This window comes from Gossypium arboreum, chromosome 12, assembly GCF_025698485.1.
Source record: "Gossypium arboreum isolate Shixiya-1 chromosome 12, ASM2569848v2, whole genome shotgun sequence".
NCBI classification, from domain to species: domain Eukaryota; kingdom Viridiplantae; phylum Streptophyta; class Magnoliopsida; order Malvales; family Malvaceae; genus Gossypium; species Gossypium arboreum.
In genome coordinates, this window is record NC_069081.1 from 96,390,646 (window position 1) to 96,462,734 (window position 72,089).

The 72,089-nt window shown below is 32.3% G+C and overlaps 4 protein-coding genes across 7 annotated transcripts; all 4 read right to left on the reverse strand.

Moving 5' to 3' along the window:
• Positions 1-299: 299 nt before the first annotated feature.
• On the reverse strand, positions 300-3,737 carry LOC108477323 (4-hydroxybenzoate polyprenyltransferase, mitochondrial-like). The gene is made up of 8 exons (XM_017779829.2): positions 2,897-3,737; positions 2,644-2,779; positions 2,337-2,458; positions 1,998-2,067; positions 1,765-1,914; positions 1,059-1,194; positions 887-983; positions 300-673 (listed from the first exon to the last, which is right to left on the reverse strand). The coding sequence occupies exons 1-8, from the start codon at positions 3,310-3,312 to the stop codon at positions 604-606; spliced, it is 1,197 nt and encodes a 398-aa protein (XP_017635318.1). The 5' UTR covers positions 3,313-3,737; the 3' UTR covers positions 300-603.
• A 2,862-nt stretch (positions 3,738-6,599) lies between these two features.
• Positions 6,600-9,553, reverse strand: LOC108478072 (alanine--tRNA ligase-like). Its single transcript, XM_017780504.2, has 6 exons — positions 9,204-9,553; positions 8,702-8,940; positions 8,345-8,485; positions 7,584-7,730; positions 7,135-7,287; positions 6,600-6,860 (listed from the first exon to the last, which is right to left on the reverse strand). The coding sequence occupies exons 1-6, from the start codon at positions 9,352-9,354 to the stop codon at positions 6,600-6,602; spliced, it is 1,092 nt and encodes a 363-aa protein (XP_017635993.1). The 5' UTR covers positions 9,355-9,553.
• Positions 9,554-14,968: 5,415 nt separating this feature from the next.
• LOC108478711 (uncharacterized) lies at positions 14,969-17,052 on the reverse strand. 2 transcript variants are annotated; one of them, XM_053023525.1, is made up of 3 exons: positions 16,052-17,052; positions 15,442-15,972; positions 14,969-15,347 (listed from the first exon to the last, which is right to left on the reverse strand). In XM_053023525.1, exons 1-3 carry the CDS (start codon positions 16,829-16,831, stop codon positions 15,240-15,242), a joined length of 1,419 nt encoding a protein of 472 aa, XP_052879485.1. In that variant the 5' UTR covers positions 16,832-17,052; the 3' UTR covers positions 14,969-15,239. The 2 variants fall into 2 exon arrangements, with proteins under 2 accessions (XP_052879485.1, XP_017636676.1); XM_017781187.2 differs by having other exon boundaries at positions 14,969-15,353.
• Positions 17,053-32,499: 15,447 nt separating this feature from the next.
• Positions 32,500-36,912, reverse strand: LOC108479941 (peroxisome biogenesis protein 22-like). 3 transcript variants are annotated; one of them, XM_053023254.1, is made up of 9 exons: positions 36,478-36,912; positions 35,784-36,020; positions 35,630-35,677; positions 34,632-34,688; positions 34,450-34,551; positions 33,379-33,444; positions 33,046-33,147; positions 32,821-32,915; positions 32,500-32,622 (listed from the first exon to the last, which is right to left on the reverse strand). In XM_053023254.1, the coding sequence occupies exons 1-9, from the start codon at positions 36,598-36,600 to the stop codon at positions 32,538-32,540; spliced, it is 915 nt and encodes a 304-aa protein (XP_052879214.1). In that variant the 5' UTR covers positions 36,601-36,912; the 3' UTR covers positions 32,500-32,537. The 3 variants fall into 3 exon arrangements, with proteins under 3 accessions (XP_052879214.1, XP_017638296.1, XP_017638297.1); XM_017782807.2 differs by having other exon boundaries at positions 32,500-32,677; positions 36,478-36,911; XM_017782808.2 differs by having other exon boundaries at positions 32,500-32,915; positions 36,478-36,911.
• Positions 36,913-72,089: the final 35,177 nt, after the last annotated feature.

Consider the following 72,089-nt stretch of genomic DNA (forward strand, 5'->3'; position numbering starts at 1 on the left):
GTTGCTGGAATATTGTAACATAGTTATGCCTGCAAATTGATTGTCCCCCTCTCTCTTCTCTGAGCTGTCCTAACAGGAAAAATAACCACGTCCGTACTCCTTACCACACTATAAATGACACTTCCCAAAGCCCGTCTATGAATATGGCTCCTCATACCCCCCAACTGAATTATTATCAAGCTTCTCCTCTAAACTACACCAGTAACACCCAATTTGATCACTATTAAACAAACACTGAGATTACAACTTGACATATGAAAAAGCCCATCCAAACTTTTATAACAGCTCAAGTATCAATATTTCTGATGTACGAAGAGTAAATTTTAACCCTCTTCAAATTATTTACCTAACCACAAAAAATGTTTTTAGTTTCAATAGTTTGGGAAGTCTAATTCTACCTGGTTGGTAAAAAAGGTGAGATTCACCGAACATAATACCAGCTTCAAGGTAATAATAAAGTCCTTACCAACTAGTATTAAGCTGGTCATAAAAATACAGCAAAATCATTTCTACAACAATAATCTATTATTGTTTATATTAAGCCCTTTACAGGTAGGACACTAGCACCTTTAGGGGGCCAAAAGAATTTATAAATGAATACCTTTATGAGAAGACTCTTCCAAATAAAATTCCACTGAAAATAAGCGCACCAAACCACTTGTTGGACAAAAACCTGTTACAAGATAAAAAGGAAATGTGAGCTGAGTACAAATAAAAACAAACATTTAGGCAAAAGCAAATATCCAGTTAGCAGGCATTAAAGGAAGTTTAAGATCCTTATGTATGGATTAGTGATTTTGTTTATTTACATCCAAAACTGCGGGTACATTAGAATAAATTGTCAAGCACAGCAACCACAAAACGATTTCATAAGCTTATCACGCACTTTCTATTGCAATCTGCTCGGCATGTTAGATTAACAGTCCATATCTGCCAAGCCAATTGTCCAGATGCAGCTGCAAGGAAGACATAATATGGCCATCCTGCTCAAACACAACTTAGAAAAATTAGTGAAATAAATGTTTTTAATGAATTTTAAATAGAATGCAGGAATATACCTATATCAGCATTGTATCCACTGAGAGCAAGACTACTTATGCATGCAATCCCAAACCCAGTAGTCCACTCCTTAGTTGAATCCCCAAACCTCAAAGCTGTAGATTTAACACCAACTTTCATATCATCCTCTTTATCCTGAATGAATACTGATAACGTCAAAGAAAGCAGCTATAATATCCTATAGTCTCATAGTCCCAACAGATAACGGAAAACATATCTTTAGCCATATTTGATGATAATATAAGTCACAGTTTATATATAATTTTGGGGGGTTTGAAGGAAAAGGAAACAATTAACAAATAAAATTTTCATTTTCGTTTTTGATCTAACAGATACAGTAAACTATTAGAGCCCCAAATTTCTCCTTTCAATTTATATCTCATCTTCTTTCTATATAAAAAATTAGGTTAGCAAAAGGACAATTGTTAGCTGCATAAATCAACCCTCCTCACCACTACCATTTAAAATGCAACTGCCTCAATAGTTATCACAAACCTATTCCCCCCTGCTAAGTCCAACCAGAGTTAAAATGTAATAAACGTATATTTTGTTTATCCAATATAAAAGGCAAGAATCAACTAAACAACACCATACCAGCTCCTCAAAACTTAACAATAACAGACCATTTCAAGCTAGGATCCTACTCCAGTAAAAGCTGTCAAGAAAGGAGGAAGTACATATAGCTTTCAAGAGATAAAGTTGTACCTGATGTGCATATATTGTATCATACACAAGAGTCCAGAATACTCCGGAGAAGTACAGTGGGAACACAATGGCAGGATCTAGACTTCCTTTAACAGCCGACCAACCTAATAAGGCTCCCCAGTTGAAAGTCAGACCAAGATAGGCTTGGGGCTGAATTGACCAGATGAATCATCGGTAAACGAATAAACAATACAATGCATAAAAGAAGAAAAGATATACGTAAATATCATTACCCAAAATGTAAACCTCTTCATGAGAGGATACGAGAAGACTAGCAACAAGGATGAAGCCCCTAATACACGACTGTGAGATATGGTTAAGCAATATCAGTTATACCATCAAAATTTGAGTACCAACTAGTTAGATTGGATTCTCCAAATTTCAAAAGGAAATTGAGAAAAGACAATTTTAAAATTAGATGATATGAAACAGAACTCCTGTAATTAAATCAAACCCAATGGTATTACAATTGAAAATCTAAAGTAAAATCATGGAAGTTTTTTTGCTAAAGTTGCAGATGTCCAAATCAATTAAACGATAACCGGAAGTAATGACAAGAGGAGGACTCTAACCTATAATTATTAAGTTGAAGGAGAATGCCAAGACCCAAAAGCAGTTGAAACCCAAGAAAACAAATGCCTTGAAATGGTGTCAAAAGACCACTTGCAACTGGTCTTAGCTTTGTACGTTCTACCTGCGTGCAAAATGCTCCTATAATCAAATCTCTGGAATATCGAACCGTGCATTTGTCTGATAATAGGATCGTTCAAATTCCTAATTTTCTTAATCATATAAAAACTTTGATATATTAAGATTATAAGCCAGCAAAAATACATGTGAAATTGCAAACAGGAAAGGTGAAGAAAACATTTAATCTACCATAGTATCAATATCCCGATCAAGGAGGTCATTGACGGTACAACCAGCACCCCTCAAAAGCAAAGCCCCGCAACCAAATAAAGCCGCCATCTTAAAATCAAGAAGTTGGCCTGGTGTTGATGCTAATGTAATTGACCTACAAAAATGTAAAAGATTTTCATGCCAAAAGCAACAAAATTTCAAACAAATTTACAAATCGAACAACACAACAATTAGAGGAAGAAGAAAGAAAGAAGGAGAACGGACGACTTACCACATACAAGGCCAAGCGAGCAACCAAGTCCCAATTGGCTTATCGAGGCGGGCAAGCTTAGCGTAAGGCTGAATTCCTCTAGGCAAATAAAGGTCAATCCAGGAGGGACCCCCCGCAACATTCTTGTTATTTTGATCACCTTTACCCGAGTTGTCCGCGACGCCAGAAGAGGTCGAAATCCAAGCAATTCCAGGTCTGAAGTTTGAGAGGAGCGACAGATTTTTCTTGGAAACGTTGAAATGATGACGAGAATTTTCGAAATCAGGGAACAAATGATAGAGTCGGAAATTGGGGCTGGTAATCGTGGTTGAGGATGAAGAAGAATAAGAAGAAGAAGAGATGATAGAGAGGGAAGAAGAGAGAGAGGGTCTGAGGAGGGCGCGTGAGGCGGAGCGAGTGAGCCGAAGTGACGCCATATTTTTCAGTCTTCTTCACCAGCGCTAACTTGGGGTTTAGGGTTTTAGCGTTTTGGATGCTTGGAAAGAGTATTTGACCGTCTTTGAACTATTGAAGCACTCGACTTGGCGGTACCGGTAAAAACAAACCGGCCATCAACACTTCAAAAAAATATTGCTAACGAAACGACATGTAATAGCGGGGAATGTCGATTGATGAATGAATCATTTTCATTCTTCTTTGCCCGCAAAATTCAAATTCCACTTCTTTTCAATAAGAAACTTGAGAAACTCGTAGTAACATCATTCAATCAGTTCGTTTGATACGAAAAGGGACGACGTTATCTTGACATCTAGTTTTGCAAGAAGTAAAAATAAAAAATAAAAATCAATGTTTTAGAGGTAAAATTTATACTTTAATTGAGCCTTATATTTGTTGTTAATCTAAGGGTACGCGTACATAAGTCAGCAATTTTAAAAGAGTAATATCTAAGGTGGCCCACGTTTTAGCAAGAGAAGGTTTGAAGAGATGTGGGTTCTGTGGTGTTTAAGTCCTGAGTGGGTCCATTTTACTGGACCGGAGTTAAGTACTGGTAGGGATTGTTAGGAAAGTTTTCCTTTTCTTTTCTTATAGTTTGGCTTTGGTGTTATTTCTATTTTAGTTTTATTTTATTTTAATAAAAGGCTCCAGCTGGTTTCCATAGAAAAAAAAAATAAGTAATAACTAACAAACGTATCAACTTTTCCCAATTCTTAATTTACGGTTTTTTTTTCTCTAGATTTCAATATTTCAACATATAAACATAAAAATCATAACAGACTAAGGCTTCCTTTGGTTCACCGTTTGAAGCTAGTGAGGTGCAGTTGGACTACCAACCTCATTTGGGAAGTTTTTTAGTTGAGTGTTTGAAAGGCAACCAAAATCAATTCTCACCACATCTTATCCAAAAATCAACTGGAGCTTTCAGCAGATGATAGCTCACCGTTGAACTCTCATTTATTATTTTACTATTTTATCCTTAAAGTTTCTTTATCAATCAGTATTTTTTTTTGATTTGGCGTTAAATTCTGGCGATAATGGGGAAAGAAATGCCTTTCTTTGCAAGTCGTGTCAAGTTATCCTCAATCGAAGACCGATAAGCTGTGATTGTAAGTGTTAAGCTCAAATTTATCCCTTTGGAGTCTTCTTGATGCTTTCGTGTGCCATTTCTTTTCATTTCTAGGTGTATTTGTGCATTTTTCTCTCCTACATACATCACTATCCCCAAACCTCCCTTGTCTCCCAATCTGCTTTCCCCTATAGCTTATGCCTTTAATAAAAATCCCTCATTTTTTCCATTCTTAAGACAGACTTCATTCATTGACCCAACTTTATCATCATTCTTTGACCATGGCATCGGTTAGTTCTTGCTTTCTTTTCCTTTCTTTTTTTAATTGATTTCTCCATTTGCAATATGATTTTTGTTCATAGTTTTTTTTCTGCTATTTCTTTTGTTTCAAACTTTGGGTTTTCTTCATTTCTTTGTTGATCCAACAATTGGTGTAACTTTCTGATACACTCAAATATTCCTTAATTAGGAAACTAAAATCTGACACTCCCCCTCAAGTTGGGAAGTGGATATCATCCATTCTCAGCTTGCTTACTAATTTCTGAAACAACTTCCCAGACAATCCTTTGGTAAGTATGTCTGCTAGTTGACCATCAGTGGACACAAATGGGGTGCAAATTAAGCCACTGTCTAGTTTTTCCTTTATAAAATATCTATCAACCTCAACGTGCTTTGTTCGATCATGTTGAACTGGATTATGTGCAATATTGATAGCAGACTTATTATCGCAATAGAACTTCATTGGACCTTCCTACTTGATCTTCAAATCTTCCAAAATAATTTTTAGCCATAACAACTCACAAACTCCAAGAGCTATCGCCCTAAATTCAGCTTCTGCACTAGATCTAGCCACAACGCTTTGTTTTTTACTCCTCTAAGTCACAAGGTTGCCTCTTAGGAAAGTACAATAGCCCGAGGTTGATCTTCTATCAACTATAGATCCTGCATAATCTGCATCAGTAGAGACTTCAAGGGTTAAATTCTCCCCCTTTTAAATAGGATTCCTTTGCCTGGCGTGCCCTTTAAGTACTGTAGAATCTGATATATGCTCTAAGATGTGATTCTTTGGGATTGTGCATAAACCGACTTACGATTACCTCTTGCATAGGCAATTTCGTGCGGTATGAGACAAGTAAATGAGCTTCCCACAAGTCTTTGATATGACTTTTTATCAACTACTGCATCTTCTAGTGCATTTCCAAGTCTGTGGTTCACCTCTATAGGTGTCTCTGCTGGTTTGCGTTCCAACTTGCCCGTTCGTCAATAAATCAACTATGTATTTTCTTGAGATATGAATATTCCTTCTCGAGTGTGCCACTTCAATACCAAGGAAATATTTTAACTTCTGAGCTCTTTGACTTCAAATTCTTTTACTAGGCATTTCTTTAAATTCTCCATTCCTTCTAGATCATCACCAGTCACTATAATGTCATCAACATAAACTAATAAAGCAGTCACTCCCCCTGAAGATGAGTGTTTTACAAATAGAGTGTGATCTCCTTGACTCTGTTTATACCCCAACTTGAGCATTACTTTGGTTAATCTTCCAAACCAAGCCCTCGGGGACTGTTTTAGTCCATACAAAGCCTTTTTTAATCTGCAAACTACCTGTCTTATATTTGGACCGAATCCTGGAGGAACATCCATATGGACTTCCTCCTCAAGATCATCGTGTAAAAAGGCATTTTTGATGTCAAATTGCTGTAATTTCCAGCCTCGGTTGGTAGCTAGTGACAACAACACTCTTACAGTGTTCATCTTTGCAACAGGGGCAAATGTCTCAAGGTAGTCTATTCCATACATTTGAGTGTACCATTTAGCAACCAATCTTACTTTGTACCTCTCCAAAGAACCATCTAACTTATATTTCACTATGTACACCCAGCGACATCCCACTGGTTTCTTTCATCTCGGTAATTTCACTAAGTCCCATGTCTTATTTTTTTCAAGAGCTTCCATTTCAATTTTCATGGCATTTTTCCAATTTTCATCTTCTAATGCCTCGGATACAGTTTTGGGAATAGAGATAGAATTTAGGCTAGTAAGAAAGGTTTTGTGGTTATGGGACAAGTTTTTGTAAGACATGAATAGGTACAAGGGATGTTTTGTACAAGTTCTAGTCCCCTTTCTAATAGCAATGGGAAAATCATCTAAATTTGCGATATTAGAATTCAAAGCGAGTTCAAGAATTACCTCGGGTCATATAGGAGAAGAAGATGATTGAACTTGCACCGGTGCCTTCTTCCTTGAGTAAACCAGTAAATGACGAGTAGTGTCCTGAATTCCTCTTAGTGATTTGGGTGTATTAGGCTCTGTTTTAGGTTGTATAGGGGCCATTGTTTCAAGTCGGGTAGGTTGGTTAGTAGGCAAGGACTGGGTGGGAGTGTTTGGTTGCTGGACAGGAGCTGGAGTGTGAGTATTTGGTTGCTGGACAAGAGCTGGAATGTGAGAGTTTGGTTGCTGGACAGGAACTAAAAAAGCTCTGATACCATGTTAAAAACAGGTTATTTCAATTATATTTTTCATTAGAAATTACATAAATATTTATACACATAATGAGCCTAACTTAGGAAACTTTACACTAGAAAACAGACTAATTCTAGGGATGCTGTACCTAAAAATAGCCTTAAAGTTAGGGATAAAATATTTACAGAATCATATTTGATACACTCAAATATTTCTTAATTAGGAAACTGAAATATTAGAATAATCCCCATAGGCATCATCATCTAACCTGTTGGATAACATCAAAAATCGGGAAGAACACATCAGTATCATAATTGCTCATCTTGTTTTGAAGTACTGAAGTCAATCTCTCAAAGCCCATTCCAATGTCAACATGCTTTGCTGGAAGAGGTTTTAGAGAGCCATCACTTTCCCTATTAACCTGTTTGAGAGATTGAGAGTAAGACATATATAAGTGAAAAATCTTTAAGAACCCAATCGTGATAGTGTCATAAAAAGCTAGCATGACATGTTAGTAAACGAAGTTAAGGAAGATTTAGTAATCTCCCTATTGTCCCAAAAAACACCAGAGAGCCAGAGAGGCACACAACCGCGCACATGTAAGCATGCTAAATTCTGGGATAACTTCGAATTTTTAAGAGTGATGGGCCAAATGCATATGAGATAGGTTAATTAACAAAATTGTGAAAGGAAAACCATAAAAAATAGAACATGTACCTGAATAAAAAAAAGGTTCCATATCTCAATACATGATGGATCATCATTGTTCACCAAGGAAGCAGCATTACGATTGCCTACTCGATCATAATGAATTACAGTGCAAGGCGCACAAGGACCTGTATCACCCATCTCCCAGAAATTGTCCTGCAAAAAAAAGGCAAAATCAATAAGATAGACCATAGCATCGTATCACTCAAATGTGATCCAAACTTAGAAAAATAAAAGTAATTTGTTGTGACTGGATAGGATAATGTGCAGATAAATTAAATTACTCTTTCCAATACATTAAGATACACTTAAGTATAGAGATTTTCATGAAAGAGTCGTATTATGCAATGCAAAGAAAAACACCCTAAACCACACTCTTTATTCTATCAAACAAATTACTTCCTTATTTGAATAAGAAGTAAATGGAGGACAATAGATCTCAACCATATGATTCAAGACAACACAAATGCACACAATACATGCTAGAATAAAAGGGTATAACATTCACATTAAATTTTCAAAAGTTTTAAAATACTTAAGAGATGCGCCAAGAATAACTTAGTTTATCAACAAAGAAGAATAAAATGAAATTATGTCAAGGAAGATTCCTAGTATACTGTCATAATAGCAGTAAATATTAAGAGTTCTTGTGGCCAAAAATATAGGAGGAAAAGAAACAGATGAAGATACACATGCACAGACAAAAAGGTAGAAAGGAATTGTTGATGTTCCAAATTTAACAGGAAAAAAAGCAATCAAGGAATGCATACTTTGCAACCAAATGGCAGCACACGTTCAGGAGGTAGAAACTTGAGCCATATATCTTTAGCTTCATTATCAGGTGGCAGACCAGCTTTATCATCACCACCAAAGTAAGTGGCATAAATCCGATCTGTAGGCAAGCTGTAAACCTGTAGTTCAATAAACAAAATTCAAAAGCAGCTCAGTATTAGCACAAGACAACAATTTGCACATAACATTTCAAACTTGGACAAATCACACCGCTATCAAATTAGCTATATGAAGAGACTACTATCCTAAAGATATGTGAGAAGAGACTACTATCCTAAAGATATGTGAGACACACTTATAACACAAAATGTTTTGAAATGTCAATAACAATATACCTTGGTGAGGAGTTCCCATGCCCACTCAATTGCATCCTTCTTGAAATAGTTCCCAAAAGACCAATTTCCAAACATCTCAAAGAAGGTATGGTGGTAAGTGTCTTTTCCTACATCATCAAGATCGTTATACTTCCCGCCTGCTCGAATACATTTTTGAGTGTTGCACGCCCTTGTAAGCTTGCTCATAGCAGTGTTGGGATCTACGGTCCCCAGAAAGATCGGCTTGAACTGATTCATACCTGAACAATCACAAATAATAACTAAAAACAAATCAACTTTCTAAAACCTGCATTTAGTGATTTTCGACTGCAAAATTAGATGCAAATCATGTGATGAAAAAAAAAAAGCTCAGTATCACAAAGTTCAGGAAGTATACAAATAAACTAAACAAATAGAACCAAAAAAATCAAAACACACACACACACAAAATGAATTAAAAATGGCCGATTATTCAGTTTAAATCCAACGGCAGGTAAATTGAAAATGGGAAGGCAAAGCTTACCGGCATTAGCAAACAATAAAGTGGGATCATTGTGGGGAACGACGGGACTGGAATTCCAATTAACATGATTCTTGCCTTCGAAAAACTTTATAAAGGTGTCCCTCACCTTCTTCGCAGGCCACTCCATCTCCAGCGCGTCAACGCCAGACATCGCTGCAAGAGATGAAAAAGAACAAGACGGAGGATTACTAGTGATGGTAAAGGACAACCAAAAACCCTACATATCCTAATCCTTGGCACCGCTAGTAGTCGAGGATAAGCAAGGACGCCTGAAATGTTGTTTCTGAGGATGCTGGCCTTCATTCATATTCTAACACTAACGTAACCAGATTTTAGTTGTACGCGCCAGCGTGTACGAATATGAATATCTTTTTCTTCTATTAATTGGATTTTTTTATAATTTTTACTAACTAGATTTGGAATAAATGGAAAAGTGTATTTTTTTCAAAAAAATATTTTCTTACAAATTACTTATTTTTAAAACAATTGAGATTTTAAGTAATCTTTTATTATTTTACGAATTATAATAATTCTTACAAACATTTCATGTTTTATGATTTATTTAATTTTTAAAAATGTTTTTATGTTTTAAATAATTCTTCTATTCATTACAAATTACTTATTTATTAAAACTTTTTCTTGTTTTAAGCAATTTTTTTCATATATTATGAATTACATAATATCTTATAACCCTTTTCAAATTTTAAACAATTCTTGCATGTTTTAAGTATTTCTTTTATGTATTACAAATTACTTAATTTCTTACATCACAATGTTGACTATTCTCTGTGCCTCTTTGGTTTGCAATTTTCACCATGTCGTGGCTTCCTTGCATGGACGCTGCAACGTTGGTCGCTGGTCTAGAAGTTGAGGGTAAGTCGCGACGTTGTTATTTTCTCATTTAATTGCACCTTCAATGTAATGCTCTAAAATTTTTCCAATGATGAAAATCCTGTTTTTGAATCAATTTTAGAAGTTAAATTATTTCGTGGAGTCAAACCGAAAGAATTTCGAAAATGAATTTCGGGTTGTGTTTGTGGACCATCAGAGAGCGTGTTATTAATAGTAATTAGCATTGATTAAGTGGGCAATAATTTAGATGGGAGTGTGAGGTGAGGACTAAGTTACAGGAGAGGCAAAATTTTTGGAGTTAATGTCTAAATTATAAACCTTAGGAGGTTTAAAAGGGAATTAGACTAAGGACCAAATAACAATTAGCCCATTAGCGTAAAAAACATTAGGGGAAGTGTATTGCCGACGATTTCATCATCCAAGCAAGTTTTCTCGCAAATATTTTTCTCATCTTTTCTTTTGATTTCTAGAAAGATTTTGGTTGGTAAGTTTCTTTCCAAATTTATTTATTATTATTTTTTACTAATTGTTATTGTAAATTCTTCATTGAAGGAGGGGGTGGTTTTCGAGTTTCCTAAAATTCAAACATTGATTTTCAACCAGATAAGTAAGATTTATTTTTAAACATTGATTTAATATTTTCTTCTTGTTTTTGGACTAGGTATTTGATGTATTTAAGTTTAGAATACCTTTGGATTATGAAATCTCAAATTTGATTGAAGTTTTCGGCGAGTTCTGAAGTTTTATTATTGTTAAGTGCTTTTGCGAAAGTTGGGGTAGTCTTTAGCTTCTAGCTCAGATTTTAATGCCCTAAGTTAAACTTTGAGTTGCTAAACATGATTCCAATTTCATATTTTAGTTTTACTAAGTTCTGGTTATGGTTATTTTGAGTGCCGTTAGAAAGGGAGAAATGTCTCTCTTTATTGAATTGCATGTTTCCCTTTATGGTTACTTTGTTATGTTTGATGGTTGCATTTAATGATGCTATGATGATACGTTTAAGAAATTAGTTTGGAAATGAAGCATGATTTATGCTAGTTGACGCTTGGTTTGGTGCCTACTTAAGTATGTTAATTGGAAACCATGATGCTGCTCGCTTGCTTTCTTTAAAAACAGTAAATGAATGATGACCATGTTTAATATGATAAATTACACATCTAAATGATTTTGAATAGTTCTTGGATATAGTTAGTATGGATGTATGTGTTAAATTTATTATTGTCTTCAAGTTAGTCTTGTTGCACTTTGAAAGATTTTGTTTTATGATGCTTTGCACAACCTTGAGGATTTGGTTGGAAAATCGTGTTATACACATACCAAAGATTTGTTTTGTGTACCTCTTATATACGCTTATGCACTATCTTGTCGAGAAATTGGTTAGATCTGTGTATTCATTTACTAGTCTGAATTTAGTTAAATGAGGGCACTAAAGCATGTTAATAAGAATCGAAAACATTTTTCTATTACATTGTGAAATGGTCTTAGACAAGTTATGTTGGCTATGTTATAAAACTTTTTGTGCATTGTTGCATTGATGGAACTATTGAGCATGCTATGATATCAAAATAAGCTCTCTAATAATGTGATTCCATGATTTTGTTCTGAGTTCTTTGTTGCTGGATTTCTATTTTTAATAACGTTATTGGTAAGCTTTTCAATTTAGTATAACATATAGTATAATGGAAATGTGTTTTGCACCATTGAGCTCAATGAAAAGCTCAACGTGTGGATCTGTTTTACGTGCAAAGGTTCCATAGATGCATGACTTTGTACTTGGGGTCAAGCTACGTCAATTGAGAGGGATCCACTAGTTTTTTGAATTTGTAATAAAGTTTTGGACACTTTTCACTTAGTTTGGGCATGTACTAGGAGCCTAGCTAGTTGTGAATTCGGTGTTTGATGGTTATATGTCGAGGCATTATGTTTATTTTGGTTACTTGTCGTTTATATGACATGTTGATATACCTTTTGGACTGAATTTTGGTATATGTGCAATTTTACTTAGGTGGCTAATTTTTTATCTAATAAGTTTTTGATTGTATAATATTGTGATTTAGACTTGATATAATGTGTTAAACTTGTATGAATATTTTTGGCACAGTATTTTACATGTTTAAAACCAATTAGGAGTGAGTTAAATATTTTTTTTTGCACTGCTAGGCTCAAGGCTTGAGATCAACATAAATAAGTATCAAGACCTATTCAAAGTTTTGATATGTTTTTGCAGTTGGATGAACCAGTATCAATACTTAGTCACTAGGTATCAAGACTTGACCCTAAGTACTCGAGATCGGGTGAACAATTTTAAATCTTGAGACTTATTACCCTATTTTGATATTTGACACCTAAATTATATTCTAAAGATCATTTAAAGTTGATTTTTATTCGTGATATTTTGTAAATATTTTTTATCATTAAATAAATGTAATCATGTTGAACTTGAATTTTTCAACTTTGTACATTGCATGTTTCATGTTGATGTTGCTCTGGAAATTATACAAATGGTGCGGTTCACATCCATTAGCTCTAATAGTAATAAAACGTGCCACATAGCATCCAGCGCAACTTAATAGTTTAAAAGCATGAGATAAAATTAATAGATTAATTGTTGAAATGGAAGAGTTGTGTCTGCTAAATGATTTTAAATAATTTCAATTATTCAAAAGATATTTTATATAAAAAGCTGGATTTTATATAAAAGTTGGTTGTATTCAAGTTTAAAAAATTTATTTTAGTCATTAATATTATCTAAATTTAATTCTAAATAGTTAATGGTAACTTTTTATTAGTATAATAATAAATTAAATCTTCCAATGTTTATAAATTCTATTAATTTAATCTTAATTCTAAAAAATTAATAAATTTAACCCTAAATTTTACACATTTTGTCAAATTAATTTTATTTCTTAAAATTTTAAATTAAAATTAAAAATTTTAACAAATAATTTTTTAAAAGTTCATTTTTTGATAAAATACATAAGGTTTTATAAAAAAATACACACAAAATTATAAATAAATGAATACATGTTTTTCTCGTCTATCTTACATAAAATTTATTTATTAAAATAATACTTTTATAAATAGAATATATATATTTTTAAAATCCCACAAACAAGACTTAAGTTAGATTCAAACTTTTTTTTTTTTTGTTTATTTTATAAATAATAATTTTTATCATATGCCTCACCTTGTTCCTTAACTCTCATCAAATTTGTTGAGCGCTGGGCACCACCTTCGCCCACAACCACTAGTACTAATAATCCTTACTTCGAACTCTTTGATTTTCATATCTTCTATCATCTCACCATTGAACTAGGATTTTGTTCTAGAGTTGTTGGCATGACCTTTTACCTAATGGGTCAGCAAGACCTCATCCCCACCTATATATCTCTTAATCATCGCCTTCAAGCACAACATTAAACGCAATAAATTCGTTCTAGGCAACAACAAAAAGAAATAGATTGTTATCCTTTTCAACCTCAGACTATAAATTTTGATTCAACTTAAACATGGTGGTCGTTAATGTTGAAAAAAAGGAAAATTTGAATCTATGTAAGTTTTCTTCATGATTTTTTTTCTCTTTAAATTATTTTATTTATAAGACTATTATTTTAATAAATAAATTTCATGCTAGAAAATGAGAAAAATATTTATTTATAATTTTATATGTACTTTTATAAAATCTTATGGATATTTATTGAAAAATGAACTTTTAAATATTTTTTATTTTAAAAGTCTTTTTAATTTTTAATTTTAATATGTAAAGTTGATGTTTGAATTTGTTGACTTTTTTAGATTAAGGACTAAATTGATAGAATTTATAAATATTGAAGAGCTAAATTTATTATTATATCAATAAAAAAGCCATCGTTAGTGGTTTAACGAAGGAGTAACCAAAATATTTAATTTTGATAATATTAATGACCAAAATAGAAATTTTAAATTTAAATATTAAAAATAAAAATAGACTAATAGTTAAGTGATTATTTTTATAATTTACCTAATTTTATATTATAGAATTTGATTTGACTTGGCCGCCTATCATATTATGCTATCCTGCCAAACTACTCTTAAAAGGGAATATCTAATTGTGAATTTGTCACTGTTTAAGGCGTACAGCCATGGAGGGATTATCTCCTAAGCAGATAACACCTAATCGAGAAATGTGGCTGTTAGTGGGGTATTGTTTTGACTCCCTGTCCATATAATTTCAGTCCGCACTCTAATTAGGAAGGTTAGTCAATTAATTAATACTTGGATTATGGTTGCCTTAAAAGTGAACAATATTTTATTACGAATTTAATTCGAAATTTTTGTAAGGTGAAATATCGGATTTGATGGGTCATTCAGTCCAATAGAAATAACAATAAAGGCTCTGTTTCGTTCGTATGTCAAAAATCAACCCGGAAACATGTAAAAAAAACTCTTGCTTTATTAAAACCTCGAAGCCAAAGGTTAAGAATACTCGTGTTTAGAAACTACAGAAAACAAGGCTTCATATGAATGAAACTCGAGCCCCTCCAGCTCAAGTTTTTGCATGGGTTTACTTTAATATATTAGATAATTCAGATTTTATGCCTGTAAAAGTGTACAACCCAATATTCTTCTGCCCACCTTTTTTTTCAAGTTCCCAGCACGAGATTACATGCTCAAGGTGTAATGGAAATTGGCCAATCTCAAAGTCTCAAACGGTGTTCTTTAAGTTTCTGTAGGAACAAATACGGAGGAACTAATAAAATTCTAAACTTTTCATAATAATAGTAATTACCAAATCATACCACGTCATATTGTAAAGTCAGTAAGGCATAGTACAGTTAAATTTTCTCAAACCATTCGGACATGAATGAAAATATCTTCTTGTTTTGTTCTGTGAGTACTACCAGGACAATTGCATTAAAAAGTTACAAATAAAATTTAATGAAGAACCAAAAAAAAACGAATTTCCTTTGAGTAATTCCCAAGTATTTTAACAGCTACAATTTCGAGTGTTGACTAACTCTACAGTGTGGTATGTTTGAAGCTTCTTTTAGATCACAGCTATTCAGAAGGCCGGCAAAGAGGATAACCGAATCTAATTGCAGGATTTAAGGGGCTCTCCAGAACCTATTATTCTATTAACATTTGAGAAATCTATCCTGATATGATAAATGAATAAAAGAAAATTTATTTTGAAGTTCAAAACATCTATGCATGCATGTGAATTAGTTCATCTTCATTGCATTCCCTTACTGCGATGTCCAAAAGTTCGCCGGATTTCGAAGGTAACACATCGCAACATTGCCGTCTTGGAGCCTGCATCTTGAGTAATATAACAAAAGATTGCATAAATCTCAATGAAACCGAATTGACAAAGGACAAGAGAAAAAAGTTGAAACCTAGTAGTTACCTGTTTGTAATTGAGGTCTAGCTTCTTGGTAGAGACTCTAATTTCTCCAAGTTTCCTTGGTGAGCCATTGTCAAGTGTGCAATTTTCGTAAGATTTCTTGTAAACAGTCATAATCCCATGCCTTCCTGAAGATACAGTATCTAAAAGGAAAATTGTGGGTCTTTGGCAAGGATCAGGGTGAAATTCCCTAGTGTTGAAAGTGTAAGATCCTGCTAAAACACCGCCTGGTGTCCACTGCTTGAATGTTTCTGGCACAGAGAGAACATCTGGTAAGAACATGTGTTTACTATATACTTGAACAGCATAACCCCATGAAATTGAGATCGTCCACGAAAACCAACGATCATAGCAGACTGTTTGTTGCAAAATTCTCTGAGAATCAACATTTACAGCATGAAATAGATGCTCCAATGCCTTTGTAGCAGTCATGTTGGGGAAGATTGGGTCCACATGATCCATATGATGTAGTGAAACCAAGGGTGTCAAAGGATGGGTAGCTAACAAGCCAAACGCATCACCTCGAACATCAAACTGGTTGAAAATTGCAGATATCATATCACAAGTCAAAAGTAAAGTATGAGTTAAGTTTAACCATTGCAATTGTTATTACCTGATGAAAGCCTGGCTCCCTTGTCAATCCTACACCAAGCTCCGCCAAGCAAGAGTAGACCCTGGAATCGCTTCCGTAAAGATGAGGATATCGTTCTATGCATGAATCGAACACTTTTGCCAAAACTCTAGCCAGCGGATAACTTATGGCAAAACCTGCTCCACCAAATGCCATCTCAAAGCTGAAATACTTGTTTTGTTGATAAATCTCGGAGCCAGATCCGATGTAGTACCAAAGCCGATGATCATATTTAGAAAGCGTCTTCACCAGATTTTGTGGGAAGAAAACCGTGTCATCGTCCCCAAAGACATACCATCGTACGTTGGTATGGTTAAGAGCGACGGTCTCTAAAACCATACGCGCCACTCGAATTGCAGACCGTAGGCCACCTTTGAAAGTGTAGCGAAACCTTGAAGTGTCCTCGGAGATGCATAACGGAGGCAGAGTAGCGTCAGCATCCGTTGAAGTTGTTGCATTAGGGGGCATGGTTTCGAGGAACACACATCCACGCATTTGACGAGGCTCCCACCATATCTTGATGTAGTCCTTTCGCTTCAGCCATGATTTCTGGTTGGAAGCTATGCCGAATACGATATGCTCCAAGCCAGTCGATCCATAAGCGTCTTGGAAGGAGGAATACACATTTGGAGGTGAGTTTGAGTTGTGGAGTAGCAATGCTGATGCAATAATATAGGTGACACAAACAGTAGAAGAGATCAAAACGATGTTTAGCAGATGGAAAGAAGATTGGGTTTTGGAAAGCCACTTAAAACGCTGCATTTCTCAATATGATGGAAAGAAGGAGAAGGGGGGAGGGTCTTTGGTTTAGTAACTTAATCAACGGCGTATGTGTGGAACATACAATTAAGGGTTCAAAGTAAGTTTGTTTTAGCCAAACAAGGGCGCGGGAATAAAAATGTGGGTTAGGCCGCCGAAGATAAAAGAAATTCAACTTTGAATGCTTTTGTTGTTTTGTTTTTGCAAATGAGATTGCCCAATTGGTGGGCAACTTGATTTTGCTGCAATTTGACTAATATGTCGGAGAATAGTTTCTATTGATGATCAAAGGTTGGTGGGGACATGGGATTGGGATTGGGACTGACTGATATACTGATAATAATATATTAAACAATTTCTTTATTTTTCTTATAAGCCAACTGAAATTATGGGCAAGACTCGAATTTTAATATTTATTAAAATATTGATAAATATTCAATTAATTAAATCAATTCATATTTACTTTTTCTTCTTTAGGGAGAATGAAGTGAGAGCAACTTCAGCTTCAAGTCCAATGCTATCTATTTTCGTAAAAATAGCTGTTTTCAAGAAACCAACCATGTGCTGGGAGAGGTTCAAGCCACTTGGAATGGATCTCAGCCTCAGGTCACGGTTCCCCATGGTTGTTTATTTATTAGCTGTTTAGATCAGTTAATTCATGAGTTTTTTTTTTGTTCATCAAAGTAGGATCTCTCCGCCTTTGGTTTGCGAAATCTTAAATGAGTAATAAAGCTGATGAGAATATAAAATTACAAACTAATTTTGTGACTTTTTAAAAGAAATGATATAAAAAAATTAATTAATTACAAGAATAGTTAAAGAGAAAATTTATTTACGAAAATGACTAGTTTTCAGCCGTACATGTTGATGTTACCTAATATACTAGTGATACCACTCGTTTTTCCTTTAATTGTTACTTGATAATTAATTTTCTTTTTAGAAAAAAATTTTTTTTGACGGGCCATTATATCAAGTGACATCCGTATATATTTTTGAAATACTCATAAAAATATAAATATTTATAATAGAAATTTTTTTATTAATTAGTGTAAATCGATGTGTCAAGCGATATTGATATGAATTTAAAAAATAAACAGGTGAAATAAAAAAATGAAAAGAAACAATTGAAAAAAAAAAGAAAAAGAAACAGACAAAAAATAAAGGATTATTATATGTAATCAACGCTTGCCCATAAATGAGAAACTAAAATTAAGATTTGAGAGATTTATGGGAAAGTCAAGGGAAAGAAAAAAAAAAGTAACAAATATGGAAAATAAAGATATGGAAGGAAATTTAATATTTTGAAAAACTAAATTAAGATTTGAGGGCTATTTTATCAATCTGACCGAAAATGATTAAATATTTATAAGAATGCCTTAGGTTCAAAAATATTTATCAGAATGACTTGAAATAAACAATGTCTAGGGGATATTTTCCCGATCATAATATTGTACTGTACTTGGATGCCACCGGGTTTGGCACAGCAACATTCATTGAGATTTTCGATCTAAGGTTGGATTTGATATTTGTGCTAGTGGAACGATAGTGTCCAGAGACCCACACATTCCACCTTCCGTGTGGGGAGTGCACTATAACGTTGGAGGACATATCGGTCCAGCTTGGGCTCTCTGTTGACGGATTTGTGATCACCGAATTTATTAAAGTGGTCGATCTTGGGCCACTTGCCACTGATTACTTGGAAGTGTCCCCCTCAATGATAACGAGGGAAGATTAACTGGTTTGGAATTTGCCTGGTTAAGAGAAAATTTTCGAACGCTACTGAGTAGTCCCACTGAGTTCAACATTATTTACACTACTCGAGCGTATATTCTACAATTGATAGGTGGGGTACTAATGTCAGACTCCAATTAGAACAAAGTCCACATTATGTACTTGCCCTTACTTGAAGATCTCAACAATGCCCGAGCCTACAGTTCAGGTTCAACAATTTTGCCGATGTTGTATTGCGAGTTTTGTTAAGCAACAAAGCCAAATGCAAACATAAGTGGTTGTAACGCCCCCTTTACCCGAGACCGTCGCCGGAGTCGAGCACGAGGCATTACTAAACTTATTTGAGCACTTAAACAAATTCAAAGAATTTATATCACACTTTCCAGACAAGCTGTCCAACTGTGTCATAGTTGCTAAATAATTCATATCTCGAGTTATAAAACTCGAAATCCAAATCGTAAATTTTATATGAATTTATACTCATATATCTACTTACCAATTTTTTCTAGAATTTTGGTCAAGCCAATTAGTACAGTTTATTATTTAAAATCTCCCTGTTTCAGGGTTTGACTACTCTGACCTTTGTGTATTATGAATCAGATATCTCTCTGTACAGAGCTTCAATGACTATGCCGTTTGTCTCTAATAAAACTAGACTCAATAAGGAATCTGTACATATAAAGTATGACTTCTAATTATCTTTGTAAAATTTATGGTGAATTTCCAAAGTCAGAACAGGGGATCCAGAAATTGCTCTGGCCCTGTTTCACAAAAATTTAAACATCTCATAAAATATAGCTCATATACCTGTTTTGCTTCTTCCATATGAGAATAGACTCATCGAGATTCGATTCCATAATTTATTCATTATTTAATTCCATTTCTACTATTTTTAGTGATTTTCAAAGTCAAACTACTGCTACTTACGAAAACTATTTTAGTACAAATATTGTTAACTAGTTTATAACATCTTTACTTCAATTCATTCAAACTCTATACATGCCATATAAATCTTCAAACATAAAACAAAAGCTACGGAATTGATCTGGATAGTGTGCTTTGTTGTGTTGATCCGATCTACCCACTTCACTTCAAGTCAATCTACATAAAAATATTAAACACACACAAGTAAGCTTATTGAAGCTTAGTAAGTTCATAGGTTAAAAGTAATGCTTACCAAACATAATATTTCCAAACAATACCAAAACATTTACTAAAGTTTCTGCGATTCACAACCATTGTTATAATAATTCACATAGTTGAGCTCAACAAGAACAACTACTCAATCTCTTCCATTTGGATCATTTCTCTTTTATTTCTTATAATCAAATTAGGAAACGACTTACGAAATTGAGTACGTCGTTGCTCAATGCCACGATTCACAACTCAGTATGGTTTTCCTCATTGAAATACCATACCTATTTTTTAACTTCGGTATGGGAAATGCCATACCTACATTTCTTAACTCAAGTATGGATTTGATAATACCATACCTACATTTCACAACTCAGTATGGATGATACCATACCTCGTTTCACACTTTGCCATGGAACAACCATGGTCTTATCCATCAATTCATCACACGTCACGATCTGAACGTACTCAATCCTGCGTTTTTCCTAATTTGCATTTCCACATTTATTCTTTCATTAACAAAATCTACACAATCCCACAACAAATTCGTATATAATAACACATTATATACTTCAATCATTCACAAATAAACATCTAATTTCAACCATATGAACTTACCCGCTAATTTGTAGAAGATATTGAAATTTTGGGACTATTCATAACTTTTTCTTTTCCTCGTTCTTCTTTGGATTCTTGATCTATAATATAAAATATTTCTACTCATTAGCATTTATTTGATTTCTATTTCACTTCACAATTTATGCTGTTCAAATTTCGAAATTGCACTTTTACCCCAAAATTTACAGTTTTCACAATTTAGTCCCTACTCAATTCACCCATCAATTGAACTAATTTTTCTCAATTAACATTTTATTTTATCATTATAAACTATTTCAAAACCTTTTATATTCTGAATTTCAACAGCAACCTTCAATTCACAACTTTTTCACAATTAGGTCCTAAATATCATTTCCTATCAAAATCACTTAATAAAACCACCTTAATATGAAATTAGAACTTAAATTTCATAATAATTCATCATAAAATTCCTTATCCATCCAGGGTAACTTCCAATTTCACCCATAAAATCAAAAACTAATGAATTCTACAAGTGGACCTAATTGTAAAAGTCATAAAAACATAAAAATTATCAAGAAAAAGCAAGAATTAGACTCACATGATGTAAAAATATGAAAAACCAGCTTTCTCCAGACCTTCTATGGCGTTTTGGCTGAGAAATTATGAAGAAAATGTCTAGATTTTTCAATTACATCATTATTTAACTATTAACTTTTATCTATTTCCAATTTTGCCCCTTGTTCACATTGTTTTCTTGCTTATTTCATACCCAAACCGTCCAGCCATTAACCTTTGGGTCTAATTTCTCTTTAAATCCATCTTTTTAAATACTTAAGCTATTTACTCACAATTTAACAAATTTTGTGCTATTTTCAATTTAATCCTTTTCAATTAATTAGCCATCCAAACGTTAAAATTTTCTAACGAAACTTTAATACTAACTCAATGACACTCCATAAATATTTATAAAAATATTTATAGCTCGATTTTCAACTTTGAGGTCTCGATACCTCATTTTTGACCCGTTTGACCTAATAAATTCTTTTAATTCACTAATTTCACCATTTCACAAATTCTTCTAAATTCTTACTTGACTCATAAATATTAAATTACTATCTTGTTCAATCTTATTTGTCGAATTTAGTGATCTCAAATCACCATTTCCGACACCACTGAAAATTAGGCCGTTACAGTGGTTGCTGCTTTTTGCTGCAATCTTAGGCTTTATATTGGATGTTATTTCTGGCATTAGTAAGCCACCAACCACCCGTATGGCTATTTATTAATAGGTGGAGAAAACTGGATTTTAATTTTTTTTAATAGTATTGTATTTTTTGCATGCAAACTATACTCAAAAAATTGAAAATGTTTTTTAGATGGGCGACGACATCGGGAATTGAGACCCTGATCTTGAGCCTCAACATTCGACACACTCTAGAGTGTACTCATACCACTAGGAGCCCCAACAACAACCACCTACCATGGAGGAAATCTTTGGCTTAGCATCTCTGGTTTCGCAATACCCCATCACCCCTGATGATGTGGCATACGATTTTACCAGTTTCTTCATTACACCTGTAGGAACACCGGAGGTCGATCCGAGCATTTATGAATTGCCACATAAAGATGCACCACCTCACTGACAAAGGCAGCTCGACCGTTACACGTCGGGGCTGGGGACAACGCTTGGGTCCACACAATTTTGATTTTTGTAACTATTTACTGTGTTACTTTTTTTATAACTCGTAAACTGAAGTTGAATGGAAATTATTTTTTTGCATTGACGAGTACAAAATGTTACGTAAAATGTTAACCGAATAAAAATATTACTATAAAAAAATTATGCACATGATAGACAAATGATATATGAACAAATAAGAAATTCGAACAAAAAAATACGGACCAAAATTTATTTACGGATACATAAAAATTACAAGAATCATGAAAAAAATAAACACAAAAAATATTACACATCATCTTTTAATCCCTTTGACCGAGAAGATTAATCGACAGAGTAGACACAATGTAGGTAAGTGGGTCGATTGTGGCCAAATGTTCGGCACACTCCGCAATGTTTGGGTTCGTCCGTCTCTTTGACATCCATGTCACCACGAATCATTGTCATATGTGGTCGACCTCTAGGATGTCTATGGAGACTGCGACCTGGCAGCATCTCAAATGCAAGCGATGGTACTTCCTAGTTCAAGACATTTAACATTATGGAAACCCGTTTCCCTATATACGCAATGTGCGTTGCAGCGTGTAGACTTCTTCAATGAATTGTTCGACATTTAGATTAGTGGTTGTACACATTGCGTAGACATGCGCACAAGGATATTGAAGGCTTTAGAACTTCCTAAACTCGCAGCACTTGTTTCATAGATCAACTGCGTAGGACTTGGGCAGAAGTCATGAGAAACGACTGATGTACTTTTGAACTTAGAAAGACTCCATGTTGCGGGAATACAGTTCTACATTCATCGTCTATGCCCTCCGAGTGTTGATTTCCATGGCCTTGCGGACATCCTCAACGTACATGAGTCTAGCCTCCATCTGTTTTACTTTTTTTAGCCCCATCCTTGGCATCAATATGACAAGCTTGTAGAACATTACCGAGAAAAAAACAGAAATTAGCAAATGATGTGTACACTTCAAGATGGAGTTAAACGCCTTTATGAGGTTGGTTGTCATATGTCCATACCAAAACCTATCATCGTAACATTAAGACCACTGTTAGGGTTCCATGCTACCCAACCATTGCCAGAAAGTAGTTGGTAACCCCACTATTTGAGCCTCAAGCCTTGCGAACTTTTACTTGAATCGACGTGGTTCTAGCTCGTACCCTGCGTATACAATTTTAAAAATATATTAAAAAAAGATATGAATAGATAAATTTTGAAAAAAAAATATTTTAAAAAAATACGAATTGATAAATTTTGAAAAAATATTTTAAGAAAATACGATCTGATAAATTTTGAAAAAAAATTAAAAATAAAATACAAAACTGATAAATTTATGGAATGTGGATTGATAAAATATGGAACGTGGCCACATGTTGCTTGTTCTTGAACGAGCAATTTATCACAGTCAATTGTTAACAGTGACCATATTAATTATTAAGAAGGCACAATGGTGACAATAAGATAAAATGGGATTGTATTGAATGAATGGATGTGCAAAGTAGTTGGATGAATTGTTTTCGTAAAGAGTATACAATAAGGAGTTTTCAATCATGGTACTTCTTGTAGACTAAATCCATGATTAAGTAATTGCGAATTATCAGAACTATGTTTCTGGATATAATTGCAATTACTAGAGCCTAATTGTATATGTCTGATTGGTCTCTCCACTAGCTCAAAAAAAGCTCGATCAGACTGCATTTGAATCAGAAGAAAATTCTACAGCTTTGGAAATAATTTAATTGAGTCGATTTATTCGACGTGGAATTAAATTGGGTAGTCGTAAAAATTATTCAACTAAAGAATTTGATTAAAGAATTTTCTTAAAAAAATAATTTAAAAAATCTAAGTGAGTTTTGGAAAAATTAATTTTGATAAAGTAAAATTAAATTACTCAAATTAATTAAAATTAATATGATACTTTTGGAAATTAATTTTTAAGTCAGACAATACCCAATGAGGAAGACAATACCCAGGAAAGAATCCATTTAGACTTCACCTATTATTCTGAATCTGAATTAAATGATTTATTTACTTGTGTCTTGATATGTAAAAATCCCTAAATTATGTTAATATCTCTTTCGAGAGTAATAACAACTGACTTTAGGTTGATTAATTGAAATCTCTTTCTAATTAAAACCCCTATCGTCGCATTAACTCAATTTATGGATTCCCCTATTAGATTTGACTTTAATCTAGTAGATTTATGTCGTCCTATTTCTAGGATTGTATGTAACTCCACTCAATTATGTTAGATCTACTATTAAATAGAGACTTTTGCTCCACTGAAATAAGCACATTAAACATGAATTAATATCCCAAAGAATATTAAAACACGAAATAAATATACATAATTGAGAACAAGAATCAAGTATTTATCGCGTAAAAATAGAAATTAAATAATAAGATTCATCATAGCTTTCATCCTCCCTAGGTATCTAGGGAATTTAGTTCATAATCTAGAATGAAAACATCTCAAAGTTAGGATAACAATAAAACATAAAGAAACTCAATAAAACTTCGAATGAAATTAAATGGAGATATTCAATCTTGAAGGAAATCCGCTTCCCAGTTGATTCCGATGGCGTTCTTCGAGTCTTTTATTCGATCTTCTCTGAATGCTCCTTTAGATCTTCTTCTAATTGATATTTATAAACTTTAGAATGCTCAGAAAGCCTAAAAATTGGGTTTTCCCGCATATTTGGGAAGCAGGGTGCGATATTGACACGGGCTGGCACATGGGCATGTGGCCAACACGTGTGGAAATGCCTAGGCCATGTGGATCCTGAAAACAGCTCTATTTGTCCGATTTCGGCTCGTTTTTCGCTCCTTTCGCTCTCAAATGCTCTCCTAAGTATAGAAACATTAATTTAGAGGATTAGGAGCATCAAATTCACTAATTTACATAATTAATCCAAAAATGCATTAAGAATGAGATTAAATTATGTTACTGTTACATCTTATCGATGCAACGACGACATTCCGGTGGCTGAAAAATGGTCGACTACGATGGGTCTACGGTGGTTAAAAAGTGGAAGAATTACACTCCTGTTGGGACTCTATCAAAGAATTTGATTTTAGATGGACTATTATAAAAATAATATTATTTTAATATATTTAATATTAAATTTAATTTAATACTTATCTTAATAGTATTTTATTAATTTAATATTAAAGTGATTAAGTTTAATCATAGTTAAACTTTCTAAACTCTCCATATATAAAGAGAGTCTTGGGTTATTATTTATGTAACACCCCTCACTCGTATTCAATGTCGGAATAGGGTTATGGAGTATTGCCGGACTTATACCACATTTAAACATACATTTCACATATAATAAATCAAATCATATACATTTCATTCACAACCAAATATTTTTGTCCCTAATACGAGCCTTCGAGGCCCTAAACATGTATCGGAAATGGTTCGAGACTAAACCGATAACTTTGGAAACTTTTCGAATACTTAGAAAAAAAATTTCAAACTAGGGGACACACGCCCGTATAGGCCGGCCGTGTCCCTCACACGGCCAAAGACATGCCCGTGTCACAGGCTATATGGACATTCGAAATGGGAGCACATGGCCGTGTCCTAACCCGTGTTCAACCCCGTGTAACTCTCTGGCTTGGGTCACACGGCAAATACACACACCCGTGTGCCTTTAAAATGGCCATACACGCCCGTGTGCCAAGTCGTGCCAATCCTATAGGGTATACTGGCTTATACCACACGGCCATGTCACACGCCCGTGTGTGAGGTCGTGTGGAGCATACTGACTTCGTTTCAAAATCAACACCAATGGACACACGGCCGTGTAACATAACCATATGTCATACACGGCTGAGACACACGCCCGTGTTTTTGCCCGTGTGGATAAAAATAGGCTATTTACCAAGCCAAATTGCCACCCAAACTTGTGCACACCTACACCCAAATCAAATGGAGCAAACATAGCATAAGTGGGCATCCAATTCAACCACAAGCAAGGCTAAAACATACCATTTCAATACCAAAAACTAACATGTTATAATCCCATGTTTTACTCATTCAAAACATACCAAATTCACATATTCAAATCAACTAATTAAACTTTTCCAAACATGCATCATCATGCACCAATTCACAATCACACAATATAGATCATTCGTATGCATATAAATATAGCCAAATCAACCAAAATAAGCCAAATCACATGGCCAAATATACAAACCAAACCATAGACATTTACAAATCAATTCAAATGGCTAATTTCATAAGCACCACATTTATCAAAAGTCCCTATACATGCATATGACCCAAAACATAATTTCAAAGGTACCAAATGATAGTTAGATAGTGTGAAGCGATCTCATATGGTCCCCAAATCTGAGCTAGCTTTGAAATCACTATAAAGCACAGAGAAATACACAAAGTAAGCTTTATAGCTTAGTAAGTTCGTATAGCATTTATATCAACTCATCATATAAACTCAAATTTAGCCAAAAACATAACATAACATATCTCATATATATCACCAACCTACCACATTTGCAGCTATCAATTTAGATGTAATTTCCTTAATTTTTCATCCTTTCAGTGTATTACTCGGCTCATGTACATACCTATACCTTCTTGTATTTAACTCATATTCATTCACATATTTAAAATATCCGTTAAACCATTTGGAATATTTTTGGATACTCAGGAAACTTGCATACTTAGCGCCAAATAAATAGCCGTAGCTGTACTAATTTAGCACACTAAGTGCCAATGTGTATATATAGCCGAAGCTATCTCAATCTAGCACACTAAGTGCAAATATATAACCGAAACTATCTCGATTTCGCACACTAAGTGCCCATAATTAACCAAGTCATCGACAAACACGACTATAGTCTCGTATACATAATTTATACAACAAAAAAAGCATTTAAAGCATAATTATAATAATGCTTATTACATACGAACTTACCTCGGATGTAAAAACGGCGAAATAAGTCGATTAGTCGATAACTTTGTTTTTCCCCCGATCTAACTCCGAGTTTCACTTTTCTTGATCTATATGATATTAAATTTAGCTTATTTAATAATCCCTCTATTCAATTTAGTCCTAAACACACTTTAAACCACTTTTACACATTTGCCCCTATTGTTTCACCACTTTTACAATTTAGTCTTTATTCCATTAAAACACAATTTCAAACAATTCAATCACAACTCATGCTAGACAAGTTTCAATTAGGTCCCTAGAAGCCCATATTTTTCAATTATTTCACATTTTAACCAGGAAGTTTCCACATTTCACAATTTAATCCCTAATTTGCATTTTTACTAAAAATCACTTTATAAAACTTGTATAATTCACAACCAACATTCATAATCTATCATCAAACATCAAAATACAGATTTATTCATCAATGGCATCATTCAAAATCTTTAACAATTTTGCAAAATAGTCCCTGGACTAGCTAGACCTAGTTGCAACGATCTCAAAAACATATAAATCATTAAAATCAGGACAAAACGGACTTACAATTGAGAAAAGCAATGACCGAACCCTAAATAGCTTCCATGGCTTCTTCTTCCTTTGATTTTCTGTGATGGCAAGAGAAAATGAAAGATTTTTCTTTTGTTTAACATATTTTATCTTAATTATTAACTAATTTACTATATTAACCTTTTAATTTATAAACAAAAATCACTTAAACAATACCCATAATTGTCTACTTACTAATATAATGGGATAATTGCAACATAAATCCATCAACTATTTAATTTCATAGCTAATAAACCCTTTTAGCTTATAGAACTCCAGTTTTTCACTTTACGTGATTTAGTCCTTTTTATCAAATTGACTAGTCAAACTATAAAATTTCTAAACGAAACTTTCACACAATCATTCAATCATACTATAAACATTAAAATAATAATAAAATAAATAATTTGACCTTAAATTTTATGGTTTCTAAACTATTGTTTCGATTTGACTAAAAACGGGCTGTTACAATTTACACACACTTGAATTCAAGAGAAAGTTGTAAAGATAAAATTATTTGAAGAAATTATTTCTAGAGATATTTTTCTTATTTACAACTTAGCCTAAAAGTTTAAAGGAATTGCAAAATTATCCGTCAACTTACAACTTCTTTCAATTTAATCCCCAATTATTCCTAAATTTTGGACTTAAAGAAAACTAGGTGTAACGAGAACATTGGAAATGTGGAGAAAATAAGATGTTGAATTTCGACATCTGAAGCCCTAATGCTGCAACAAAATCGCAGCATCGAGCTTGACGGGAACAAATTGGAAACCTCACTTAAAGAACGCCACATCAACCTTCGGGCTTAACCCATCTCTTAATTAAGTGTTGATGACGACCAAGAATCAGAAAGAATAGGCTCTTTGAAAATGTAAAGGCCCAAATGCTCCCAATAGGACAAAAATAGAATAGGAGTGGGAGTTGAACTAGCCTACCATCTTTTAGAGGCTATAAATACCTCATATTGAGAAAAAAGAGGGGAGTTGCTTGGTACAGAAGAGAGCGTAAATTTTCAGAAGAAAGTAAGCTTGGAAACAAGCTTGGAAACAAAAAAGATAAGAAGCAGAAGAAAGAGAAGAACAAATTTAAAAGAACCACCTTATTTGGCTTGAAATCTCTTCACCATTCTCTTTGCAATTTGTTTCTTTTCTTTTGTTACCTTGAACCATATGTAAGTTTTGCTTGATCATTTTTAATTTGGTGATTATGGGCTAAATGTTTGTTAGCTAGAATAATTATGTAACCCTAATATGGGATTTTTGGTACTTTGATGCTTGTTGCAATATGAGGTTTATTCATTCAAATGCTATTAATGTTTAATGCTTCCTATTGCCTAATCAACACTAGTAGGTAATTGAGTTAATTGCTAATTTTGAAAATGTTGTGATTAATGGATGTAAAACTTGAATGGTGCATGTTTAATTTCTTGATTTTAAATTTGTAATGATATAGACATATATTGTTATCGTGTATAATCTTGTAGGAATGGTGCTTGCAATTGTAATCTTGACTTTAAATTGGCATAGACATATGTTAAATTAATTAAAGGATTGAACATGGTTGCTTCGAGAAAAGGCTATAAACTGTCGATTCCAGATTAATAAACTGTCATATTGTCGCAGCATTGTTACCAGTAGTTGCATATTAGGGGGAAATAATTATTCTGGCTCTTCAATTCATTACTATTAATTTGTGTTGCCGTATTTAAATTGCTTTGCATTCAATCAAATTTTTATTTACTTTCCAAGCTGCCAATTGTTACTTTTGCAATTTATGCCCTAATATCAGTCCATGTGGAAATAATAACTCTAATACTTACTATTATATTACTTACTAACAATAGTGTATATTTGCATGTCATAAAAAAAATCGTTACAAAAGAAAAGTTTCCTTCCTAAGAAAAACTGCTTTAGCAGTTTAATGTGATGATGCTGCGTCCATTAGAAATAAAGATGACATTATGCAATTAAAAAGAAAATGGCAATTGGTCATTTGAATGAAAATGAATTTTGTCGTTGCTATTTATTTTTAACGGCTTTCCTAGTCGATCATATTTCGTCATTGATGAAATTAATGTCATCCATATAACTTACTCTTAGATAATGCAATACTCAAAAGTTGATAATTTTCGTTTTATGATCTTATCTTAAATCACCAGTTTCGAATTAAACTATCCTATAAATTTATTAATTTAATTTCGCATTTATTTTTGTGTAATAGATTTTAGACGTTATAGTCTTATATAAACAAGAAATCTTTAAAAAATTAAATTGAATTCAATAAAATAAATATATTAAAGCTGACGATATTTAAGCATCAATGTTGAATGGAAATACAATAACAAAATAAAAATTAAATTAAATTTATTTAGAAAATAATTATTTTTTCTAATTCTATCAACCTATAAAAGTTTAACACATTATATATATATATATATTTTTAAAAAAATCACATTATATAGTTCAAACATTTTATTATCTTTTACACCTTGTAAGTTTATTTCACCTTTTAATTAAAGGTGGAGAAATTTGAACGGTTTTATTTCCTTTTATTTGTCTTCTACTTTGAAAATACAATTTAACAAAAGTAATATTCCATTTTAGAAATTCCATAACTTTGGTAGAAAACCAAATTTAACATATTTAACTTCAATATAATAAATAATATCTTCTTTTACCTCACCTTTTAGAATTAGTTACAAATACCAATTACTTCTTTCATATCAAATAAATTCATCACATCAAGTCAAGTTAAGATATTAGTTTCACATCACCCACCTAAGGTATTATCCCTCTACACATTACTCAATTCAGGTATCATATATATCAATTTTCAAACACGCGGTGAAGTTAAAAAATGGACCGAAATTAAATTATATATTTTTATGATAGAAAAAAATATTTTTTATTTTAATAGTTTATATTTTTATAATTTTAGAGGATTAAATTAAATTTTTTATTATTTTGAGAAACTAAAATACAATTTTACCATTATAAATCTTATAATGTTTTATGTAATACATATTATGGAATATATTACTCAATTTCATAATCCCATACAACCTCCATTTGCATAATGTAATAAATACTGTAACATGGTAATTTTTTTTATAATAACACAAAATCTTATGAGAATTGTTTTATTACACAAAACATTATGTAAATGGTAAGAGATTGTATAATTGTATAATATATTGTAATTCATGCTACATAAAATATGTAATAAATACTATAATGGGTTAAATTTTTTGTATTATCACATCTTATGAGAATTTATATGTGTATTACTGTAGGTGATAAGAAAGTGTGTAATCGGGTAATATACTGTAAACCGTTTACACAATATATTACAAGATATGTTATAAATATTGTGATAGGATAATGTATTTTTTTTCTTGTAATAACACAAAACCTTATGAGAACTGATTGTTCTATTACCAAAATATTATCCAGGTAGTGAAAATTGTGAAATCGACTAATATATATTTTAAACTATATTACACATGTAATGGGTATATATATATATATATATATATATATATATATTTGTAATAACACATTACTCTATGAAAATTGTTCTATACACAATATTATGTAGGTCGTAACAAAAATATGTAATCGAGTGGTATGTATTGTAAATTGTGTTATACAATATATTTCAAGATTTGAAATAAATATTGTAATAGAGTTTTTAATAGCATAAAGTATTTTATACAATATTTAGGGTAGGGGATATAAGAGATAAGGTTTGAACCCATATCAAACGTGTGTATGAAAAAAGCTTTAATTACCACTTTAAATAAGGTAAAACAAAAAATATTTTATGTTTATTATCTTATAATTGGAAATTTTATTCTATAATTTCTATTACCCAATACATTATAACACATATAATAAATATTGTAATGAAATAATACAAGTAGTGTTGATACTAATGTTCAACGAAGAGATGATGGTGGTGACGGTGAGACTGATTCACCTATGAGAGGCAGAGAGTCGAATGAAAGAAAAAGGAAAGAGGAGATAAGAAGAGTAAATAGTAGGTTTTTAGATCATATATTTGATCCAAAAATGTTAGAACTAACAATCTCATACTATCATGTGTCTCATTAGGGATATAACAGATGGGCAATACTTTATGATGAGCTTACCCTAAAAATCTTAAGGTAGAAGTCCCCGGAATAAGTCATGATAAAATCCAAAAATTTATAATGTCAAATTGACCTTACTTGTTTAATATTTTTCCCTTTTTGGTTAAATCTGGTTTTACTCCAAAGTTTGTCTCTATGCAGAAGCATGCTTTTTACATTAATAAATAAAAGCTCAGGTTAGAGATTCAATCATTATCTTTATTTTTAGTTACAGATTGGGCTTGTTATATAAAGTTTTTAGTTAAAATATTAAACAATTAATTATATAATTTTGATATTAAATAACTATTAATACAACAATTGTTTATCAAAATGTGCATTTGATTTACTGATACGATTAGATATCAAATTTCAATATTTACAATTACAGAAAGGTTAATGCACTATTCGGAGTTTAACTTGGTAAGTATTTCCTATATTTCAACTTCAATTTTTTTTATTCAAATTAACCCTTGAATTTGACAATTATCCCATATCGAGACCTAAACTTTTTTTATTCAAGTTAGTCTCTAAACGTCACAATTATTCTCAAATTAGAGCTTGAACTTTTTTTTTTGTCCAAGTTACTCTTTACATTTCCTTAAAAAATTGGACAAAACAAAATTCAGACTTGAATACAATAAGTTCAAGAAGTAACTTGAAAAAAAAAATCTAGGCCCAAAAAATTGGACTTAACCCTTCACCAAAAAATTCATTGTTTAACTGGTTGAACCACACAAGTGCTCTCTAGGGACGGTGATAGACCAAATAGATCAGATTTCCAGTTAAACCAATGCAATCGATCAGTCAAGCTTTTTCAACACTGGAATACACGCAATATTCCAATAACAAAGCAATAACAAAGCGAGTAAAGCAGCCAACTCAGTAGAGGCAACAATATAAGAACTTTTTTATGATATCATATCCTTGAAAGTAAATTAAAAATATTGGATGTAGTTCCTCCAGTGAAAAAAAAAGAAAGAAAGAAAGAAAAAGAAAAAAAGTTCAAACGTGAACCCCTCCCTGTTTCACAAATTTTGAAACAAATAAATCTTCTCCCTTATAGTTATCCTAAAAACTGACATCAGCACAAGGGGTGCCAAAAGAAAGAAAAATATCAGGCTTTAACCAAAAAGGATGCATACAAGGGCCAAAAGGGAGCAAACAAAAACTTCAAAACATATTTGCATGTTTTCATATCAGTTCAAGTGTCAAACTTACCCAAAGAATTGTTCCAAGGATGGAGAACTGAGCACTTTACCGGTAGTCCATTCAGTTTTGACAGGGGATACGTGGAGCTGATATTTGATGAACCTCTGCAAAGAATAAAAATATAAATTCCCAAAATCATAGGCATTGTCAAGAGAATATTACTGATATTTAAACATTTTAAGTGCTGCTGAAAAAGAATTATCTTGAAGATTATGGGAATTAATCGAATAATACAGCTAACTGAGAAACTATTTCAGGATTTGTGTCAATATGCCAATCAGGTTCTAGCTGCCGAACAAAAGATGTCCTCCCATTCTCTGTACTACAAAAGAGAACCTGCCGATTCATTTCAGGCAAAGTAAATACTAAATATATGAACCAAAACATGATAGAACATCAACATTATGAAATTAGGAAAGGAAAGAAAATCAACCAATTTATATCCTAATACTTCATAGCAGGCACCAGAAATCATGGTCCTGACATATCCTCCCTGACTGGAGGATCAATTAGGCTTGAGATATCTAAACACAAGTTATATGCAATCACAATCGGGCCAATGCTTACCTTGTCCTTCACCAAGCCACCGGAGGTGAAAATCCCTGCATTTTCCAAGGCCAGAAGAACATTTTTCTGCAGACAAACACTTCATGAAGTTAGTCACTAGGAAAAACACATGATGTAAAAATATGCTAGTAGCCTAATACAAGCACAACCATGACAAAGAAATACCATACAACTATTGCATGCAATAAAGAGGAATACTGCAAATATCTAGTTATGGTATATTATCTAGGATTAAATTTTATATTTTACATAAGTGATTGTAATGTCAATATATAGTAAGGTTATTTTATATTAGATAGCATTTTTACCTCTTTTCCGAGTATTAGATTTTTAGGCTATGTATGGCACGTTATTTTAGCTTTATTTAGGCTCAAAAAAATTATTATTTGAGGCACTGTGGTCATTTAGAATTTCTCCCTCTATTCTATCTGGTTTTCTCCCCCGTTCTCTTGTCTCCTCCAATTTCCTTTCTGTCTCCTTAAGGCTTTGCTTGGTAGAATGAAAAGAAAATTGAAAGAGTAGAAAAATAGAAAGATGAAAAATATAATTGTTCTTTCCATTGGTGTACTTGGTAGGAAGGATGGAAAAGTTGAAAGAAAAAATAGTTTTCTTCCCATTTGCTACTTGGTAGAGTTGAAAACTAAGAGGAAGGAAAATAAAACCTTTTAAAATTGCATAATTTTGAACTAACATTCATGCACCTCTCATTTTCTTTCCTCTTATCATTCCAATTTGGAATTATTTGTTTTTATGCATTACCATGGACAATAGGCATCTCCTTGTGTCCTTTCCTACCAAGCACACTTAAAATTCATTTTCTTTCCACTTTTCCACTCCCTCCAATCCTTTCATTTTCCCACGTGCCCAAGCACACCCTAAATGTTCTTGTCCATTTCTGAGTTATTCCCTATCTTCTTATGTTCCGTCTCCTCTAGCTACTTGTTCAATCAATATAATGCATTCAGTGCAAAAGCCTTGACGCACCTAATATGTAAGAAAGATATTTAAGGAAAATTGATAGCATTGGAAAAATAAGCATAAACAATACCATAGAACAAGGTTTGAACTCACTTCACTTTCATCGTCAATAACCCTCTCCATGAGATAAAGATCACAAAATTTGGTAATCTCCAACAGCACATCCAACACAGAGGGCCTTACAGTTGCTTTTGTCTATCCAGAATCAAAGAGATCAAATTAATTATTTGCAGATACTAGTTACAAAAACAAAGCTCACCAAAAAGATTCCCCACCTGCAGCTCCTCTGGACTGCTTTCCTCAAGGATCACTCCAAGTAAACGACATGTTACCTACACCAATAAGTCATCAAAACATTACAGTTGGAGGAAGAATAAAAATTGGTTCTGCCCAATGGTTTATAAACTGCATAAGAATCAAAGGCATGTCCCTGATCTTAACAAGTCAGTCATAATTATGCACAAAAACCTGCTTAGCTGAACTTGGATGTCACTTTGCTTATGGGAAAGTTTAGCTAAAGTTACTAGCAGTTATATGAGAAAATTAGCTATTGGATTCTAAATTATAAACTTAATTAATATTACCAGAATCAATTCATCCAATTCAGCTGCTAGTAGTAGTATGACAGCTTTTATAACCAACAACAGTAATGATTCTCATCTCAGAAATAACTAAAGTACTAACCACATAATATAGGAGTTGGGTGCACATTCAAGACAGATTTCTAAAAGTTAAGATTACAACAGCAAGAAGCTGTGATAGCAATTCAGTTAACACTGCTGATTGGAACTAGATATTACATTTTGACATTTATTTTAGAAATTTATTCTGATAAAGCATCCAGTGAACAAACTAAATAAGGAGATAGGACCGTTTAAAAAATTGACAGTAACAAAGTTCCCATAAATCCCAATACTCAGAAGAGAAAAACCTTTAGATAAGATGGTTATATGAGAAGTCTCATAAAAGCTGTTCAGAAAGCCAGGCCAGTATACTAAGCTACAAGCATATAAACCAAAAATTTTCAAGCAAACATCACCTTTAATGGCGCCTAGAATCCCATTAAGAAAGATGGCCTAGAATCCCATCTCCTAAAGAATCTCATTTCCACAAGTAAAAACTTTTTCTGCTTTTCGTGAATTGCGAGCATTGATTATTAATCCTTACCAAAGGAGTGTGATAATTGTGACTAAGAATCCTACTTCCAGAAACCAACAGACAAATAAAATAAGTACTAAACAACCCTTACAGCATTAAGGAGTATGTAAGTTACCTTTCTACCTTCATTCAGTTTCTGCCTAACTATTTGCCCCAATGTTGGCTGCAAAATAAGGAAAAGAGAGATGCAAATTACCAAAAAGAAAAAATCAAGACCAATCTAATTGACAATGATAAACATATCAATCTGTTTCAGTAAGAGGCAATACCTTTACTGGCTGGAAAAACTCATCAAAGGTGTTTTGTGCTCTTAAATCCTCTGAAGATGAATAAACTCCAGAAGGCATCAAAGTTATATTTGACTGAGTACGGATAGCAGTGCTACTAGTTGTTGGAGCTTGACGTTTCGGTTGCCTTCTTGTTGGTGGTGCAGGTGATCTTGTCAACCTATAGGTAAAGATAATTGCAACAGCAAGCCCTGCAATAGCCCCAACAGATCGAGGATCCTGATGCAGTAGGGATGTTGTAAGAATCATACGTTATTATCCAAAACATTTCAGTTACACGCTAACTTATCTGGGCTGAAAAGAAAATGAAGGATGAAGTAAGAGTAGTTCTACATGCCTGAGGGCAAGGTAAGTGCCCCCCACCCCCTCCTTTTATAAAAAAAAAAAACCCAACAATTCCACCAGACATGCATATAATTGCTAGTACTACGGGTTTATTTGAGGTTTCTTTGCCACACTCGAGTTCAAAAGTCAATTGGGTAAAAAAGAAGTAACATATGAGACGAAATTAACATCAATTACCAAATCGATATTCCGCTATAATCACCAATAAAGGCCTAAATTCTATAACTAAATATTAAGAACATAAAATTCGCAGTCTAACAACAAGAAGGTGAATCAGATCCGCGTAAAAAAAAAAAAACGAGAGGCGAATTTAAGAGAGAAAGAAAAGAACCAGTTTTTGGAGAGAGATCGAGAAGAGATTGGACATTTTGAGGGCGAGATAGGTTCCGAGCCGCTTGATCAGCTGAATGAGCTCGTCCTTGAATGAGGACAAATACGACGGCGGCTCAGCCATAACCGCTCAATTGATAAGACGATGTGGCGGTTAATGGAGTAAAGCGTCCTTGTTGTGGCGTAATAGAGGAAGCTTTCAGATTCTCAGGTGCTCACCATTTTAATTAAATCACTCCTCAAAATTACAATTTCTCTCCGTAAAGCCCTTCTTCTTTTGCGTCAACGATGGATGGTAAATACGAGTTTCGATTTCCCCTCTCCTTTTTGGTTATTTTTTTTCTTCGGTTAGAAAATAGATTTCGACTGTTTTAATGGAAAGGAAATTTGAGTTTTCCTTATCGGAGGATAATATTCTACTTGTCGTTTATATAATTTCTTATGTTGCATCAATAATAATGTTATTATACACCTTTTAGAATTAAAAAAAAAAAGCTTACACATGTAATAAAAATGATTTATTTAAATTTAATATACAATTTTATAAGTGTTAACAACTCTTAAAATTTAATATCAATATTTTAATTAGAATAAAATATTTAAATTAACTAATGACATTATAAAATTAAAGTTTTAAATTATAAAAAATTAAAGTATAGAGATTAAATCTTAATTTTGAGCATAATATAAGGACCAAAGCTGAATTTGATAATTATTTCTATAATTTCAAAAAGAAATAAGTATTAAAATTAAAATTAAGTTAAAGAAAGAAAACAAACAATGGGAACTTGTCGTGGCCATCCTTTTATAAATTGTAAGATTGATACACGAATAAGTTGTCAGCAAAGATAATAGTTTCATCTTGTTTAAGATATGACAGAGGGCCGATGAGAAAGATGGTCGAGATTTTGGTAGGCAGGAAAAAAGTTAATGGTCTTTCCCCTCTCCTTAGGCTCCTATATCTTCTCTTAATGGCTAAGAGATCCATCATCATTTTTGCAATTTATTCTTCAAACTTCATTTAACATTTTGTCAACTGGTGCATTTAGCTTGCGAGAGTCTCAAGCACTAAGTGGTTGAATCCCCTTGATTAGATTTAGTTGTGAATTAGTATTTACCAACGTCGGATCTAGACATCATGGAAATATAAATATAGAACTCCTTTTTTGGTGTGTTTGCACTGTTGATGTTTGAATTTCAATGAATGGTTTTTGAGAGTGATTTTAAAAATTGACTCAACACCATAAAAACCCTTGAAAACTGATACCTAATAATGCAAAAATCAAGATAAAAAAAGAGATAGAGATTAAAAAAAAAAAGCTCTATGAAGCCCTAGAATTACTTAGAGTTCAAAAATGTCAATTAACAAGCAGATTTTTTCTTTGAAACCCTTTAATTGAAAAATCAACTAGAAATGTCAATAAGACTATAAAGAAACTTAAAATTTGAAAACTTTTTTTAACGTAGCAAAGTAGCTAGAAAGAAGAATTCAAACTTTATAAAAACAAGTAAAATATCTATCCTTACTCAATATAACAACACTTTTCGTAGTAAGAAAAATGGTAAAATATAAAATTAGTACCCGAACTTGTCCACTTCATCCAAATTGGTACTTACGATTTCTTTTGTCTTAGATTGGTACTCGAAATTTTTTCCTGTCCACTATATTGGTACCCGAGTCTAACATCGTTACTTTTTTACTGATGTGGCAGCGTTAGCCAATCACATGCTGCCACGTGGTGTCCTCTTTGGCCCTTATTTTTTGGTCTTTTTTTTCTTTTTTTTTCATTTCCCTCTTCTACTTTTTCCTACCCTAGCCACCCTACTTCTACACCACTGTTAGGCCACCATTCGACCTCCTTCGGTGATCTTTCCGACCAAAGACGACCACCGTCCGGACTCTTTTTGAAATTAATGGTTTTGAAATGGAAGAAGAGTTGGGTAATTCCAAAACGAAGTGAGCTCGTAATCACAATAAAAACAAATTAGGTGACTTAGAAAAATAAGCAAATTGCCTCAATTATCAGCAAAATTGGAATGATAACGCAACCTGGTAGCCTCTAGCATATTAGAAACCTCTTGAGCAATCTCTGAGCATTTCGAGAAATGGTCATCAATCTCATTCAAAACCAACATCAAATTCACATTAGAAACAACCTTTACCATTCTCTTAAAATCTGCTAGAAATGTTTTCCAATGCTCCATTTGTACATGCTGTTTTAGGAATTTTTTGTGTTTTCACGTTCGTGGTCTCTTTCGATAGAGATTCACAAATATTGATTCAGGTCAAGGATTCTCAGTTTGATGATCCAAATGGATGATACGTGATTAGGTTATTTCGACGCCAGATCAAAGTCTGTGTAATTAGATCAGTGTTAGCTGTGAATCTCATAACTTTACTGTTGTTTCAATTGCTTTTTTTGGGTTTGGAATCTCCAGAGGTTTCCATTTGAGTTTTGTCAAATTTAGACCCTTCGTTGGGTTTCGAACTCTTTATCTCGTTGAAGAAGTACTGACAATCGAACCAGATTGGGTTTTCCATGTTTCATTTTTTGCAACTAGTTGAATTGCATAAATAGGCAATTTTTCTGTGAAAGACTGTTTGGATCTAGGGCAATTTTTCTTTTTTTAAAAAAAAAAATGATTTAATGGAATTTTTGTGTATAGTGATGTCTTTGCATTTAGATCTTGTTGTGCTTTACCCAGGTTTGGAATCGGTTGAGAAACCATCGTCGTTGTTTCTAGGAACAAAGTGGCGGATGTTTGGATAAGAGGAAAGTAAAAAAAAAAATGGTGTGGCAACCATAAAGCTTAAAAAAGGGAGATGAAGAAGATAGGAAAAAGAAAAAAGGGTAAATAAGGGAAAATGAAAAAAAAGAAAAAGAGGTACAAATAGGATGGTGTCGCGCGAGTAGCCAACGCTGCCATGTTAGCAAAAAAGTAACTACGATAGGCTCAGGTACCAATATAGTTGACAGAAAAATGTTCGGGTACCACATAACTATCAATATGAGAGAAGTGGATAAGTTCGGATACCAATTTTATATTTAACCTTAAGAAAAAAAATTACTTTATTGATTGATTTGAAGTAGGTTGCTAAGCCTCTTATTTATAGGTTAGTACATAGATTTTGAAATAAGAAAAGGTAAACTTATTTAAATTCAAAACATCCTAATCATCTAAGATAAAAATAAAAAATAAAACTAGTAATGTTTATTTATCTAAAATAAATAAATGGATAAAAGCTAAAAGAATCTAGTTTATATTTAAAAGCAAAAAAAAAAACTAGTTTAAAAAAACTTATTTATCCAAAACAAATATAGGATATTACAATTAAAATTTTTTTTTTGTCCAATTATTATAAATTTTGTCCAAAACTCAAAAATGTCAGGATTTTATTCAAAAAATTGTTCAAATTTGACCTTATCCATGCTTGTATCATTTTTTTTTATGAAGTCTTAATTGATTTTTTGAATTTGTCTTGAGGACTCTTTTACCATTCGATCATGTAACACCTCAATACTTAACTCAATTGTCGGGTCCGAGCTACAAGGTGTCACATTCATTATCAGAGCAACTAGGATCAAATTATATTCGATTTAGAGCCATTAAACATCCAAAATATGAGTAATACATACGTATAATACAATATGTAATCATTTACGAGTTTTATATGAGCTTACGAAAGCTCTTTTGTTAACCTGAGGTCGTATTAGGACCAAATTGTAAAGATTCCAAAATCTCAAGTTGATGCTGCAACTTTGAAGGCTCCTCGTCGTGACATAACTCACTAACTAGATCTCGTCGCAACGTTAAGAGTATGTTGTCATGATATGATTCTCTATTTTGAAAATGGCCAAAATGGCACAGACCTGCATCACCTAGTAATTCATTTCCATCAACACCAATTTCAATTTGAACTAAAATGCCATTTCCAATATACATTTCCAGCATTTTTCATCATTTACATATTCATTTGTAATTCATATTTATACATACCGTGTTTGACACTTATGCAACTTCAAAACATTACTAAATGGACATATACATTTGAGTATGATCATAAATAGTTCATGTTCTCATATAAAGTATTTAAATGCCAAAACCATCTACACAATCCAACCATTTGATAATTTCTAATTCACTAGTCTAAGTTCTAATATGACATAATCATATATGCAAAAACCAAATCAACCTAGTTATATGCCATATAATGAACAAAAAGAGACTATACAAACATAGCTGAGTTCAAGATTGGCTCTTGCATGCTGGAATCACTTCTCAGGGCCTCGAGATAAACCTAAACTTGTGCACAAGAAAACAAATTGTACGCTAAACAATAAAGCTCAGTGGTATTTCCATGATTCAAGTCAATTGTAACACCCCAAACCCGACCTAGAAGTTTAGACCGAATTCGAGATGCTATATTGATCACCAAAGTGATCATGAGAAAATTTTACAAAAATAAACCCCTTTATTACTTAAGAACATTTCCGAAAACATTTATTCCATAGCAAACCAAAAACCAATAATCAATTTAAAAAAAAAACTTCGTCCGAAAAGTTCTAGTCTAAATGTACGAATAAAACATATAACGAAAAATTGTACCACTGTCTTATAAAACTTTACAGTTCAACTTAAACCAAATAGCAATTAAAAATTGAAATAAAACTTATAGTTCATTTTCCTCCAAAACTGTCCGAAACCTCCGCGTACTGAGCCCATCAACAGAATCTAGAACTGTACCTAAAAGGGGAAACAGAAGAGGGAGTGAGCTACTCAAGCTCAGTGTGAGAACAACCAATTAAACTATAGAAACGGAAACAGGAAACTAGAAGCAGTTCAAAAGCAGAACATACTTACAGATAGATGACAGTTAAGTGAATTCGCCTAAAATCAAACACACACCATATGTACTTTACAGTTATATGGGTCACTCAGACACACAGAGTCTCACGTGCCATTCAGGCACAGTAGCAATAATCCTCAAAAAGTCATAGCAACTATCTAGTCAGACAATTGCAGTCAAGTCTACACAATTCTTATAGGCACAAGTGCCTTTGAATCGAACAGTCAAATACTTATGCTATTAAGAGAATTGGAGGTTTACGGGAAATATGTCAAATACTTATGCTACCTTCACTGATCAAGTGAAATTATGGAATAAGGAGGTTTAGGGACACATTATGCAGCGAAAGTATTTTTTGAAAAAAAAGCTGGATAATGTCTAAAAGAAGATTGATCGGAAAAACTCGACCTTTTTAAATCAGGTTAAGTTAGAAACTCGGGAAGAACTTGAGACAGTGTTACATCATGAGGAACTTTTATGGAGACAGAAGGCTAGGTGTGATTGGTTAGTTTTTGGAGATTGCAACACAAGATTTTTTCATAGGAGAACTCTTCAGAGAAGGAAGCTTAATCATATTCTTGCCCTGAAAAATCAAGAAGGGGAATGGGTTATGGATGATGAAGAGCTGAAACAGAAAGCAGTCAATTTTTATAGGAAGCTGTACGGAGAGTAATCTAGGAGAATTGGTAGTATTGGAGGTAGTGCTTTCCTGTCTCTCAAGCAGAAAGAAATTCAATTCCTTAGTATGCCCATTTTTTATGAAGAGATTAAACAAGCCCTTTTTGACATGCACCTCTAAAAGCACCCGGTAGTGATGGTTTACATGCTATTTTCTATCAAATTCAATTTGGGGTTGTTGGGCTTTCGATTTGTGATTGGGTCAAAAAGGATTTTCGCTGGCGATTCCATTGATCCAGACCTTAACAACTCCCTTATTGTCCTTATTCCCAAAGTACAACATCTGGAATGTTTCTCGCAGTTTCGCCCAATTAGTCTTTGTTCGGTGCTTTACAAGCTTGTGATGAAGGTCATTGCAAATAGATTTAAATTGGTATTCCCAATAATTGTAGGACCTGAACAAGCTAGACTGTTGCGGGAAGAAATATAAATGACCACATCATCATAGCGTAAGAGGTAATTCATTCGATGAAGAGCAATTAAAAAAAAAGATGGATGGCCATTAAAATTGACCTTGAAAAGGCCCATGATCGGGTTTGATGAGACTTCATAGACGCTTCCCTACAGGCTGCAGGCATTCCTAACTTTCTTCGTAATGTTATTATGTCAGCCATTTATGGTTCAATGATACAGGTACTTTAGAATGGAGCACCTTCTCAGAAGTTCAAACCGGTAAGAGGAGTTCATCAAGGGTGCCCCCTTTCACCATACCTTTTTATTCTGTGTATGGAATGGCTAAGGCATGGTGTCCACGCAGCCATAGCGAATGGAAGATGGTCGCCTATTCGGCAATCAAAGTCAGGTCAGTCTCTTTCTCATCTTTTTTTTGCAGATGATTTGATTCTTTTTGGTCAGGCTGAGGTGGAGCAGGCACGTGTTATTAAGGAAGTTTTAGATGAACTTTGTGGGGTTTCGGGGCATAACTTTAATCTACATAAATCCAATATGATTTTCTCAAAAAGAGTAGACGAGGATATTCAAAGATGCATTAGTGGCTTCTTCGGGATTCAAGTGGTGCAGAATCTTAGCTCGTACTTAGGGGTTCCACTTTTTCATGAGAAGGTTACTAATAATACTTTACGATTCATTGTGGATAAGGTGCCGGGTAAACTTTGTAGCTGGGATGCCCGACAACTTTCGTTTGCTGGAAGAATTATTCTAGCACAAGCAGTTTTATTATCAATCCCGAGTTACTTTATGCAATCGATGCTAATACCCAAATGTTTGTGTGATGAAATTGAAAGTATGGTGAGGCAATTCATCTAGGGTTCCACTAGTGGTAACAAAAAAAATTGCATTGGTAAGCTGGGATTCAATGTGTCAACCCAAATCTTATGGTGGCCTTGGTTTAAGGACTCTTCGAGATCATAATACTTCTTTCATTATGAAGTTGGGTTTCAAATTGCTAATGGATAATTCTTTCTTATGGGTTAAAGTGCTTCGGTCCAAATATGGGATTCAAGGTGGAATACCAGAGTCTTTATCTAGGAGGCGGTGTTCTTTCATGTAGAGATCGTTATCGAATATTTGGTCGCTCCTTAAGGAAAATTTACTTTGGTCTATTGGAGATGGGCGTAATATCAAGTGCTGGAAAGATCCTTGGGTTCCTAATGTTGGGCCTTTACCCAAAAAAATGTCTTGTAATTCTAATTTAGACTTGGATCTTTCCCTTAGAGATATGGTCACAGAGAGTGGAGATTGGAATTTGGACTTTTTCCGTCTTTGGTTACCGGAAGATATCATTTAGCGAATAGTTGGAATTCAGCCACCTCATCCTAATTCTGGTGTAGATAGAATTATTTGGGGGGGGGAAAACGTCGCTTTTTCTGTCAAAAGTACGTATAAGAAAATCCGAGAAGATTCTTGGCATGCTAAAGAGGATATTTGGAATTTATCTTGGAAGTATCATGGGCCACAAAGGGTTAGAGTATTCATTTGGCTTGTTTTGAAAAACCGTTTACTGATTAATGTTGAAAGAACTCGAAGAGGTTTGGGTTCGGACATGGTGTGTGGCACTTGTGGACACAGTTATGAAAATATTCTCCATGTGCTTCGGGATTGCAAAATGGCAAGGGAGATATAGATGCAACTAATCCCTTTAGGTAAACAATCTTTTTTTTTTGCAGGGCCCTTATATGAATGGATGGAGCTTAATTTACGAAATCAGCAAGAAATAAAGCTTGTAGATGGAGTTAATTGGCCTTGTCTTTTCAGGATTATTATCTGGCGCGTGTGGAAAAATCGGAACCTTCACATCTTTCAAGGTTTTTCTTGGAGTACTGATGAGGTTTTTAAAACCTCCTTATGCTGGGCGAAGCAATATGTGTCGATGTTCAAACCAAAGGACTCTAATTCTTCAAACACGAGCTTTGTTCCTAATTATCCTGATGGTTGGGCCTATTTAAATACAGATGGATCGGTCAAACATGTGAGCACCTATGTTGTAGTTGGTAGGATCCTACAAGATAAAAAAGGAGCATGGTTTCTAGGATTCACAAGGTATCCGGGGAATTGTGAAGTTATTGATTCTGAATTATGGGGCATTCTTGATGGGCTTCAAATTGCCTTTGATCGCAGCTTTCGGAAAGTTATCATTCGGTCTGACAACCTTGAAGCAGTCAATCTCATTCATTTAATTACGAGAATCCTTTGGTTATTGGAGAAACTAAGTCATTGGAATCTTCAGCGTATTCTAAAGGAAGAAAATGAAATTACTGACAAAATAATCAAGCTTAGGGAAGATAGGGATCCTGGGTTGCAGTTTATTGATAAGGATTATGTTTTGAGATTTCTCAATGGTTGATGTTTGAGTTGTATTTTCCTTTTTTCACCAAAAAAAAAAACTAAATTTGAACTAAGGTAATGAACTATGCAAGATCTTAGGAAAATTTTAAATTATAAATTAATATATGGTCAAATTGTACGTTGTTCCCTAAAATGTAAAAGAGTTTTATTAAGTCACTTAAAAGATAATGTAATCATAAATTAATACATGATAAAATTATATTTTAATCTCTCAAAAGTTTATAATTCAATTTCGAAACTCCCTAAAAAAAATTTTAAATTTGCCTAGTTAACTATATTAACAACCTTTCTAGAAAAAATTCTAATGTTTATAAAAAAAATAAAAAGAAGAAGAAGAAGAAGAAGAAGATAATATAGTCATATTCAGTATCCATACCAATGGGGTAAAGTGGAGCACAATCGAAGCTTGAATCGTGATTTGAATTTCTCTGATACTTTATATAGTATAGATCATCAATGGGAGCATAGGACATCACCTGATGAAATCACAAAGCACGTGGGGCAGTAACTTGCATGCTTATGCGCCGTTCACTCCGTATAATCCCTGTCTGATGTAAACCAAAATTTGTTGTTAATTATTGTTACTTGGAAGGTAGGAAAACCCCATGGATAGCGACGAGTGCTTAGTTTTTGAGATAGTAGCTTCTCATCAGGCTCCATGATTTGGACCACACCTGCTTCTAGAGGACAATAACACATCAGCTAGGGTTAGCTATCCCATGACGCGTCTGCCATATTTGAGGCAAACATATCCATTTTGGTACATCATCCAAATAAACGTGTACTTAAAATAGATTGTTTCTTTTTTACAAGTGACAATGGTTCTGGTAAATTTTGGATCAATTATTTGTAATTTTGTATTTTTTATTATTGTATTTAAATTTTGTTTTTGTTACATTAAAAGGATTATATTATATAGATTTTAAGATACTCCAGTATTGTGGTATTAGTGTTATTTTTTATGCTTTGTGCCATTTTTAGTTATTTCACCTGGACTATTATATTATGGGTTAGTTTACTATTGAGGTTGAAAATTACTATGAAAAATATTTTAAAAAAGACAATATATCGATTTTAAACAGGATTTTGTAAAGAAAAAATGCATTTAAGTGATATTTAAATTTATTAATATTATAATATATAAAATATATAAACTACAATTCTTTAATATTATAATATATGAAATATATAAACTTAAGTTATAATTAATTACAATAAAAATTATAATTGACTCAAATGTAAAATATATTTTTGGCTGAGTTATTATTAATAAGATGCCAAGCTATTATTATTTTGGTATTAAAAATATTCAACTTAGATTATAATATAAATAGAATAAAATAATTTATGATAACTTAATGTTAATATTGTGGTATATGAAATATAAATTTTATATAATTTATTAAAATTAATAGATATTATTTGTAAAGTTTAATTTGAATATATAAATCATATTTATATTTTATAGTTAATATAAATGAAGTAAAATTTATCATTCAAACCGACTTTTTAAAAGTCAAAAGTTAAATTTTTTTAATTTTTCGGGTTCTACCTATTTACTAAAATTTTTTACTTAAAAAATTAGTTTGGTTTGAAAAGCACTTTTAAAATTCAATGATAAACAAAACTTATTAAGTTGTCTACTTGTGTCTTGTCATCAACCATACGAAATTAGCAAAATTTCAAAATTTTTAAATTTTAGTTGTCTTTGTCCATTTTATGATCTGAGTATAATTTTATTCAATCTCGATGGTATTCTAAGTATAATTCTTTCAAAACTCTTTTAGCATCATACAAACACCATGCTTGTGAGAAAATGTACTTGAATTACTTTCTAAAGGATGAACATCATAATGGTAAAATTCGGATTTCAGACAGTTGAAATAGTGACACTGTTTCAAATATTGATGATCAATCAGTTCTGTGATTTCCCAGAATCTAAAGCTAGCATCAAATAGTAAGCAACCCTAACAAAGTCCATTAAGGCTATTCCAGTAATTTAAATTCCAAACTAAATATGAGATCCTACAGAACAAAGAACAAATATGCATTAACGACGAAGCCAATCTGGTTTACATAATCCTGAGGATTTCATGCAAATTTAAGCTGTTCTTGTCTCAGACTAAGCATAAGAGCGAGGGAATGAAATGATAATCAAAGAAAAAGAAATGGTGTTTTAATGGTTGTTGAAGACTCTGTTTCCGTGTCGGAGTTACACTGTCTTCTCTCTGCCGACCAACTAACCATTGTTGGCAGCAGCACCTCATGTGAAGCTCCGATGAGGCATCTCTGCGTTAGATTCTGACATGTATTGCAAAGGAAGCACCTGATGTGCCTGAGAGCTAAAAAATTAGCTCCATGAACCCATTTGTCGCATTTCCTACACAGATACGCATCATCAGCTTGGCAATATAAGAAAGCCCTGGATTTGCAGAGCTCACACTTCACCAATCCTGAACCCCTGGTTGCATTACTCGAGAGTGAGAAACTACCCTCTTTCAGACAATAACTTGATGCGTTTCTTCCTTGTTGTAAACCTTTGCACATTTTTAGGACGACCAGAACTCAGAATGGAATGACTAAGAAGTTTTGGAGAAAATATAGCCTATATATAGGAGATACACATGCAGTGTAATGTATATGGCAATTTGAACAATGACATGAATGGCCAAATTACATGACAAAGTTGTGTTTTTATCTTTGGCCCTTTCCCTCCAAAGTTCTTAGGCATCAAAGCAAGCAAAAACTTTTGAAACTTGTGGCTGAGAAAATGCTTTTTGGCAATGTTATTATTCCAGACGTGCTTGAAAAAACAAAATGATTATGGAATCTTAAGATAGGATTCAATCAATCAATTGTACCGAAAGGGGCTAATCAGCAGTATATTTACAAGACTGCAATCATTTTTAACTGAAAAAAAGGGAAAAAGCTAGACTTGATTTAGGCCCCCAAGCATTCATTGAGATGCCCTGAAGGGACGTTATGAGCCATGATCTTTGTTGTTGAGTGGTCACCTTACAGTGTCCATCTTAGTTGACCAAAGAAATAAGTTTGTTGTATGGACATGAATTAAAGATCTCTTGTGGGTGTGGTATCCACCAACAAGCAAGGCGCTCTCAATCATCACCTTTCAGTAATTTGTGGGCATTTTATTTTGTTATTATTAGTTTAAATTATCATTTAATATATTTTTTTACGAATTAATTCATAATCTTTAAATAAAAGTATGCTCAAATTTAAATTTACTTGCAACAATAATTATATTAATACTAACGAAGTTAAAAGATATTTATTTTATTGATTCAAAAGTATAAAATAATGGATAATCAATAGATCCAATTTAACATATTTTAAATTTAACGTGGAGAAATAGGGTGGAAGGAAAGAATTGTCAAGTGGACAACATGGGTGGGGATTGAGTCCACTTGTATGGTTGAAACTTGAAAAGCTTCTTCCCATTCTTCTCTGCCATCCATTGTGATTTTAAGTTTTGTGGACTTGTATATCCCAAAAGGAAAATCAAATTGGGAATGCACGTACTCCCTCTATTATACTTAAAAATGACATTCTTCAACGTCATAATTAAAGAGATAGATAGTGAAATATCATGATTTTAACCTATTCTTTTAACTTATATCAAGCTATGTCAGTACATCTTAGCATAATAACTTGTTTAGCTTTTCAATTTTATAAATAAAAAATATTTGAGTCCTCTCTTTTAACTTTTAATTTCGTGTTGTTTATCAAATTACTCTAAAATAAATAAAAATGTTAACTAACGTAGCATACACATTAGTTACCACGTGAATGTCACCTAAGTGAATAATGAAGTATTTAAACTTTAAAAATAAAATTATTGAAATTATTAAAAATATTTAATATTTTAAAAATAATTAATTGCTAATATGATATATATATATATATATATATATAGATTGTCGCATAGATGTCATATTAACAAATTTAGTAGACATTAACTTTATCATCTATTTTGGAATACTTTAATAAACAATATAAGATAAAGATTTCAAAAAGTGAAAAATTAAATAAATAATTTAAACAATCTTTTTTATTTAAGTTAAAAAACTAAATAAATCATTAAGTCTTAATTCCGAGTGTATTGAAAAATGCAAACTCTGGTTTAGCTGACGTTTGAGTATGAACGCAGCACATTTTCTTCGTTTTATTTAAAAAAAAAAAAAGAATGAGAAAGAAGCAAGAGCAAAATAACTATAAAGAAAACATTTTCTTTGTTCTTTTAAAAAATAATAACAAAAATGAGAAAGAAGCAAGAGCACAACAACTTTATAGAAAAGAAAACGAGAATGTAAAACGATTCATTTAATAAAGGAAATAAAAAAAATAATGAAAAAAAGAAAGAAAGAAATGTAGAATAAAAAGTTGTAGGTGAAAGTAGGAGTGGATCCAATTTTATACATCAATATCGAATAAATTGATTAAAACATATCTAAATTAAATAAATCCAAAACCAAAATAAATTAACCAAAGAAGGTTTTTCTATTTTTATTTTTAAGATTTATTTACTAATAAAATAAAAAAACTAACATGATTAACTAAATTTGTTATTGTTTGATTATAATCTATTTACTTGTATATAAATGGAAGATCATTTATCATTCTTCAACTTACACACCCATCATACCCCTTTCTTTTATTATTATTATATATTTTACAAAAATATATTTTATTTTTAATCCATATACTTTAATTTTAATTTTAATATAATTTGATTCTTTTATTATTATTATTATTATTATTATTATTATTATTATTATTAAGTAATTTTTTTAATTTTAAAATGTTACACCAGATAATTTAATAGAATAATTTCAATCTGTAATAACAATTGAATTTAAATTTTAAATTCAAAAGTAAAGAATTATATTCTTAAAAATAAAAATAGAAAAATTAAATTCTAAATGTACAAAGTATATAAAACTTAAAACATATTTTATCTTTTAACTTTTATTTTATAATTTTACACAAATAAAGTATTAACCCGACGCCACAACTATACTAGTAAATAAAAGTAAAAGATAAAATTGCTTTTGGTACAAAAAGAGAGTGAAAAAATATTAATTTGAGAAAAGAAATGTATTGTTTGATTTCATAAAAAAATCATTATATAGTTATTAAGCATTTATTATATTTGATACTTATTTATAGGAAAACACTTATATTAATTTAAAATTTAAGTGATTTTAATTTTTCTTTTGTAATTCGATATAATTAATATTTTAACAATTCAAAATTATATTTATCAAAATATTTGTATTTTTCGTTCATGTAAAATTTTAATATATACAATTGTTGAAGTTTTTTACATAAAATGAATAGTTAGAAATTTTTAATTTATGACAAACTTAATATGCATGTTAACATGAATAGAAAATGAAATATTATGGTTAGATTGTTAAAATATTAATCATATAAAATTTATGGAATTAGATAAAATTATGAAATGATGTAAGTGGATCTCTCCTTTTATTAAACATGTATTATATTTGGTATTTTTTTGAAAAATGTTTGTTACTTTTTTTTAAAAAAAAATAGCAAACACTCGTTGTTGATGGTGAAAGACAAACTCCACAAACACAACAAAGACTTTAGCCTCAGCATTGATAGAACATTATCACACGTTAACAATTGACTTTGTCACAACTCAAGCATGACATATCTAGAGTGATTGCAAGCACTTAATATAACAAGAAAATTAGCTCATGATAGTCCAAAGCAGCAAGCAAAAATTAACAAAAGAATCAAGCATTCACCAAACTAGAGAAGACGACAACAAAATCATCCCTAAAATCACTTGTAAAACTAAGGTTACATCCATAAGTAAGACTAAAAAACATGCTACAAGAGTAGACAAAAACTTCTAAAACTGAAAACTTATTAAACAATGGAAAAAAAAATTAAAAAAAAATATAAAACTTAAGACAACAGAAGCCCAAATCAACACGTGAAATAATTTGTTATTCTGAAACACTCTCAAAACAGAAACAAATTAAGAAGTGTTAGTGAACAACAAGCACTGTCATCTATCCATCACAACTTGTGAAGAAAACAAAAATACCCACAAAATAAATCTACAAACTGAAAACAGAAAAGACATGTGTGGTAAATGAGAATAAGAAAGAAAGAAAGAGTTAATGGGAGAGGAAAAAGGAGGGCGATAGCCAGTCCAAAGGTTGACACCGCTGCTAAACAAAACAAAAGATAAAAAGCAAACGGCTTAAAAAAATAAAGAAAAAATTTTAGGATTTTTTTAAACACATGAAAATTCTTTAACTAAACTTATGGAGTTAACATAATAATAGTTTTTAAGAATGTTGGATTCTAATAAAATTTTATATTTAAAAATGAATGCATTGGGTAAGATTATTTTAATTTAATTTTTAAGTTGGGTTAGATATTGACAGTACGTTTGGTTCACTGTAATAGAATAGGACTGTAATTGAATAGAGCTGTAATATATAATTCAACTGTTTGGTTGAATGGAATGGAATAGAACTGTAATAGTTCTTGTGTTTGGTTGAATGGAATGATATTGTAATAGCATAAGGAAAAAAACTAAAATGACCAGAATACCCTTAGCATAATTTTTGTTAATGTAGATAATTATTGTTATTGTTATTAAATTTTAATAAGATTATTATTGAAAATAATTTAATAAAATTATAAATAGTTTAACCATATTTTAATATAATTATTATTAAATATAATTTAATAACATTCATTATGTAATTATTATTATATGAATTAAAAATCAAAATATATAATACTATAAAAAATATAATTTACTTTATTATTTTTAAACGCAATACATATTTAGGCTCCGTTTGTTTGCCAAGAAAATATTTTCCAAAATTAATTTATAAAAGTTGTTTTAAATTAAACAAATATATATTTAAGAATTTATTATCTTTTCATTGTTTATTTGAGTTTATTATATATATATATATATTAATAAATTTATATTTTAAATTGTTTTTACATATATTGCAATGTTTTATTTATGGGTAAACTTCAAAAATAGTCACTTTTGTTTACCTCGGGTTACATTTTAGTCACTTATATTTGAAATGCTACGTTTTAGTCATTATGTTATTATTATCTCCCTAATGGTAATCCTACGTGGCAGTCTAACTAGATTTTAAGTATATCTGTTAATGCATACTTCATCCGGTTAAATTATACAGTTTTCTATTAATACATACTTCATCCAGCTAAATTATACAATTTTCACTCAAATGCATAATTTAGCCAGATGAAGTATGTATTAATAGTTTTCACTCAAATTCATAAGTTTGATACTCATTACCAGGCAACATTAGTCAATCAAGAATCAAATAAAAAAAAAACAACATGTGCCTTCAGTTTCATAAGCCAAGGAAACAAAGAAATATATCAGAGACCCATAACAAATTTTGACAATCAAAGATGACCATGAGAAGAGTTATGAAATTATGAGGAAGGAGAAATAGAAAACATGAGATGAAATAAATAAAGAAAACTTACCGGAGATGAAGATGAAGGGCGAACGTGCTGTTGATTTGGGGAAAAATATTGGAAGAAATCTGGAGCAAGGGAGAATAAAGCAGTCTATTTTGTGGAGAAATTTTACGCGTGTGGTGTGTAGCGACGTAAAAATTTTAGCTTGGCCGCTAATTGTGGCGATTTATTGAAAACTTGGAAACTGAAGTTTGATTTTTAAATGAAGGGAGTCGCCGCCGATCCTTTTTTCTAGGTGTGATCGGACACCTAATAAATCATCTTTTAAACAAAAGAAGGCTAAATTTAGGTCTACGTTAAATGCCAGAGAAAAATTAGGGCTCGGGAGTCGGTTACGCGCGAGGAAGGTATTAGCACCCTCGTGACGCCCAAAATTGGTATCTTATAAACATGTGTTGTCTTGATTTTCAAAAATACGAGTTCAATGCAACATTTAGTCATGATCCGATTGAAAAGACGAGAAGTTTTAGTTTTTTTTTTAATTTTTGAGAAGGGCGTACCATTTTAACACGAGTCGATTGATGTTCACCCAACATAGTGATGAAATCGACGACTTAATGTTAAACCGATACGTTGCCTCATGTATTTAGAAAACAAGAATAATATTTTTGAAGTAATGTAAAGCAAATTGATATGAAATAAAAATAGATAAAAGAAAGAACTAAAAATATATTAAAGTAAATAATAAATATGATAATAATATTAAAAACAACAACCATGCATGTGATATTAAGCGTAAATAATAAATATGATAATAATATTAAAAACAACAACCATGCATGCGATATTAAGCGTAAATAATAATAATATTAAACATGAAATAAAAACAATGAATATATATACCTATAATAATAATTAGCTAATGATAAAAAACTAATAATATTACATACATACATACATATATGTATATGTATTAAAACAGACATAATAATAGTATTACAAGGTATATATAGTATTGAAAATATGTACATAAGATAACATGTAAAATATAATATAATATACGACATATATACATGACGTATGAAAATATAATGGCTAAAAGACATATATGTGTAATAATACTAAATATATACATACTAGATACATGTATACATAGTATAAATGAACATATGCAATATATATTAGGAATACTATAAACATAGAAAATATATTTATATACTAATAATAATAATAAAAGATGTATGTACACCAAATAATAATATATGAGTGGCAATAATGAAAATAATAAGTATAAAAATGAATAATATGATATACAAAAATAGTACAAATAAATATATATATATACGTATAATAAAATATGTGTACTAATTATATAATAAAATATAATAAAATATATATAGTATGGTATTAAAAACATAGATATAAAAATATAATACTAAATATACATATAATATATAAGGATATATATGTAATAAAGAATTAAAATTTGTACAAGATATATATATAATATGATGTTAAGAGTATACATATAAAATATAATGTTAAAAGTATGTATGCATAATGTAAAAATATATATATATAATATAGTATTAAAATATATGCATAATATATATATATATATATATTAAAGAATAATAATGTTATAAACAATTAGTAATATATATATATACATTTTGAAAATTTACATGATGATAATATATACATACAAAGTACACTAATATTTAAAAATAATAATAGTAAATATAATAATAATATTAAGTAGTATGATATGTTCACAGCAATAATAATAAGCAACAATAATATAATAATAATAAATATAAAAAACAGAAAGATGAAATTAATTGTTAAAGTACTAAAAATATAAGAAAGGACTAAATAGAAAATAAATTATAAATCACGGGATAAATTCTAAAATAAAAACAAAAGAGAATGACTTATTTGACCACGGGCAAAACTAAGGGGGATTAAAACGCAATATTTCCCACTTTCCAAAACGCTGCGCAGTAAGGGGGATTGATTTACAAATCAGATTAAATTTCAGGGCCAATTTATAAATAAAATATAACTTGATTGCAAAATCCCAGAAAAGCGGAAGGACCAATCGCGCAAATAACCCCTACCTTAAGAAAACACGCGGATCCTAGTTGGTACGGGTCTGGTCGACCCGACCCGGGGTCAAACGACGTCGTTTTTTAGTCTGAATTTGGGCACCAAAACGGTGCCGTTTTGGTAGGCTATAAATAGCCTAAAAATCTGAAAAAAAATCACTTTGAGAGGGGAAAGGAAAAAAAGAAAGAGAGGGGGAGCATGGGCGATTTACGGTGGGGAAGCCGCCCCTTTGTTTCTATTCTGGGAGGCTCGCCGGCGTCGGCCACCGTGTACGGTGGCAAGAGAAGGTAAAAATTTCATTTTTTATTATTTTTTCTATGTTTTTTAGTTTATATTTGTATTTATGTGTTTATAAATATAAGAGAAATAAGTTAGAAAATAAGACGAAAAATAAAAAATAAAAAATTACCTTAAGGCTTTTATTTCGAGATTTTGGCTGCCGAATCTGTATTATCCTTGTATTATTTTTTTATATTTTCGATCTACTTATGTGTATATTGAGATCTGATCTTTTTATTGATGAAAAATCCAACCCCCTTACAGTTTTTCAATCGGCTTTATATATAGCCTTTACAACATTTGATTTAATATTTGTTGTCATTTCCTCTTGCAGAGTGGTTGAACGGTGGCATGGGGCTGACAGTGGTGCCAGGGGATGGCGTTGGCAGAGGCTGAGTCGGCAGAGGGCAAGTGGGGTAGGTTCGGCTAAGGGGTGGTTAGGTTTAGGTTTTCTGATTTGGGCCTAGGGTTAGTGGGTCATTCGGGTTTGGGCTGGTGTTGGGTTTTAAGTGTTTAGGTTACTTTGGGTTTTGAGTGGGTTAATTTGTAAATGAAATTGGTTAATGGGTATTGTGGGTTTGGGTAGGTTTAGTTATTGGGTTGTCTGTTGGGTTTTGGGATTTAGGTTAGAATGGGTTTAGTTTTGTATTGGGTTTTGGGCATGGAGTTGTTAAATGGGTAGTTTTAGGTTTAATTTGGAAATGTAACTGGGCTGAGTAGTTTAAAACGGCCCAAAATTGGCCTATAACATGGTGTTGAATAGCAATTCAGAACCCCCACCCCGGAATACCTATTACAACATTTGAGGGAATATGATTGTAATAGCAAAGCTGTGGCATAAGTAAACGGTAAACCAAACGGTGTAATAACAAAAAAATACTGTAGCACGCGGAATTAGACAGGAATGGAATAGCTATTCCATCCAACCAAACTTGGTGTGAGTATTTGGATATTGGATTGGGTATCCAAAACCACCAAAATCAATTAAGGTAGAATAAATTGAAATCGGCTTGGTCAGGCAAAATCGCAAGTTATGGCGTAGCACATTGGGATTGGAGCAAAGGAGACATGGAGGGTTGGTGAGATATTTCTGGATATAGACTTGGGGTTTAGTTTCGAGTGTTTTAAGATAATGTAACCAGAAGAGGAATCGTATTTTATTGTTAGGAAAACGGCGACTTTGATGGCTTTGGCGGCAGCTTGGTTATTTTCATGAAAGAAAAAATGAAAAGGAAAAAGGAAAGACATTTGATGAAAATTTTAAAAATAATAACAATAAAGGAAGAAAGAAACGTGAGCCACACTTTCTTTCAAAATCCATGTATATATATATTTTTCCATTTTATGTGTTAAAATAATGTGCCCATTTTTTATTGCTCTAGCAGTGCAACGCCAACATTCCAGTGTGGGGGCAAAGTATTGGACAACCTAAAATCATAGCTATCCCACTGTAAGCTAAATCCTCCTTAAATCCTCTTTTATATCTCAATTTAAAACTACTTAATTATTAAAAACTATCCAAAATAAAAATTTAGAATTTTAAGTACTTATATTATATAATTTGATCTTATTAATCATCCATTGACAATTAAAAATTAGTATAATAATAAATTTAGTACTCAATTTTATATATTATATTATTTTAGTCATAATTTTAAAAATTAACCTTTAATATTTACAATTAATCTCAACCTAATCCTAATTTTAAAAATTCAAAGAATATATGTAAAACCACCTATATATTTAAAAATAATATAATAATAAATTTAAATAAATATAATTATATTAATATTAAATAAAATAAAATAAAATCTCACCACCAGCGTCCTTAATCCCCTCCCCACCACCATCGCTCCCATTTTTAAGCAACTCAACACGCCTCTTGGAGAATATTACTTACCGGCTATTAGCATTCTCTATTCTCTTTATCTCTATTTACATCCTACCCAATTTTTCCCTTCTCTGCTTTTTTTTTTTTTTATTTAAATGCAGAAAACATGAGGCAAAAAACTCCAAAGAAAAATAGTTATTTTAATTCAATCTTTGAGAGACAAAATAAAAATTAAATTTATTTAATATAAATATAAATATTACTATAAAATTTAAATTTATTGCTACTTTTTTAAAAATAATTTTTATTTTTATACATTTTAAAAAAAATATTCTTATATATTTTAAAATATTTACATATCTTTCTAAATTGAGATCATTTATAAATATTGAGAGTTAATTTTTTAAAATTCGACTAAATTGATATAATATGTAAAAGTTGAGGGTTAAATTAGTTATTATATCGATTTTTTTAACTACCACATTAGTTTGTGTTTGTGATTTTAACAAAGTGACTAAATTGACCAGACTATATAATATAAGTGCTTAAGTTACAATTTTTTTATTTTAGGTGTTTAAAGTAAAAAAAAATTATAATTTGGTGACTCTGTAATTTACTCAAATTTAAATATGTAACAGCCTAATTTTCAGTGGTGTCAGAAATGGTGATTTGAGATCACTAAATTCGACAAATAAGATTGAACAAGATAGTAATTTAATATTTATGAGTCCAGTAAGAATTTAGAAGAATTTGTGAAATGGTGAAATTAGTGAATTAAAAGAATTTATTAGGTCAAGCGGGTCAAAAATGAGGTATCGAGACCTCAAAGTTGAAAATCGAGCTATAAATATTTTTATAAATATTTATGGAGTGTCATTGAGTTAGTATTAAAGTTTCAAGTTAGAAAATTTTAACGTTTGGATGGCTAATTAATTAAAAGGACTAAATTGAAAATAGCGCAAAATTTGTTAAATTGTGAGTAAATAGCTTAAGTATTTAAAAGATGGATTTAAAGAGCAATTAGACCCAAAGGTTAATGGCTGGACGGTTTGGGTATGAAATAAGCAAGAAAACAATGTGAACAAGGGGCAAAATTGGAAATAGCATAAAAGTTAATAGTTAAATAATGATGTAATTGAAAAATCTAGACATTTCTTCATATTTTCTCAGCTAAAACGCCATAGAAGGTCTGGAGAAAGCTGGTTTTCATATTTTACATCATGTGAGTTTAATTCTTACTTTTCTTGATAATTTTATATTTTTATGACTTTTACAATTAGGTCCACTTGTAGAATTCATTAGTTTTTGATTTTATGGGTGAAATTGGAAGTTACCCTGGATGGATAAGGGAATTTTATGATGAATTATTATGAAATTTAAGTTCTAATTTTATATTAAGGTGGTTTTATTAAGTGATTTTGATAGGAAATGATATTTAGGACCTAATTGTGAAAAAGTTGTGAATTGAAGGTTTCTGTTGAAATTAAGAATATAAAAGGTTTTGAAATAGTTTATAATGATAAAATAAAGTGTTAATTGAGAAAAATTAGTTCAATTGATGGGTGAATTGAGAAGGGACTAAATTGTGAAAATTGTAAATTTTGGGGTAAAAGTGCAATTTCGAAATTTGAACAGCATAAATTGTGAAGTGAAATAGAATTGAAATGGATGCTAATGAAGGAATGATTTTATAATTATAGATCAAGAAAACGAATCGAATCGTGGAAAGGAGAAAATTCAAGAATAGTCCACAATTTCTCGACTTTTACAAATTAGTCCAGGTAAGTTCATATGGAAAAGTTCAATGTTTTGATATGAAAATATTATGATTGTTAAAGTATTTTATTGTTTATGAATACTATCAATTTGCATTAACTAATGAATAATGTGTAACTAAAAGTACAAATTAGTAGGAACAATGGATTTGAGTGCTTCTATTCGTGACCTCGATGAGTTGATTGAAACATATGTGACAAGTGTGCCCGTTTAAGACCATAGTTGGGCTATGGCATCGGTGCAATGTGATAATGTGACTCCGTATAAGACCATAGCTGGGCTATGGCATCGGTATAATGTGATAATGTGATTCCGTATAAGACCATGTCTGGGATATGGCTTCGGTATGATATGTGAACCGTGTAAGACCATGGCAAGGCTATGGCTTCGGTGTGTGATGCGTATCAATGTGAAAGTCCATAGTTTACTATGGCAATGTGATAATGAAGCACTCAATTCCTTATTGTTCCCTAATTAGACAATGAAGTAAATGAGAAATGGGCCTAAGGGAGTTAAATTGTGAGTTGCCATATGGAAATTATTCCAATGAGTTATTAATGAAATTGTGATTTGGAGGATGTAATAGTTAAACTAATAGATATATGATTGTGTACGATATTTGATATGATTTGTGTTTATATGCCTATGAGCTTACTAAGCTTCAATAAGCTTACTTGTGTGTGTTTAATATTTTTATGTAGATTGACTTGAAGTGAAGTGGGTAGATCGGATCAACACAACAGGGCACACTATTCAGATCAATTCGGTAGTTTTGTTTTATGTTTAAAGATTTATATGTCATGTATAGAGTTTGAATGAATTGAAGTAAAGATGTTATAAACTAGTTAACAATATTTGTACTAAAACAGTTTTCGGTAAGTAGCAGTAGTTTGACTTTGAAAAATCACTAAAAATAGTAGAAATGGAATTAAATAATGAATAAATTATGGAATCGAATCTTGATGAGTCTATTTTCATATGGAAGAAGCAAAACAGGTATATGAGCTATATTTTATGAGATGTTTAAATTTTTGTGAAACAGGGCCAGAGCGATTTCTGGATCCCCTGTTCTGACTTTGGAAATTCACCATAAATTTTAAAAAGATAATTAAAAGTCATACTTTATATGTACAGATTCCTTATTGAGTCTAGTTTTATTAGAGACAAACGGCATAGTCATTGAAGCTCTGTACAGAGAGATATCTGATTCGTAATACACAAAGGTCAGAGTAGTCAAATCCTGAAACAGGGGAGATTTTAAATAATAAACTGTACTAATTGGCTTGACCAAAAATTCTAGAAAAAAATTGGTAAGTAGATATATGAGTATAAATTCAGATAAAATTTACGGATTTGGATTTCGAGTTTTATAACTCGAGATATGAATTATTTAGAAACTATGACACAGTTGGACAGCTTGTCTGAAAAGTATTATATAAATTATCTAAATTTGGTTAAGTGCTCAAATAAGTTTAGTAGTGCCTTGTGCTCGACTCCGGCAACGGTCTCGGGTAAGGGGCGTTACAAAATATGATAGTATTCTAGTTTTTAAATTTTGGATTAGTTGGGTTTGGGCTGAAATTTAATTATAAAAATAAATTAATTTTTAACAGTGAAAGATGCAATAGGATAGAAAAATTAGTTTGAAATCTTCATTTTCAAATTAAGGGTTTGTAGCCCTTACTACACAGCTCTAGGAGAAGTGGATAAATAGCTTTGGAATCGGTGGTGGTTGGTTCATACCGTTTTTCTCCCTCGGCAATTCAAGTGCAATATACGAGATGTTCGTATTTAGCAATAAAGGCCAAATCATGATCCTCAAATTATCACGCAACAATCCATACTTCGCAGCTTCATTGAAATCTCTTAAAAGTTATGATGCTGTTGACTCACAGAACATAAGCTTGGAAGAATAAACAGCATAGAACATGACACTAATAAGTTGGGAGCTCTAAAGGAATCAAAGACAGCATGACATACCAGTTCCAATACCAGAGGAAGTTGGTACATTGGTTCCACAAAATTTAATCGGCAAAAGCAAGCTGATACACTCACTTCTATACCTTGGAGCTTCAAATACTTATTTATTTTGGGGAAGATGTAGAAATTAACCTATATATATTATCCTTTGGATCAAAATTAGTTTCTAGATTTCACTACTATTTTGTTCCTCTTTGACTTTTTTTTTATTTAAAAATATTGGTGGTGTTGTTGAGGTATGATATTTTTCTTTTTTAATTGTAACGTCCCAAAATCTGGCTTAAAAGTTTAGAGCGAATCTTAGAGGTCACATTGATCACCGAAGTGATCAGCAAGCCATTCACAAACAATTGGTTAAAATCTCATTCAAACGCAGCTTGTTTAATATTTCAGAATTTAAAACAAAAAACTTCAAAATACGTTAAAATGTTCGGAAATATAAATCCGCAAAATCAAAAATTCATTCCGAGACAAAACTCAACCTATGAAATTCCAAAATTTAATTTATACCACAGTCCAAAACAGTTCAAAATTAAAAAGAGAAGACTAATTATTTTGTTTAAAATTGCGACACTTTCGAGACCTCCGACATGCCAAGTCCAGCTTTAGAAAACGGGAGTACCTGAAAAGGGGAAAACTAAAGGGGTGAGCTATAAGAGCTCAGTATGAGTACGAAACGTAACAAACGACAAAGTTACAAAACATAATATCAATTAGCAGTTAAATAGCGAAACGTACTTACAAGGCTATTACAAATCCGGAATGTAAACATGGAAACGTCCCAACCATACGTATCAAACAAAGCACATAATATCATTGTGAACATATCTTTCCAACAAACAGATGTTCGCACAAACAGAAGTACGTACTGATGCAAAACAGATTAAGAACAAACCCACCCTACCAACCGAACACCACTCCGATCCCTATTCACACCACGAATGAGCTAAAGTTAGCCCAATCGACCATGCACAGCACATAGGACCTCAAAAGTCCCATCCAATCCTACACACCACATATGTGGAACTAAGCCACGTAGATGACAATATACAGCTAAGCTGACATAAGTATCATACTATGCGGTAAACCGCTGTACATATATATTGCAGTTGAAGTGCTGGATCAGATCAGACTTCCTTCTCTTCGCAACCAATACAAAAAACTTTATGCAAATGCATGTATGCAAACAGACTTACAGAAATAGCGTACGGATAGTCAAACCGAATCAGAGGTGCACACATCCAATCGGCCAGGTTCAGAATCAGATATCACGATACACAATTATTAGGCAACATCACATTAACGAATCATTAAACTAGTGTAACAATTACATAAAACACATATGTCTGAACCAAAATAGAGTCTCAACTACCCTTACTGAGGCCTAGCCAAGGGTCAGAACACATAGGAATATAATTAAGTTACAATTCGACTCAAAACCAAAATCTGTGAAATAGGACCACTCGGCCGTGTGGAAGTGCCTAGGCCATGTGGGGGTCAACATGCCCATGTGAAGTAGGCACACGCTCGTGTGAAGGGAGGCACACGACCATGTGACTATAACACACGCCCGTGTGACCCAAGAACATGGCCGTGTGGACAGCTCTTGTAACTCCTTGTCCATTTATTCTAAAATAAGGTGCAGGGCAGACACGGCCATGTGGAAGCCTCACATGCCTATGTGCCCATGGGACATGGTAGTGTGTCCAGAACGCCCGTGTGAAAATTGATTAAAAATCCCCAAATCAGCCATACGGTCACGTGGCACTAAAATTGACCCTAAAACCCTAATTCCCAATTGCACATAGTTGTGTGAACCACCCATATGGGGCACACGCCCGTGTGGCCACCTGTTTAGTCACGAAACTACACCAAAATATGGCTAAAACGTGAATTGTCTTGAACACTAACCCCTAACCTTTTAATGGTTCAGAAAACATACCTAATATACTAATTTTCATGCAATTTTTCAATCGAACAACACTTCAATTAACTAATTTCAGAAACATAAATAAATCACCGAATTTCACAATAACAATCCAATAATTCGTTATTAAAATTACAAGGTTCCCGAACATATACCTGATACGCGATTTAAGAGTGCCCAAAATGATCGACTCCTTAAATACCAATTCTGAAAACTCAAAAACTGACACACTAAATTATAAGCAACAGTAAAATTGAATAAAACCAAACCTAAAACTTAGAAGGAAGCAATTCTTCCATCAAAGTAAGAGACACTTTTTACCCAATTTCGAAACTCAATTGAATGGAACACAAGTTTGGCCATTCCAGAAATCACCAAAACAAAAATGAGAAGAGGAAAGAATCAAAAGAAAAAGGGAAAACGTGGAGGGAGAGATCGTGGGACACGGCCATGTGGAGAAGCCTCACATGCCCGTGTGCCTATGGGACACGGTAGTGTGTCCAGAACTGTAATACCCCCTACTCGTATTCATTCTCGGAATAGGGTACGAGGTATTACCAGAGTTTACGATTTTTTTTTATATTCAATATAGCCCCTTTATAAATATCTAACATTCCCTGCAATATTATATCGAGACCAATCCACTTCAACCAAACCAATTCAACATATTTTCAAGATAAATTCATGCATATTTATAAGATAACGTTATCACATACCCAAAACCAGGTTTGTTAACCATACTAATGGCTAACTTTATATTCATTTCACGTTAACATTTACTTTATTAGCTTATACATGCCATTGGTTTCCAAAATAAAGTTTCTTTATATACCGAAATCCTGAGGTTGATAGTGTGATATGTCTCCGACCAAATCCGACCTCCGAGCTCTTAACACTACAAAACAGGGAAAAATGAAACGGAGTAAGCACTTCGTGCTTAGTAAGCTCATGTAACAAGAATTATACTTACCTAATATTTTTAATACAACACAATAAACATTCATATATCCATTCAATGCATTATTACCTTAATATGCACAAACTCAACATTCAAGTTAGTACAATAATTTCCATGTACCAATAATATATACCATGATTGATGAGCTCATCAATATCATAATTTCCATTTCCTTGTTATTTTTCCATATTTATCCCGTTGAATTTATCGGAATTTCGATGGATTTTTAGAGGTACACTTTTAGTGTACAATTCCGGGTTCGTCAATTCATATTCATGTGCGCATATTTTCATTTCAGCGAGCACACTCCTGCGAACCTCAACCTTGCAGCTGGATTACCGGTCCAGGCTAAATCCTCTGCAATATAAACTCATAGAGTATTGTCAGGATTACCAGTCCAGGCTAAATCCCTTGCAACGACAATTACTCTAATGAGCTCGGATCTAAATTACCAGTCTAGGCTAAATTCAGACCCTAATTCGGATTACCCGTCCGGGTTAAATCCATTTTACACATATTCTTCGGGAGGGCTATATCAAGATAGGATCACCCGTCCGGGCTAGATCCTTTTTACCGTCAATTCTTTCTCAGAGATCCATCGAATTTTCCTTTCATTCAATCGGGATTTCTTCCCCTTTTATCAAATATATCAATGTTTCATAAATTTCCATATAATGAACATTCAAATCATATTCATATCAAAAACATGCATTTCAAGCATTTAAGAATATACTTCAAGTTACACGAACTTACCACTTGTTTGTAAACAAAAAAAAAAATCTACTAATCCCAAAATTTTTCCTTTCCTCGATCTAACTTCGTATTTGAATCTTCTGGATCTAAATAAATAAATTTAATTATCAATTTAATACATTTCATGTTCATGTGCAACATTCTCTATAATTCAACTATTATTATTTATAGTTTATTCAAAGCTGTCTATTTGAGTCATAGTCACTAAATTATTTATAACTCGAGCTAAAGAACTCTAAATTAAGATCCATTAATTTTCCCTGAAACTAGACTCATATATCTTATTACCATAAAATTTTCAGTATTTTTGGTTTAGCCAATAAGTACAGTTTATTCTTTAAAGTCACCCCTGTTCTGCTGTCTGACAGTTCTGACCCTTCTTCACTAAAAATTAATTATCTCTTCATAGAGGATTCAAATGATGTTATTGTTTGTTTCTCTTAAAAATAGACTCATTCAAGATTTTATACGTATAAATTTAAGCCCATAATTATTTTTATTCAATTTTTTATGATTTTTCAAATTCAAAACAAGGGAACCCGAATTCATTCTAACCTTATCTCACAAAATTAATTATATCTCAAAATTTACAAATCCATTGCTTACACTATTTCTTCTATTAGAAACTAGACTCAATAAAATTTAATTCTATATTTTTTTTCATCTTCTAATTCAATTTATACAATTTATGGTGATTTTTCAAAATTAGTCTACTGCTGCTGTCCAAACTATTTTTGTGCAAGCTGTTTATTACCATTATTCCCCTAAGCTTTTAATAAATGATAATTTCGTTCCTACTCAATTAGCCTCTCAATTGAGCTGATTTTTCTCAATTAACATTTTATTCCATCACCTTAAACTAGTTTACAACCTTTAGGAATCAGAATTTCAGCAATATACTTTAATTCCAAGCATTTTCACAATTAGGTCCTAAAAATCAATTTCTATTGAAATTACCTAATAAAATCATCTCATAAACAAATCAAAGCTTTAATTTCATTCTATTTCATCATAAACTTACATACCTAAACCATGGTGACTTTCAATTTCATCCATGAAATCAAAAACTAATGAATTTAATAGTAGGACGTAGTTGTAAAAGTCTAAAAAACACAAAAATTACAAGAAAAAGGCAAAGATTAACTCACTTGGTGCAAAAATTATGGAATACCAGCTTAGAGAACCCTCCTATGGAGTTTTTAGCTGCTGGAATTGAAGAGAAATGAAGAGAAATCTAGATATTTCCTATTTAGTCCTAGTTTTATTTAGTTAATTTTGTAATATTCCAATTTTGCCCTTAATTTATCAATTTTCCTGCTGATTTCATGCCCTTGCCGTCCAGCCCAAATAAATTTTGGGTCTAATTTCCTTTTAAATCCTTTCTCATTAGACTCTTAAGCTATTTAATCATTCTAGCAACTTTTACACCTATTACAGTTTTTTCCTTTTCATTTAATTGACTACCCAAACATTAAAATTTTATAACGAAATTTTAATACCACATTACTAACATTTCATAAATATTTATAAAATTATTTTCAACTCGGTTTTACAAGATAGAGGTCCCGATATCTTGTTTTTACCCAATTTCTTCAATAATTGCTTTTTCTAACTAACCACTAAATCGGTAAAAAAAATTTCTATCAATATTTTCATACGATTTTCCTATCATATCAATTTTCATGCAAAAATATTGAAATAAATTTCTCTTTAAATCGGATTTGTGGTTACGAAACCACTATTCCGATAACCTTGAATTTAGGCCATTACAACTCTCCCCCCTTTAGGATTTTCGTCCTCGAAAATCTTACCAGTAAAGAGGTTTGGGTATTGTTTCCTCATTGCCTCCTTCGGTTCCCATGTCGCTTCCTCAATCCCGTGCTTTTGCCACAATACTTTCACCAAATTTATCTTTTTATTTCTAAGCTCTTTTGTCTCCCGTGCCAATATCTTGACCGGTTCTTCACTGTAAGTCATATCTGGTTGAATTTCCACTTCTGTCGGAGAAATAACATGTGAAGGATCTGATCGATATCGTCGTAACATAGATACATGAAAAACATTATGGATTCTATCAAGTTCCGGTGGTAATGCCAATCGATAAGCGACCGGTCCAATTTTTTCTATGATTTCATATGGCCTGATAAATCTTGGACTCAGTTTACCCTTTCGACCGAATCGAAGAACTTTCTTCCAAGGAGACACTTTTAGGAATACCTTGTCACCAACTTGAAATTCAAACTCTTTTCGTTTAAGGTCGGCATATGATTTTTGACGATCGGAAGCTGCTTTTAGACTATCTCGAATAACCTTTACTTTTTCTTCTGTTTCCCGGATCAAATCAACCCCATGTATCTTCCTTTCACTGAGTTCTGTCCAATATAACGGTGTTCTACATTTTCTACCATACAAAGCTTCATACGGAGTCATTTTAATATTGGACTGATAACTATTATTGTAAGCAAATTCAATCAAAGGTAGATACCTCTCCCAATTACCTTCAAACTCTAGTATACAACATCGTAGCATATCTTCCAATACTTGAATTACACACTCAGATTGACCATCTGTCTGAGGATGAAATGCAGTGCTGAATACAACTGAGTACCTAAGGCTTCTTGCAATTTGTCCCAAAAACGAGACGTAAATCAGGGATCTCTATCTGATATAATAGAGGCAGGCACTCCATGTAGCCTGACAATCTCAGATATGTATAGTTCAGCTAATTTATCTAAAGAATAATCCATACGTATCGGAATAAAGTGCGCTGACTTTGTCAATCTATCAACAACCACCCAAATAGCATCTTTTTTCCTCGGAGAAAAAGGTAACCCCGATACAAAATCCATAGTGATTCTTTCCCATTTCCATTCCGGTATAGTAATTGGCTGAAGTAACCCCGAAGGTACCTGATGTTCAGCTTTAACTTGTCGACATATTAAACACCTTGATACAAACTCGAGATATCACGTTTCATTCCCAACCACCAAGACATCTTTTTCAGATCATTATACATTTTATTACTCCCGGATGTACGACATAGTACCGCTTGTGAGCCTCGTGTAGAATCTTACGATGAGCTCAATTCGAGGTACACATACCCTACCTCCGAATAATAAACAACCATCAGATCCAATTTGAAATTCAGAATCATTACCTGACTCACACTGTGCCCGTTTAACTTGTAACTTCTCATCATTCTGCTGAGCTTCACATATTTGCTGTAAAAATGTCGGTTTAGCTCTTAATTCTACTAAGATTGAACCATCATCAGTCAATGACAACCGGGTATTCATAGCTCGTAAAATAAACAGAGATTTCTGGCTCAAAGCATCAGCTACAACATTAGCTTTACCTGGATGGTAATCAATAATCAAATCATAATCCTTTATCAGTTCAAGCCACCTGCGCTGTCCCAAATTCAAATATTTCTGTGTCATCAAATATTTCAAGCTTTTATGATCAGTATAAATATGACATTTCTCACCGTACAAGTAATGCCGCCATATCTTCAGTGCAAATACAATAGCAGCTAATTCAAGATCATGTACTGGGTAATTTGTTCCAAGCCAATTTTGACCCACTAAACCATTACAATTAAACCTAACTACCCATTCAGCCCAATATTTAAACCCATTCCCATACCCCAAAATTTAAAACCCATCAGACCCACAGCAACCCAATTACTAAACCCCAAATGCCCATCTAAACCGAGAGGCCCAATCATAAACCCAAATACATTACAACTAAACCCAACGCCCATTAAAACCCAATTTCAAAACCCAAGCCCAAATAACCCATTGGCCTAACTAGGGTTTCAGAAAAGCTGAAACCCTAGCCACTTGCTGAGCACCCCAACGCCGTAATGTCCCATCGCCCATGCCTCTGCCATCACCTGCTCAACCGTCGCCAACAACCACCTGCACATCAGGCACGCAACAGCAGCAAAAATAGGAAATATAGTGTAACAAAATCGGCTTTAAAAAGCCGAATGAAAACCAATGTAAGGGGGGATTTTTTTTTCGAATGAAAAGAAAGGAAAATATTCTTGAAAATACAAAAAATCAAAAAAGAAAAGCAGGCCATTCTACATCCATACGAATAACAGATTGTAAAACAAAAGAAATCAGTCCAAATCGAAGGAAGAAAAACAATAAGCAATAAGCAGTCTAAGGTAGCCGACACTTTCTTTTTCACATGCGCATCCGTACTTTCATATACACAAAGATTTCATTTTTATACACACACATATATATATATTAGATAAATACAAAAAAATAGAAAAAATAGAAATTTTTTACCTTTCCAGCCACCGTGTACGGTGGCCGGTGTCGGCACCGGCGAAGGTCCGGTGACGGACCGGTGACCCCTTCTCGGCCGAATTTCCTCTTCTCTCCCCCCTCTCATTCTTTTTTTTTCTTTCCCAACTCAAAATGATTTTTTTTTCTATTTTTTAGGCTATTTATTGCCTTTCAAAACGGTGCCGTTTTTGGCATTAAAACTCAGGGCTGAAACGGCGTCGTTTCGCCGTGGATTGGGTCGACCCGACCCTACCCGCTAGGATCTGCGTGTTTTTTCATTGGAGGGGCAAATTGTACTTTCAGCCCCTTCGCTTTCTTATGGTTTTACAATCAGATTTATTGTGTTTTTTAATTTAGCCCTTTTATTTGTTACGCTTTCTAATTTGGTCCCGTTCAATACTGTGTGCTTTAGAATTTGGGGAAAATTGCCCATTTGACCCCCCATAGTTTCATGCGTGTTCTAAGTCCTCTCCTCCTTTTTTTTTTTAAATTAGCCCCAAAATTTAGTTTTCCAATTCAATTTAGTCCCCTTTTTACCTTTTGTTCGTTATTCTACTTTATTATTATTATTATTATTATTATTATTATTATTATTATTATTATTATTATTATTATTATTATTATTATTATTATGTGTTGTCATATATATACCTTAAATACCTATATGAATATATTTAAGTAATATTATTAATAGTTATTATTATTTCAAATGTGTCTATATTATGTATTATTTTATGTATACATATTTTTATACGTTATATATACTTTTAATACTATATTTTATATATCATTATGTATATTTTAGTATATATATATTTGTGAAGCATTATCAATAGTTTTTTTATATATATATTTATTATTATATTAGATATGTATATATTGTATATATATTATATATTTTTATATACATTGTATGTATAGATGTTTAATGTTATTAGTTATATATTTCTTTACTATTCCATGTATATATTATGTTTATATCTTAATACTACGTTCTATATATTTTTATATTATGTATATATTTTAAATTATTATATATTAAGTATTTCTAATCTCCTTATTATTTATACCCATGTACATACATATCTATGTAGTGTATTAGCAAGTTCATTTTATATTGTTGTCATTTCTAGTATATGTATATATTATATGTATTTTATATATTATGTATATTATTTTTATCATACATATTATGTATATATTTTAAAATCATGTTATTTATATATTTTATTACACAAGTATATATCTTTAATATATATAGGTATATCTTTATGTAAAATTGGTATTTTATGTTTTTTACGTTATTAGTACATTTATTTTATTCCTATTATATTTGTTATTAATTTTAATACTTATATTTTATTAATACGTGCATATGTATTTTTATATAGTGTTATTTTCATATATTATTGTACTCATTAAAATACTTGTATCTCCTTATTATCACTTATCATTTTATTTTAGTATTGTTTTATGTTATTTGGTGTACATATATCTTTTCCTTCTTCTTATTATTATTATTACTATTATCATTAGTATATGTCATTATATATGTATATTGCATATGTCCATACGTAAATACATATATTATGTACCTATATTTAGTATTGTTATACAAACATCTTTCATTCATATATTACGTACATACTCTTAATATCGTTATTACATATGTATATTCATTGTCTTTTTTTTTCGGGTTTGATACTATTGTTACATTTAATATCACGTGTATTGTCATCGTCTTTAATATTATTGTCGTATGTATTATGTGCCTTGATATATTTCCAACTATTATCTTTCGTTTCCCGCCCATTTTTATATATTACCTCGTTGTTCATTATTTTAAAATGTTTATTCGTATTTTTATTTATTTCAATAATCGAGGCAACGTACCGATTTAATATTAAGTCATCGATTTCATCGCTATGTTGGGTGAACATCAATCGACTCGTGTTAAAACGGTATGTCCTCCTCAAAAATCAAAAAAATTGAAAATTCTTGTGTTTCAATCGGATCACGATTAAATCTTACATTGAACTCATATTTTTGAAAATCAAGACGACGCGTGTTTTACAGTATACCAATTTTGGGCGTTGTGAGGGTGCTAATATCTTTCTCGCGCGTAACCGACTCCCGAACCCTATTTTTCTCTGGATTTTCGTGTAGACCCGAATTTGGCCTTCATTTTTGTTCAAGAATAAGTTTTCTTTTCTAAAAAGATGATTTATTAGGTATCCGATCACGCCTAGAAGAAAGATCGGTGGCAACTCCCTCTTTATTTTAAAATCAAATTTCAGTGTGTCAAGTTTTCACTCAATCGCCACAATTAGCGACCAAGCTAAAGTTTTCACGTCGCTACAGCTGGCGACTCCGCTGGGGATCGCATTTTTGAGAGTCGCGTCGAATTAAACGCGTGTTGTCAAAATTTTCAAAATTCCTTGTTCAAATTAATATTTAGTCATGATCCTAAAATTGTATTTTTGAAAAATCATGCATTTGCATCGTGTTGTATATATTCTTCTAACTTATTTTGTCTGGTTGTTTTAAAGCTTTAAATTTTTATGGTTTTAGTTTTGGTTTAGTTTTTAAATAAAACGTAAAGGTTTGTGAGTTTCTCCCCAAACACCGTGCACTTGCATTTCGCATAACATGGGCTCTCTACCCGAGCTCCGTCCATTTAAGTGAAAGTAAACACTATGCCTTTGTGAGTTAACTCGTCCCTCTGCACAGGCTAGTGAATACTTTAGGGTTACATATGACTTATGCTTTCGTGAGTTAACTTGTCCCTCCGCATAGGCATAAGTAAATGTAATCCCTTGAATTGAACTCGTGAGTCTGTGATGGGCTATGACCGAGGCTTCGTACTAATCTTAGTAGATGACAGTACGGGTAATTTGAGTACCTGTATAAAACTGAAACTGCATATAGTGAACCGTACGAGCCACCTAATTAGAGCCATGCCTAACCTCCGTCCGTTAATAGTCACCAAAATAAGTACATGGGAGAAACGCCTCTTCCCTTTTATTTCTTTGACATTTACACTTTCTATTTTGATTTTCCGTAATTCATGTTTATTGTACTAACCAAGATATTTGTCTGTGTTCTTATTTTGCATCATGCATCATAGGCATCATATTAAGAAGGTGTTGACTAGAGATTGGTTGCCAAAAAACGGGTTTCTAATGGAAGAGTCAATTATACAAACAACCGAGAAGAATGCCATGGTTCGGGACTGGTCTCTAAAAACTCAGAAGAAAAAGGGGATAGTCTAGTGGAGGGATGTATTGCCAATCTGTCCGAAAACATAACTGTGAATGTTCGCCAGAATAACCTTGAAGATTTGGTTCGGGTTTGGAATCAATGGGACTTAGACACTAAGGGTATCTTCACTGAAAGATATGGGGACATAGCCAATTTGATTGCCGTCAACGTAGACGAACGATTGATCCAAGCCATGGTCAGATTTTGGGATCCGGCTTACCAATGTTTTACCTTCAATCGAGAGGATATGACTTCGACTATAGAGGAGTACGTTGCTTTGCTTCGTGTTGAAAATGCGCAATTCTATAAAGTATATGTGAAGGAGCCTAAGCCGATGACCTTCAAGAAAAAATTAGTGAGATTGATGACATGACCGACGCGCATGGGCGAAAAAATGATAAAAAGAAGAATGAAACCATTTGCATTCCATGGTCTTCCCTACGAGATTTGGTTCTGAACCATCCTGACATGTTGAAAAGGATAAATCTATTCGCTTTGGCCATTTACGATTTGATCATCTTCCCGAAAGTCCTTGGACATATAGAAGTTGCGGTGGTGGATTTCTTCGAAAGACTAAAGCAAGGAATTAACCCTATCCCAACTATCTTGGCTGAGACCTTCAGATCCTTA

Coding starts and splice junctions, on each gene's coding strand:
- LOC108477323 (XM_017779829.2), bottom strand. CDS start 3,312: ATGGCGTCACTTCGGCTCACTCGCTCCGCCTCACGCGCCCTCCTCAGA. Junction 1,915..1,997: donor TGAAGAGGTTTACATTTTGG/GTAATGATATTT, acceptor TGGTCAATTCAG/CCCCAAGCCTATCTTGGTCT. Junction 984..1,058: donor TGGATACAATGCTGATATAG/GTATATTCCTGC, acceptor GTGTTTGAGCAG/GATGGCCATATTATGTCTTC.
- LOC108478072 (XM_017780504.2), bottom strand. CDS start 9,354: ATGTCTGGCGTTGACGCGCTGGAGATGGAGTGGCCTGCGAAGAAGGTG. Junction 7,731..8,344: donor TGCTGCCATTTGGTTGCAAA/GTATGCATTCCT, acceptor TTTTTTTTGCAG/GACAATTTCTGGGAGATGGG. Junction 7,288..7,583: donor GGAACCTTTTTTTTATTCAG/GTACATGTTCTA, acceptor TCTCTCAAACAG/GTTAATAGGGAAAGTGATGG.
- LOC108478711 (XM_017781187.2), bottom strand. CDS start 16,831: ATGCAGCGTTTTAAGTGGCTTTCCAAAACCCAATCTTCTTTCCATCTG. Junction 15,973..16,051: donor GGGAGCCAGGCTTTCATCAG/GTAATAACAATT, acceptor ATTTTCAACCAG/TTTGATGTTCGAGGTGATGC. Junction 15,354..15,441: donor TAGACCTCAATTACAAACAG/GTAACTACTAGG, acceptor ATATTACTCAAG/ATGCAGGCTCCAAGACGGCA.
- LOC108479941 (XM_053023254.1), bottom strand. CDS start 36,600: ATGGCTGAGCCGCCGTCGTATTTGTCCTCATTCAAGGACGAGCTCATT. Junction 32,916..33,045: donor AAATAGTTTCTCAGTTAGCT/GTATTATTCGAT, acceptor TATTCTTTGCAG/AGGTTCATCAAATATCAGCT. Junction 32,623..32,820: donor TCCTTGGAACAATTCTTTGG/GTAAGTTTGACA, acceptor TTTGTGAAACAG/GGAGGGGTTCACGTTTGAAC.